Here is a 52,994-nt window from a genome sequence, read left to right on the forward strand (position 1 = left end):
CCTAAGGATGCTTATCTGACTGTGCCATCCAGAGTAGGTGTCTGGGGGTTTTTTTTTCTGCGGACATGCTGCGTTATTACGAGGATCACTATTTAAAATAGTTTAATTACAATGAATTCTTATAAGTTATTTTTTTTCTATTATTACACCTACTACCGTCAGTTATTGAAACTTGTCCGTTTCGAGACAACTATTTAGCTTCCAAAATTTGATTAAACTATATGGTACGTTGAATACTTGATGGTTTTTCTAATTTCACTCTCTTAAAAAAAAAATGTAATAATTGAATTACCCAATTAGCATTTAACTTGGATCCTTTGTATCATACTCGATTAACGCTGGTCGAATTTAAAACATTAAACGAAGCCCCTATCGATTGTAGCAAATGAAGGCGAATTTGACGACAGAAGAAAAGATAGTAAATAATACCATATTCTTGACTTGGTAAATAAATAAAAGTTAATTAGTAAAAGTAGTTTTAAAATTATAAACTATTGTAACGTCAAAACTCTAAGTTGAAATACCTGTAAGTAGCCTAGCGATTTGAATTTGAATTCAACTGAAATGTAGTAAATTAGAATTAAAAATTGTCCATAAATAAATTTAAAAATGTATATTAGTATAGGAACTCTATTATGAGTGATTTGAATTATCTTAACTATAATTTTATATTACAAAAAATGTATCGTCTCGTGTATTATAATTAGATGAAAAAAGTATGTAATCCAAGTATGAATTATAGTACTTTGAAATTTCACCAATCGTATATTTTGTGGAACTATTGCTGTACTATAGCGCACAGTTGGTCGTTTAGTAAGCTTATTTATACTCGACGTAAGGCTCGTTTCACACGGGCGCGTATCATACGCGACGTATCGTACGCGCGCGTTTTTGGTTACACTGGTTAAATACACACGGCCCACTCACTCCGACGATGGCGCGTTTCCTTCGCCGGTATGGCGCGTATGAACTCAAAAATGTGAAAAAAATCAATGTTCTCATCGATATGAACTAAAAACGCTCGCGTGTAATACGCTCCCGCGTGAAACAGGCCTAAGTTCGCGCATGCACGGGTATATGAAAATATCATACATTACGATAGTAGTATTATAGTACTATCTACAACTGTAATTCATATGCAATCGGAGATGGAAAATAATAATTATAAATAATTGTAAACGATATTGATTGCTAATAATAAAACATACAATCTTAATATGTTAATTAATATTTTAAGGAAAACCATTATAAACTGTCAGTTGGCTATTTAATATGAAATCATAATATTCTCGTTCATTATTTTCATTCCGTTATGTTGATGTATAGTTAAAATGTAATGACTATTGAAAATTATCTAATTTACTTAAATATTTAAAAGATTTTAAAGGTTTTTTTTTTAACTTTTGAATTATATAGCTAATTTTGCATATAACGCTGTTCTATTTATTTAAATCGGTTACTATAGCGACGGAATACCTATAATTCTTGAATGCGATTTAAACATTGATTTAAAATCTGCTAGCGGCCAATAATTCCTACGATTTATGCTTTTTAATGTTTTATACCCAACAACATATTATCTACGATTTCTCAAATTTCCTTACAGAAGAATGAGGAGATATATCAATTAAAATGTTACATTTTTATTTTATTAAAACTCTGTTAGTTACTAAGGTACTTACTACTTGATAAAAATACACAAATCCTTGTTACTGCCTTAGTTTTCAGACATCGTCACGGGGCGCTAGTAAAAACAGTGTTGAATACCAATGACAGTTATAGGTTGGGGGGAATTGGTGGATCGTCCCACTTGGGATTTTTGTCACCGCTATATTATATTATTACAATACTAAAATAAAAAGAGTGGTTAAACCTCATTACATGGGTGGATTTGAAGAACCACCACCGTTAAATAACGGATATACTGTGAACCGTTTCGACGCGTGGATGTAACGACGAATCGTTATCGCCGTATCGGTGACATATCGGTCAGGTGACCATCGGTGTAATAATTACACATACTGAGATCTTACGCTTAACGTTAGAAATGTATAACAATATTATTAAAATTCATTTTTTCATGTTCTACAATAATAAATGCATCACACCCATTTTTTCTTTTTACATAGCATACGAATTTCGAGATTGAATTAACTGTTTGTCAGCATCGTCCACACGCCACATACAAAACTGAACACGGTTTTTTTTAATAGATTATTCCATTACTATAATACCATGTTATCAAAATAAATAATTTATTTATCCCAAATTCCCAATTGAATTAACTAACCTTGAATGTATTTTATTCAAATAATTTGTGTATATCGTCTCAACGTTATTTTTCATAGAATATTGTATTTATCGTAAATTTTATTAATACAGCCGCGAACAAATGAAAAAAAAAATGTCAAGGGAAGATATATACGACACCCTTTTCTCCCTGTCGGTAATTATACGTCACTAGACTGACCGCGTACGACATAAACCCGCGGCACGGTAAACTAGTAACGTAGAAACGAGTTGCAAACACACTAAAGGCGAAAACCCACAAAAACAGCCACACAGGAGTCGCATGAGTCGGTATAGCGGGCGATTGTGCGTGATCGAATACGACGAGGGCGCGCATTGGACACACACACACCGATAACAACAAAAAAAAAAAAACCAGAACAAGTCCGATACTTCGGAGTTCGGACTCTAACAGAACGGTGACAGAAAAATATCCGACGCCTGCGCCTGGGTGTACTTTTATGAACAGGAAAAAAAACGGACGATAAAAATTATGAGTCGATAGTAATAATTTAAAAAAAATATAAAAACGAGACGTTTCGCCATTCACCGTGTAGTTGACGAATGGCTTCGTTTGTACATCGGGCACTGAAACCAATTTATTTCCATGCGACCAGTCTTGAATCGGAACGTCGTGTACGAGTTGGACAAGAGGAGCTGGAACTCCGGCTTCAAGGACGTGCTCCAGTGAACCCTCTTCGTCCTGCTCTTGGTCCGGGACCGGTCGTTGGCGTCGAACCACGTGACTCGGTACACGATATCCGTTGGCGTGGGTTCGCCGTGATTTTTGTTTGGCATATGGCCGTCCCAATGGTCGTTTACCAAGAACAACGCCGTCTGTATGCGCGACCGCGCGACCCGGGACAACATCACCCATATCATGCCGTACGTCGACTGGACTAGGTATGTTCGGCGCCTATTCGTTGTGATATCTTGCACGTCGGTCACGTTCAGTTGGTTCGTCTGGAAGCACGCCGGAATAGATATTTCGAGTTACAGTATTATTATTTACAGTGTACGAGAATAACAGCGATGTGTAGTATATATATCATACGGTTATGTCGCGTTGTATAATCGACGAGGGAAAATGTCGGGAAAACGAAAATCCGTTTTCCCGTTAATAGCGCGTTCTACGCGATATTCGAAGGGCATGCCGGGGCGTCGGGTGAGACTGCGCGTTTTGGTGGGTCTATACTATCGAACGGGGTAGTGTATTTTCGATATTTTAATGTTTTCTTTACCGAGGTCTGGACGGCGACGCCGGGATGCGAGCTGGACACGTGTTCGTACAGCTGTTCGTATATGCCGAGCCACTGGCACACGGTCACACGGCACGGGACGCTCGGCACGTACAGGCACCTGGACTCGTGTTTGTTCATATACCTCACGGGCACCAGCCTAGTGCACCCGTGAAACCAGTTCGAACACTTCACCTTCACCTGACGAGACAACTCGGTCAGTTTGTCGACCGTGGCCGACGTAATCAGCGATTGCACCATCAACGCCCGGCACAGCGGGCAGGGGCGTTCTTGGGAGCTGCTCATGTTTAATAGCGTCAGCATGCACGATTCGCACACCGCGTGACCGTTGGGACAGTAGCACGATATGACCGACATCAGCGTCAGGCATATCGGGCATTCCAGGGCGCGACGGATCAGCCGGGAGATGGTCACGATCTCGTCCGAGTCTGAGTCGGAAACCACCACCGCCGCCGCCGCCGCCGCCGCCGCCGACGACGACGACGACGAAGCAACCGTCGACGCTGCAGACTTGTCTGTTGAATTCGAATTTTCCGCGATTAACTCTGCCGTTATTGGTCTCGCCGTCGATGACGACTCGACCGCCGCCTCCGTCTCCGCCAAAGTCACTTCCGCCGCCAAAGTTGCCATTACACGTTTACAGCCGCGTTACACACAGAACAGCGATAAGACACATTTATGAAAATTGATTTGTTTGTTATTTGTATTGCCATTAATGATATATTGTATTTATTGTTTATAATATGGTTGCTAAACAAACGTTTTATTCACATACCCTTGAATATTACATTAGTTTTTAACTAGAGAGTAAATAGCTTTCAAATATTCGTGATTTTTAAATTATGACTTCCTATAAACACTCAATCAGTTTTAATAATATAATAAATAAAATGTTTTAGGCAAAAAATAAAACAATCTACTGTTTTACTAGTAATGAAATAAATAACGAAAATATTTTAAAATATTTAAAATGTTTAATGATCTTAAGTTTTAAAATACGATTTACGCTACTATAGTATAGTATAGTACAAAATATAATACTTCCCTGGATGCAGAACGATAAAAATTATGATTTATTGCAGTTATTTATAATTAGGTAGGTTTTATGGTTGAAAAAAATTTAGTAACTTAAAGATTACCTTCAATATTACGATGTTATATTTTTATAATACATAATTTTATTATATAGACGTACCTATAGTATTATTAACCCGTATGAAAAACACCAAAATATTTTAATCTGAACAATTTAAAAAATGCTTGTATTTAATTTGCTTATATTCGCCGATTTTCACGTACATATAAAAATAAACTATACATAAATTAGAGTTTAGTCTACAGAACAGTAGTAATTTATGATAAGATAAGCTGTCAGAGTTTTAATACCATATTTGCGTATAATCTAAAATCTATAAGAATAAATGTGACAAGCTAATGATGACCAATCGTCAAAGTAGTTATATATATCAGTTACGTATAACGGATTAAATTAATAATCATTTTGAAAATTTATATCTTTTTTCTTGTTAATTAAAATTCAAAATATTTATTTATTTTTTTGTTTAAATAGGTTTGTGTAAAGTTATTAGTTTTAACGATATTTGTACAACATAAAAATTTAATTTTTATACTACACATATAATAATATGTCTTAGATTTTCTCCGTTGTTTGCAATCAGTATCAATTTAGAGATTAATTATATTAATATTTTATTATATACTCATGTCATAATTGCAACGTAATTTTTATGTATTTATAACACGCTTCAGATATATTGTGCACACTTACAAACGTATAAGACCTAGTGACAAAATTATTATGGTGGAAGGTCATGTGCTTATAAAGTTGAATAAATTCTATTAGATATAGTTAAGTTTAATGATACTATTATCTTATATGAATGCGTTATACCAACATTTTGTTTCTAAGAAATTGAGTTTGTAGAACATTTCACTGCGTTGCGGGAATCTCGCATTAGTGATTGTATTAATATGGGCCTCTATTGCTTGTAGTTTATGCGTCGAATTTATTGTTTTCAGTAAGTGCGTACGTAGTAGGAGATATTAAACATAGTTGGAAAATCTATAACTATGTGATCTTTGTTGTGCCTCTGGAATGTATATTTTATGGATATATTTGGGTAGTCAGGTACGTCAGAAATAACAAAAGAGAGTATATTATGATTATACTTTTTTTATAAAAATCGTAAATATATGCAGTGATAATATTCATAAAAAATATTAATTTAAAACAAATAAAGGTATGGTACCTGAATGGTCTTATGTACATGTTCGTAAAAAAGGTGCTGTGATTTCGATTTGCATTTAGAGTAAAAGTCGTGTACGTTAAAGTATGTTTAAAAAACGAAGCTGCAAATAGTATACAGACCCATCCCGAGCCTTAAAAAATCTATCGACATAACTCGTATTAAAAACGGTCCAGTAGTATTTGTATTTGAGTCAATAGAGGACAAAGAAAAAAAACATTTATTTTTATACAACACATCATAGATAACACTGCGTTTGCAGCCAGTACGAAATATATCATATGACTAATGGCTGTGCTCCGTTCTATGCACGAAACGTGTCCGTCGTGTAAAACAATTTGAAATAAATGTAATTTTAATATTAATTGAAAATCAACAACCGCGCGCGTAATATATCGGCGAACATATAATAAAATCAGACGATAATGCCAATATACGAGTATCATGACATAGAATAATAATATTGTTATCGCGTGCATTTTACCACGCTATAGAATTGAACAATAGGTATAGAGCGTAGCCGATAATTTAAATTTTCACTGCAGAGACGCGATTACAGGTACACCTATGAAATATTATAATACAATATTATACTGTGTGCGTATACGACAATAATTAATTCGTGAACGGTCACTGTCTATCTATACAACGCAAAACCCACAAAATAACCGCGCACACGTCATCATTTCATTATAGATTGTTGGGCAGGTATGCTCAAGCACAATGTAGTACTGTGACAAATCCACGCAAATTGTATTATTATAATATAATTATACGTCATGTATTTTCTATTATGATCTCTCTGTTTCCGTTAATATATTTTATCATACGAGTTTTAGTTAAGTACCTATATCATTGTAATTTGATTGTGAAAATAAAATCGTAACATTATATTAATTTTATTTATTTTTAATTTAAACTTCAAAGGTAAACGCAGTTAAAAAAAAACCAAGATAGCTTTGTTAATATAATATACTAAAGGAAGCTATATAATATGTATTTTATTATTACATTGGTATGACAAATCGCAAAATAAATAGTAACGACTAAAACAAATTTATTGTTTAATCGAATTATGTCACACATATAATAGTAAACTGGTTGACTGTCATGTTACGTAGTATTATAGTAAAAAAAAAAAATAAATAAAATAATTCAAATACAGTAGAATCCGCTTATTTATCCGCTTATTGTGGGACACCACATAAAGGGGACAACCGCTTAATAAGGACAGATTGCACAGTTCCGAACGAATGTATCGGTTTATTAGTTATTCGGTTAATCGGGACAGTCGAATAATGGGGAAAGATAGGTCATTGCCCAATGTGTCCCGATTAAGTGGATTCTACTGTAATTATATTCATGACGAGGTCCATAGTTACATTTAAAATTTTCAGCAACAAAAATGCATCTTATTCACTTGTAGAAAAACTACAATGTTATTCTTATACAAAAAATTATCAAAACTGTAATTTATCGATATTACCTATCTGTATTTTAATCTATTTAATCCATACGAAAATGAAATTTATTTAATATGATGATAGTAAATATTTGAGATTAAAACACAAGAAACGCTCAATAATGAGCCACGGCTAAAATAAAACATTAATTATTTTGTACTTCGTGACCAACAAAAAAATTGCATACCGAATGTAATCTTGTATAAATTATAATTGATTATCTCATTGAAGTTAACGTAAGATTATAAGAAAAGTTCATGATAAATTAACCTATTAAATACGTTAACGTCTAGTATAGGCTATTTGTAGATATGAAAATTGTTAGATAAATGAATCTTTGCAAGGATCCATTTTTTTTAATTTTATACTTAATTATTTCATATTTCTATTATAGCTAAGTAATGAAAAACATTATTTTAATAATAGTAAATTTATGTAAATTTATTGTAATTTGTAAGGATTAAATAAAAATATGAAAACAAACCATTGACCTTAGACATTTTGACGTAATTATATTATATTAACATGTAGGGATTTGATTAAAATTAATTTTTTTTTTTTAATTAGAAATTATTACATATAATATATATATATATATATATATATTGTTTTCGAGAGGATTTTGTAGCTATTAATTAATTTGAACAAAAATATTCATAATTTTTTTTGTCAAAAATATCATGAGCTCTTAACTAAGGATGAAATCGTGATTTATTTGGGACCAACGAGGCAATAAGATGATGATGATTATAATAATTATAATATGTATACTCATATTATACATAGCTACACATTACTATTTACTATACGCGTTACCATCAGAGACGTTTTAAAATAAATTAATCGTTAATGGATTTTAAATTCTGTGAAGATCGTATACATATTATACACATTACACGTATAACTGGAATACAAGACAAACGTGGGTTTTCGTTAGTGTCAAGTGTCAACCACGATACATATTGTTGTAAGGTGTACCGCAGGTGCTCTATTTTGAAATATTCTCGTATATATTCCATCATATTATTAAAAATAAAAACAGCAGTCAAACTTTCAAGCGGTATTGTAATAAGTGATAATAATATTAAAGGCAGTATATATAATTGATTGTAAATAGTAAGATGTGGTTTATAACCAACTAATTGTCCAAGTAAAATTTTGTATTTTAAAAAATAAAACAGTTTCAATACAGTAAGTTAAAACATGAAAAATATTTCAATTAATAAAAATTCAAATTCAAATTAAATAACAATAGCTATCTGTTTTTCAGTTGACAAAATGACAACCAAAAATGAATAAAAAATATATATTCTGATTTTAAGGACAAAATGCATATTTACATAATATGCACGTACAACAATTCGCGTAAAATTCAGGAAAAACTCATTAGAAAAATTAAAAATTAATTTTGATTGATAATAAATGACAAATCTTAATATACCTATTTCACAAAAATTTGAATAATTTGAAACATTTTTTGGGAGGGAATATTAATGTACGAATGTGATATTTTCATGTATACTATTTGAAGTTTTTCTTTGAATTTAAAATAATTTATCAAAGCTTAAACTGTGTTAGCTAAAGTGTATATTATGGCAGTTCTAAGCAACTTTATTTTATTGTCAATGAAAAAAAAATATACGTGTAACCCCGTTCGCTTGTAATAATCACCTATAACTTTTTAAACAATAACTTATAGGTAATGATAAATACTCTGCTGTCACTAATATTTATACAGTTTTATTATAGAGACAGTAAGTTGAATTCAAGGTGAGTTTCTAAACTTGCCCACACACCTACATTCATCCTGGATTATTCGAAAAAATGAGGATATTATGTAGCAGTCTAAGCTTTACAGTTAGCAGCCTGCAGCAGCTGCTAGTATAAATACATACTTAGCACTTGGTAAAATTACATTTGAATCCCGATTTACCATGTGATGTATAGAAATAATTTGATAAAATTAGTTAATATAAAACGTCTGAAAATAAAAATTGATCACCTAATAATAACTTATTACCTAAATAATATTAACAATACCTAAACTTTTAAGTTTGAGTCATACAATGTAATATTTCAAAACTATATGTAACCATTTGAGCTATTTGTTTTTATGAATATTATTTTTAACAAAAATATGTAACCAAGTATAACTGTATAAGATAAATTATTTTAACTAGAAACTTTTAAAAAGTACCTATTATCCAGTATCCACACATACCAATAATAAATTATACATATAGATACAAGTCATTTTCAACATTTAAATGATAATACCATTGACAATAACTTCTACTTTTAATAATAACAACTATATCTATTTAGTATACATATATCAGTAACAGATGGATAGGTTTTTAAATATTTAGAGTTTAATTGGACTGTTAAATAACTAATAAGTATAATATTATATCATAATCCTTCAGTATTTCCATATCCAAATACCTAGGTATAGGTTAGGTACAAGGTACCCGTATGCACATGGGCTAATATAATTTTATTATAAAACTGTCATATTCAATTAACTAAACAATAAAATAGGTATAGTTTTTATAAAAACTTGAAAAAACTTGTATTATATTTTATCCTCTTCTAATTCACCAAGTGCTTATATCAAAACAAATCATTAAATATATTTTTAATCATACAAAAATGATTTATTTTTTATACCTATCTATACGTTATTATTTTATCTAAATAGTTGTATTTTGTCACGTTAATATCATTAATAATAATTTATATTTTTTACTATATATTTGTGTTTAATGACATTGGCTAAGACAATTTTTTAAGATTTATTTCTTGTATAATTCATATTTGGCTAAAATTTTACCCAAGATTTTTTATTGGACACAATACAGTATTGATTTTTTAACATGGTTCTTCTAGCTTCATACATTATGTATGAACGAATGAACAGTTAAAAACGATGGTGTTAATAAACCAACTACATTGAATGATTAAATTGCTATGCTCCATTTAAATTAGCAAAAAATTAAATAATTTTTTCTTATTCCGTGAAATTATTAGATAATATTTTGTTGATGATTTTATAGAATCAAAAATTTGTCTGCCAGTTATAGGTACATAAAATCAGCAATGTATATATATAGTGTATATTATATACATATCAAATAAATAATATTGTATAAATAATTATTTAAAAAATTGATGAGTACATATATTATAATCTAGTGAAACACAATATTCCCTTGCATATTTTAATCCATGCATAATATAATATCAAGATAAAATTATTTCGTAAAATATTGGTAAAAATTCTATATTATGTTCAACGATATATAATATTACTATTTATTTAAACTTTGTTTAATATTTCAAATTATTACATTATAATATATATTATATTTCAATTATTATTATACGTTTTTCACTAACTGAATTTACCTAAATTAAATATATTACTTTAACCTTCTTGAATTAGGTATATTTTATATTATACAATATATTTACGAGTATAACACATAAGTATGATTTTTTGAATTAATCGACAAAAAATTTTGCATATAAGCAGGTATGTTTTCACAGTGACACAATGCGCATGAGTCGATATTTTCAATTTAGCAATCATGGGACTTGATTAAAACAGTTTTAAAATGTACCTATTGTAAAAATAAAGTTGTGAAACTTGATTTATTTTAGTAAGTGTCTAAAGTTATCAAAATTAATGATATCCTTTTAAATGGGTAGTATTATTTAATCTGATTACAGTTTGTTGCGTCTTTGTTTACATTCATAAGTTTCGAACCATAGTGATAAATAAACCATAAAACAAAAGAGACTAAAAGTAGAATGCACTTTTTTTTTTTTTGGTTGAAAGTTTTAACTATTTGAAACTCAAAAATGATTAAAGTATAAATTGTATGATTATTATTTACCAAGAAAATAGCGAGCTATATAATAATTTATAAAAAGTTGAAAAAAATCACAACAAATATTACGAAAGTCGGATGAAAAGTCAAATCATAATTTTTTTGTAAAAACTCCTCAAATGAAATACCGGATGACACAGTGCATATATATTATTATATTTATTAGCATATTAAACCTACTGGAATATAATATATTATTTATTATTTCTTGTCATTTATTCATATCGTATATAATAAGCGTGCGCAGACGTAAATATAGTGCACAGAATAAAATAGTTAATTTTTTTACAATCAGCTAAAAAAATTTTAAACATCCAGAGTTATTAATTGTATGGTACACAAATATGCCTGCGTTATTGTTACTACAGTGGCTATAATAATATAATTATTAGTGTATTTAAAATTTATAAATATAAGCATTCCTCCTAATATGTATTTATTGTTTTTTAAACCATTAAATTACAATAAATATAAATGGTAGTGAGGTCAAACAATCAACGTAAGGATCGGTAACATTATTATATAATAATAATAAGTAACGGTTTTACAGCTGCGGTTGCTGCAAAGTTCCGTGATCGATTTTTTGTTTGTATTGGAAAGGGTTCTCCACCGGCTACCACGCAGTTTCACGTATTCTGTGGAAAATAAAGCTCATTAAATTACACTAACGTGCACTTTCGCGTGTTAAAAGGATAGCGTTTACGATTTCATATCACGCTTTTCAAACAACAGCAAAACAAGTTGCATTTCGTGGATTCGCAGTCGTTTGATACGATATAATAAAGATTTTTATTGGACGACCGCTGTGATTTCCGGTTCCGCGACAGAAAAAGGTAAATGCCGTTTGTTTACGAGCAACTAAAAGGTCGTTTACTGCAGCCGGTATAATAGAATGGGGAAAGGACCGTCGCCGGTCGTATATTATATAGTAATATGTTCGCAGAATCACGCTTTAGATATAATATAATATATCAAAAAGACTTGATTTGACGCATTTTCCCCCCAAAAGCATTATTAAAGCTTAATGTTATAATTATTATTCATATATATATATATATATATATATGTATCGCAACCTTAGTATAACGATAATAATTTATATAGTAATATATAATGTGTACAAATATTAAATTTATTATGATATATATCGATATAAAATAGGTACTTAGTCTATATTTAGATATTTGTAAGTGTTACATATTATAGATTTTTAAAATATATATTATTTTTATCATTTTACAATAAATTTAAACCTGTACTCGTAAGTTATACATTATACCGTAAATAACGGTGCATATTATTCGTGTTCGAAATTACTATCAGTTGGTCAATTGCATCCCGCAAAAAAAGATTCAAAAAGATTCATAGTCTATTTGCGTTCCGGTATACCTTTTTTTATATTCTATTTGCGTACCGAAAATATCAATATGTTAATAAAAAAATTAATTTTATTTAATAAGTTTATTTTAATTTATAATACAAAAGTTTCATAACGTCATATTGTCATCATATATCATTCATATATCAACATACAAAAATCATATGTTTTACATTTTGTCATGATAATAATAATTACAGTTCAATTCAAGTATAGTGTACATTTAAATGAAACGTTAATTATAAAATTTAATGAGGAAATTTCATTTTTATTTTCGATTTGAATTTTTAATTATTTTAATTTTAATTGCTTTTTTTGTAACCTATTTTTGTAGTATAAATGCTATTAATTAAATAATGTGCATAATTATTATGATTTACTACGATTGATATAGATAAACTGTATCAAGTAACATGCAGCCGTAAGTAATAAATAATATCAGGTATACATATGGCAGAGAATCCAATAAAAATAGTAAATAAATATAAGTATTTATCATTGTATTGCTTGCTGATACTATAATTGATCAAACTTGTATAAACTTGCTACATCGATTAATATATGTAGGTATATTTTAAAAATAAAAATGATGATTTATCAACAAGAAAAATCATATCATACGCACATATATTCCTATATTATGGAATCTATGATTATGACACTGGTCACTGAACTGTCTGAACACTCTGAACACAATTAAGCATAAAATACGCACTATTCGTCATAATTTTAGGATAAATGTTTGTTGTTTTGCTTAAGAATAGGAATTCGTACCTAAAGGTACAAGAACAAAGTACAGATAATATACCTATATAGTATTATTAACGCGTAATAAATAGAATTTTCTCAAACAAAATTAAGTTATCCATCGTGCAGTAGGTAACCAATGTATTATGTGTACCAAGGTATTAAAAAACCTTCTTGTTCAAATCTTTCATCTGATATAATACATTATTATGAAATATCATGTACAGCGAATTTGATCGATAATATTTATTCTACGGTTAAACAGCCGTTTTAATATACTGGTACGCTCAAAATCATACACGTACATTATAATAATATACCTACATAATATATACGTGGTGATTGATCGACGGTTGAAGCTGATAACACGCACTATAATATTATGTACGAATATAAAAAGCCAACGTTTACCCGCACCGTATGGAAAGGTTTTAAAAGGAGTTTCCGATTGTATAGAAACCAAAGCATATTTCAAAATGCTATACTGTTATAAAATGTATTGGACGAATATCGAATTAAAAAGTAATATCATTTAGCCGGCATAACGGAGCACCGCGGTGGTTATGCGTAATACTGCGGTATCTATACCTGCTATTTATACCGGTGAATTGTATGATTATTTTATTATTTGACGTAATGTTGTGCTAGGTTTGTATTTGAAAATAATTCAGATAATTTTTTTTTAACCAGCAACACGCATTTATGTATCTATCTAAATGACGGCATATCCTCTATGTTCCCTTACCAATGAAATTTGTTAATCAATAATAGCAAAATGTTTGCTTAATATTAATTATAATATTCAAACAATAATTTATTGAAACATCGTATAAGTATTATTACAATATTTTAATTAAAATCATGATGGAAAATGTAGTTTAAAATACATTGTAAACTGAAATTATTAATAATTTATCGGAACCTGCAGGTAATTTACCTGATATTTTGTCATATAAGTACATATTATACGTTACTAATAAAATGTAGTTGTTGTATAAGACATAATTTTTTTTATTAACACGTTAGGTACTGAAAACAAAATCGCCCGGTTGGATTCACGACGAAATAGTATAATATAAAAGTGTTTGACATATATATTGACATAGAATATTATAAATTATAATAAGTGTTTTCAACAGTTTTGGTTGTTTGATATTATTAAAATACTTCAATATATAGGTAAATACACTAATTATTAATATTATTTATTTATTATTATTATATTTAAATAGTTAATGTAACATTAACTGTTAAACAATCTCAATGAGAAAATATGTCAATCAAAAACGAAAAATAATAATAATAATAATAAGTGAATAATACCTAATTAATATAGTTACATTGACGTTCAGTAAAATGTTGTACCTATCTTCACGGCCAATCTTAATTTTACTCGATGTAGCCGATCAAAGCAGTTTATAATCAGTATATTATTTTGCGAAATATGAAACAATAACAACTTCGTATGAATACAATTTTGGACATAATTTACTATATAGTTGTACTAAAGGAAAAAATATGCTAACCCATACAAATCGTTGCCTCAGACTTAAAATAATATGGTTATGTTTACATCGACAAGCGAAAAATTATTTACAATAAATCCCTTTCACGTTGCCCCTACCCCTACCCCTTACCAAGCTCCGTAGACAATTATCTACGTGTCGTTTTATTATGCGCTAACAATACTGACAATACTGTATACACTATACATACTTGAACCGATTTATTATTAGGAAGGTTTACTCCCGCGGGTATACCTACCAATCTATACACAGCGCCGTCGTACACATAGACAGCGACCGTTTTACCGTAAAAACGCTTAATAAAAACTGTCAGGCGAGAGGTAACACTTTTGCGAACATTTCAAAGTTATGTATAACGATTGTAAATTTGTTGATGTTATACAGGAGCAGAGCAGACAAGACCAATTCATCATATTCTGCGATGCAGAAGCAATGAGAGACGATATGGAATAATGCAATACTGGGCTATTATTTTTAATAGAAACCCTCATCGTTTAAAAAAAAAAAATTATTAAAGAATTTTAAAATAATTTGAAGTTATTACAAACTAATGTTTTTGAAAATATTATTTGTCATTATTTATTATTTTTTATGTCTGTTACATTTTTGAATAAAAGCATACGAAAACATGTTCGTGTTATAAGACGGAATAATTTTCTGAGCGTTTCGATAAACAAAAAATTAAGTCAGTTTATAACATACGAATAGTAAGATTATTAGACTATTTACAGTATAAATGCGAAAATACGGAAACCCTTCGTACATATATATTTTATTATTATTTATTTTACGTTATTATTATACAATCCGGTAGTGAATATTAGGTCACAGTCTGTACCCGTATTGGCCGCATTCGTTTAGGTTCACGCATGTGTGGCTTTCTGAGTGAACGTACTGTGGGCTTTCTACGTCCTTCAATATATTTTATGTGCAGTATTATCACGTGAAATATAGTAACACTATACGAGTACCTATATAGTATACATTTTATATGGTTAGAGGCTAAAGCGCAAAAGCTTCATTACATCCGCGGACGTGATCGAGAGACGATCTACGAGATTTCGGATTGCTTAAACGCCGACGAGCTGATAGTAGGCACGAGCGAAAACAATAAATTATATTTTATCGTAATTGGTTTTTATTGTTAAAAATACAAATTAATCAGAAAACAAATTATTCGCTTTCCATAATATTTTAATATATCTAACATAAAAACCAATGTTGAAGTTCAAATCTCATCAGTTGCAGAGTTGGTAATTTTTAGAATTACATTATTATGGTTACTGTAGTTATAATTTATGTATGAACAAATAACCAGCTTATTCTTCGAATAATACTTTATACATTTATTGAAAATTGAATGGTACTCAGTATTTACTTGCATATTGTATGATTGTGTGTAAACATATATACGTTGGAAATATATCGATTAAAACAATGAAAGTACAAAATTCCATCACGAATCCTTTACTATAATATACACATTGTATACATAGTGATTTATCAAGAATACTCATTCCCATTTGTCCTTAATAATTAATTTAATAGAATTTTAAAGTATACTAATAAAGGACCATATTTTCAATTATTTACATTTTTCATCATATTTTTGGAGTATCCTGTGCTGATTGGTGATATATATTTTTTTTTCAAATGAGAATCAAATTTTTTTACTTGAAAATATTAAGTAGATAATTTTTTTGAAACTTTGTATGTAAATAGATTCAAGTAGTTTCTGAGTTTTATTAAAATTTATATGAACTAATGATAAAAGTCTTTAAAAATGATTTTACACAAAATAAATATAAAATATATTATGTAATATTGAATATTTTACTATTTATTATTCTTAGAAATGTTTATAAATTATAAAATGTTGATAGATTAATATAAATTATTAAAATATTCAAAACATCACCATAACCCTTCAAATCCTCTAAACCTATCCATAATGGACCTATGTACGGCTATATTATTATCCTTAATATAGAAAGCTAAATAACTCAAAGACTACTTAGTGCTTATTCAAACTTTAATTTAGATAATATATTAGTTTATAAAAAAAAAAAATCATAAGTTTAAAAATTTATAAGGAAAAAGGTGATTCTCGTAAAAATAAAGAAGTTAATGTGTTAGCTTGAATTACATAAAAAAAACTTAAGTTTTTGAAAATATGACTTTAAAGTATAGATATATCCAAAAGTTCCAAAAATTGAACTTGAATAAATTCATTATTAAAAGAAAAAACGTGAGTGAGCGTGCTTGTAATGATGAATTATTCTGTACATTAATTATGAAGGGTGAGTAACAAATGAAAAATTGCGTTTAACAAGTTATAAGATTTTATAAATTACAAAACATTAGGGCAAAAGAATAAAATGAGACGTACAAGTATAAAGTTATTTCATAAAATTTCATGTCATTTTCGGGGGGGGGGGGGGGATACGTATTTTTAAAGTGGTGAAAGTGAATTCATCATGAGGTATAACGACTGAAATCATATTATAATGCGCAGTTTTGCATTTTATAACATAAATTGAAACGCACCATTTCAGAAGTTCTATAGTTGAATTATTTAGTCTAAATATTATATAAATAAAAATATATATTATATTATATTATATGAAACTAGTAAACTTTCAATCTTTCTTACTGATTGAATTGATATTTGATAATAAAAATTGATTTTAAAGTCTTAATGTATTTACTTTGAATCCTACGTACAACTTATTTCCATTTATTTATCTGACGAAAAGTAATTCAGTATTGAGTATTTGTAATTTGTAAGTAAATAGTTTGGAATACCTCATATTGAGTGGATCAATATAATTAAAATTAAAGTCTCTTAAGAAGAATTTCACTTCACAAAACATTTTCACCAAAGTACACCTACTACATTACTACAACATTATATTCAACACTAAATTTAGTTTTACAAAATAATAATAATAAAAAGTTGGAAAATCTCGTTAGTTTTGATATTTGTTATCAAAATGTACAGTGTAAATAATGTGATTTACAAGACAGAACATTTTCGAGATGATAAAATCTCAAATTTCTCGTTTGACAAGCAAATAATACCAATATACCGACACTCTGAAATAATATGTAAAATTATGTTACAAATCTACTTTGGAAATGTCATTCAACTATATTGTATAGAAGTGGCGATTTGTTTACATAGAATTTCATATCATTGCAAAATCAGTTTATTTGTCAAGAAAGTGATGAGGTATGATTACATGCTTTGAATATTTCATAAACATACTACATCGTAATAAAGGAACTCGTTGTCAACGTCTTAGAACACAATTTCTGTTTCTTATTACACTAACATGTAACCATAATAATCTACACTAGAATCATCTGAATACAAGAACATTGAACATGACATTTGTTATATTATTTGGTAGGTAATACCTATACAGTATGAAGTATAACTCATATTTTACATCAACAAAATTAATAGTATCTAATTATATTAAATACAGATATTTTAAAGCAGATTAAAATTTTTTTTTACGAAAATGAATAACTAGATAAATAGTGTAAGAGCAAGTAGTGATTGTTTGATTTTATAATAATTCATATTCATGTAATTATAATATAGTACCTATGACGAATTGCGTTTTAAATCGTAATAAATCTATTTATTTCCAACTTTATATTCGATGACATTTCTATTTATATTATAAATAACGTACAAGTATTATTTTTCTACTTAATGTTTTTTTTTTTTTTTAAATTATTTATTTGAATAGTGTAGTTAAATTTAAATGGTATTAAATAATTGAAATCAGTACACGAGTACAATTTGTTTTGTCTCGCAAATTTCAGATTTTAAAAACACCATTAATTGCAGCGAAAACACAGCTGTCATGCGAATTACACAGAACAAGCCCATTAGCACATAACATATTTTATATTAAATTAATAATGATATGGCACAGCCATTGTTAAAGACGAAAATCATATAATTTTATTGCTGTGCGGTTTGAATTCAATTTAGGACCACTATGGCCACTATCGCAGCAGTGTTATTTTATGTTAGTTAACGTCAATTGCAATCGGACGGTATAAAATGACGATTGGACCATATTGAACGCTTCTGCAAGGGTTGTTAATAACGAAGTCTGATATTTGTTGAAACCAAAATTAGGTATGTATTGTCGTAATAAATGATTACTTATAGAACGCAGAAAAAAATTATACCAAAAGTGTTGGAGCACTTGGAGGGGTATATTATATACTATGTACAACTTTATTCACCAAACAAGATCGTCACTTTTTTCCCTTTAACTATACATTTATTTAAAGTATGATTTTTGGAATTTTTTAATATAAAGTTAAAGAACGTATTTTCAAATGCTTGAGATTTTTAATACTACACAATTAAGAAGTATCCCGTGATGATCATTTTTTCAAATGAGAATTTCCCTTTTTTTGTAAATTATTTAGTGGATATATATATACATATTTTTTTTAATCTTGATATACCTAATCCAAAATCTAAACGAGCATTTTTTTTTAGTTATTAGAATATTTATGCTAAAGATTATTAACATCATTATAAAGTAAAATAAAATAAAAATAGTTAGTTAATATCGAATCTAATCTAGTATTTATCATACTTAGACTGTTTTTATAAATTATAAATGTTGATAAATTAATAAATAAAATATTCAAGTCCCCTTAGCCATCATATTTTCTAAACCCGTTAACATATATGTATTATCCTAGTCCACCACAATGATAAATAACTTAAAAACTAATTTTTCGTTCAGCTTAACAACATTTTCAGAAAAATTATCCACTAAATAATTTATAGTAGAAAAGGGCGGTTGTCAATCATTTGTCATGTGAAAAACAGAAATTTATATCTCCGCAGGACATTACTTAAGTAATACAAAAATCAAAAATAGATCTTTTCTTTAAATTTCTTTAAGAAATTCCAAAAATCAGATTTTGAATGATTACATAGTTGAAAAAGAAGAAACAAGTATGCTTGATGAATCACCTTGTGTAATGTTTGCATCGTACTTGACCGTGTATTTTGATTATGACCTGTGAAACGTTAAAAAAAATGAGAAAAAATAAACAAACGTAAAACGTGTTACGCCGTGCAATTTGTACTGGCAATTGTACGAAGAGGACAATAGTAGTGAATGTATTATAATAATCCATTATACAACTACCATGTAAAATGTGCTATCCCGCTGCTTCGGTTTTATACATACGTTGTACACACTAATGACGGTCAGTTTGCGACAGCTGTTAAAACTGCACGCGACATTACTTATTATTATTATTATTATTGCGAGTCGTCATTTTTGAAAAGCAATCTGAGTTCACGATCTAGTAAAAAACAAAATAATGATTTACACGTTTGATTAGTGTAGAAATAGTCACTGAAAAGCCTGTATATACAAAGAGAACGACGACTACGACAATTGAATTTTTCCAATCGAGAGAAAATAATTCAGTCTCTATTATAGAATCGGCTGCAAAAATGGCTGCAATTATTATCCTTTTTTCGTTCCTTCCGTTACAAATTTAGTACTATACATTATACTTAGTCCCCTTCCGGTGTTCACTCAACGGTGCTTTATGTGAAGTATATATTTAACGACGATCCTAATTTAGAAGATTGGATTTTTTTTTCGACATTTCTAGTTGAACACATTTATATAATGTATTTAATAGGAAGGTAATCCTCGTATTATACATCCTTTGTAAAACTTTAAATATTATAAACAAATGAAACACAAAAGTCACAAGCTACAATTTAATAGCTTATAATAATTTTTGTTAATATTTTTATTTATTAGAATTTAGAGGACGTTACACATTTAAATATTAAGGGATTTTTATAGGCAGTTTAAATAATATTTTTGAAAAAATTTAATTTAAAAAATGTAAATAATATATTTAAATATAATTTAAAAATTAAAAGTAACTTACAAACAATAATTTATAAGTAAATCCTAGGTGTTGTGTATAAATTATAGTATGATGGTGTATACTAATTGTGAAATCAACCAAAAAACGCAAGGAGATAAAAAACTAAATGTTCAACACATCAAAAGGGCAACTTGTATATTAAGCAATAACATTTATATTTTTTAAAGGTCATATTAACAAATAAGTTATTTCAAACTTACAACTCATAAAATATGACGAATTAAAAAACGAAATAGTTTGTGTATCGTATTAGTAATACTGATACAGTATCACCTAAAGCACTACTGAGCGAACACCGGAAAGCGACTAAGCATAACGTATAGTATGAAATTTGTAACGGCAGGTACGATAAAAGGATAATAATTGCAGCCATTTTTGTAGCCGATTCAATAATAGAGACTGAATTATTTTCTCTCGATCGGGGAAATTCAATTTTCGTCGTTCATTTTGTACATACAGACTTTTTAGTGATTATCTCTACACTAATCAAACGTGTAAATCATTATTTTTTGAACTTTTCGCAATCAATAATTAATTACCCATATGGCCTAATAATTAAACACAGGCGACAATAATGTTTCAAATGATAATTAAAATCATATTGTGTTCCAATTCAATATTGTACGGTAAAAGAAAAATTACTATTATGAACTATAATAGATCACTTTTTTTGTTTCTTAAGTTTTCTATCATCGGATCTTTGACGTAATTTGCCATATTATAACAGTACGATAAAATAAAATAAAATGGAAAAATAATTCAGTGAAATACTTTGTACGTGCAATCGACTCTGAAAATATTGCACGTTTTCTTTTCTATTTCAAGTTTTAAATTTATATACATCTTTATATTATAAATATTTTTGCAATAATTTAACAGAAATTCCCGTCTAAATTAACACTTGTATTTTCACGTTGCACGAAAAGTTTAATAATATTATTAAGGTTTTTGAAAATATTTACTGCGAATTGAATTTTCGGGAAATCGTGACGTCGATTGGATAGCAAAAATAATATTTAATTAAAATCTTTTCTCGTTCTAATTGAAACTTGGCAAACATAACATTAATGCAATTATATCGTATATTGGTATTTTAGAAGTGCTACTAATGAGTTGTACCCTATTGCGTATCTTCATGTATAAATTACGCATATTTATTTCTGTTAATCATTCATCTAATTTAGCTTTTTTATATTATTAGTATACACTATAGATTGTAAATAGTCTTTTAAAGTTTTAAATAAATACGATGGGTAAATGTTATGTATTATATTATAATGAAATATATTTATGTACTTCAAATCCGATATTTACAATTATTCGTATTCATCAAGTTTATTGTAAACAATCGATTGGATATTGATGATTTTTTTTGTTATTTTATCGTTCTCCCTTGTCAAATCTAAATAGTTTCTTTTTATTTACGTATTTGTTTAAATTCAAATAGTATTAAAACTTCATACATTAACTACACACAAGTCACTACTTCACACGACAGGATTTTAGGTACCTATACATATATGTATTTTATTTTTTATTAACATAATATAAGTATATTCGTAAAGTATTATAATCAATTTAACCCAATCAACTACTGAACTACATCATAAACAAATTATTTATTTTAATTTACGAAATAATAGGAATTATATACATTTACGCAGCAATAATACGCCTATCCAATACTATAATTTATTAGCAATACGGTGCATACTGGATTCCCATTGGTCCGGAATTTTTAATCATGAGATAATAATACAATTTATATTATTTATAGTATAGTTTAAATGTCTTTTTTTAAATTGTTATCAGTTAAGGATATGAATTTAATGCATTTGAATGTTTTTTTTTTTTTTGCTTTATCGTTTAAGTATGGGAAGATAGATTAAGTCAAATATTGTATTATTTATAAATAAAATACGAAATATTATTTGCATATTTCTGCATATTTAACAGTTTTGGGTAGATAAACGCATGATTTTTTTAATTCATTGTGTTAATGCTTTATTTTATCATTTAAATAATATTTTTTTTCTTATTTTTGATTAATAACTTTATAAATATATAGAACAATTGTTATTTATTTTGACTGCTATTTGGTGACTTACTGATTATATAACGGTCTTAGATAAATCGTCTTTATTGTTAATAATATAATTTTTCATAGAATATTTTTTTATACAATTTTTTTTAAATGAGTATTTTTTAATATTTTGAATACATTTATGTGTATATTTTGCATGCCATTATTGAATTAACATATTTAACAACTTTTTAGTTCATGCAGTTCACAATTCTGTTTACAATGATCGAATTTATTTCATGCTATTTTATTGCTTTTTTTCCTTAATATCACGAAACAGTCACAATTAGTTATTATATATTATATATCATGACTTTTAAATATTATAATGTATGATACTGGATTCATAGTCACTTAAAACTGAATTAAAGCTGTTTATAATTAAATACAAGTATATATTATAAATTTATAAATTATAATACAGTTAATAAATAAAATACAATATGTTATATTGGTGTGTAATAATTTCGACCTCAGTGTTTCTGGTTATCACATTATATTATTATTAAATCACAACGAGTTCGAAAGGTTTAAAGTTTTAAGTGATTTTAAGTCGTATCTTTAATTGGTTTAAGTAATATTTTTTACATCCAAAGTATTCTGATTATAATTTGTACTGATTGTTTCTGTTCCGATTTCCACAGTTGTATGACTTCGAGGTAACGACTGATCTCCATTGCTCGACGGCTACATATAAAAAAAAAAAAAACAATTTAAATTAATATCCATTTTACAATTGAATAAAATTTTCGTTTTAAAATGCATTATATTGTTACGTTTTGGTTATTGTCGACTGAGGTTGATAATATTTCGTCCGAGTAAAATTGAAAGACGACGTATAGTTCATAGCTTTTTATTACTAAGTAAATAAATAAAAGTTATTAACTCATTGTTAATGTAGTTATATTATAAAGGTCCTTGATCGATTAGTATGAAAATTATTTTGTAAGTATACTTACAGATTCCAATTAATCCTGCGAGAAATATTCCAAAATTTCCAACTCTCAACGAAGCGAAAATTACAAACGCTATTGATGTGAGAAAATAGAGACTATTTAATATCATCCAAAAATTCAGGTACATCAAATTATGCTAAAAATGTAAATTTATATTAATGGCATCTATACCTATTACCTACATATAATATTTTATCACATAAATTGAAAGAAAAATACAAAATATATCAAATCATACATTCGTACCGACCTAACCTGTGGATTGCCGTGTAATGCAAATATTAACGTATATTATAAGTACCTACGTCCTACCTGGCTACATAATAGTATAGTACCTACATTATTGGAGTTTAATTTTAAGATGTTTTACAAATATAAAGATACTATGATTAATCCATAATATTTTAACACTTATTTATTTAAATCATAATACTATTCAGGTTATTTAATAAATCCTTACTAGTTACTTAATATTATAATTTCACATTAATTTATTTAAATCGTGCACAACAATTTGTAATTACATATTTTGATAAAACTGTCAGTGTCGTTGTAACTACTGTCAACAGATTCGGATTAAATTATAATATAATATGTGTTTTGTAATATGCTTGTATAGTATGATTGATTTAAAGTTTTTTGTTTTTTTAACATGAAACGTTTGATATAATAATAAAATGATGAAATACTTATATATGATATTATAATAATATTTATTATCACAGAATGAAATAATAGATTCGTGAATATAATTTAAGTGCTAAGTACCTATCGATCAATATTGAAACAAATCAATTAAACATTATCACGTTATCGAATATAATTTACTTGTTCATAAAACTAGAAATTAGAATCATAGTATACTAGTAGACTAGTAGATGTTATTATAAATTCGAAGACACTGTGAGTGCGTAGATATAAATCATATTATGGTAATCGGTATGTGATACCAAATTTTATTTTTATTCTGTCCGTGGTATTATATTTATCGATGACATTTTTAGTGCTATGAAGTTATTCTAAAAATCATTAAAATCAAGTTAAAGAGTTTTATTTTATTTTAAAAAACTCGTAAATCAAATGAAAAAAAAAACATCAATATTATTATAATATAGATCAGAGTTTCGCTCTCTCTATACGAAATATAAAAATATGTATCTTCAAAATGAGCTTATGATAATAATATTTCTCTATGATTACTTTCGATATAATAATATTATAATTATATACTAATTATTAAGAATGGTTTCTTGTTATATTAACTGCTCTTATCGATTAATATACTTAGTTTTAAACGACCCAAATTTGATTTTCGATTCACTCTTGACCAAAAATCAACAACTCATAAAGTTTAAATTGTGTGAACAAAAAACCAATTATAAAAAATTCTAGATTGAAACGTTTAGGCTAAAATTTCCAGTTGCAAAAGCTAATAGTGGCAACTAGTGACTTGCAAATATTTGCTATAATCATTAGCTTTTCGAAATTTCAGATTTAAATATCATGCCAATTGCACAGCTTTAAAATTTAGCAGCCCTTCATAGCGGTTACGCGAATGACTTGCAAATTAAAATCTGTCGTTTGGTACCATTTTCAAAAGTTTTAAAAGGCCACCTGGGTCAATTGCAAATTCTAAAAATGCGCTTGCAAATTCTTGCTAATCTTTAGCTTTCGTTTGATGCCAATTACAAATTTCTAGGTCAAAACGGGTGGATCAACTTCACAAGTTCAAAAGTTAATAACGACCGCCCAGAGGACTTGCAAATTGCAAAAAGGGGCGTTTAAAATGACTTGCTATTCATTAACTTTCGCTTGACACCGATTTTGAAGTTCTGGATCAAAATGGGTGAGTTACGTGAAGTTGGCCCAACTTTTAAATTTTTGGTTTTATGGTGAAAGTTTTGACTTGAAAATTCTAAAAACAGACTTGAAAATACTTGCAAATAATTATTGTAGTTTGAAAAAATAATGAAGTACTACGACAAATGGCACGTGGCACTACCCATACGTATATTTACTATTTAGTAAAACAGGTCGTGGAGCAGACATCGTATAGTTCCTTTGATGTGATTTGCGGTTGGACAGGTGCGAGTTTCCAGAAAACTGACTTTCCGAGCGATTTAACATTACTACAGTATATTGTAGTATTATTATATTATGTGTCTCGTTTCATAATTTCGAATAGCAATACGCGCTTGTTTAAAAAAAAAAAAAGACGGGAAAACAAATTTTAATATGAGAGTTTTTTTTCTATACATAAAACTATAAAAGTTCCAATAAGATTACGTTGATATAATAAAATGCGATAAAAACATCATTAAAATATTATATTATTATATTGTATGATAATATTCGGTTGAGTAGTTATTTTTCATTGTCACTAATATAATATGACCAAAATACCGAATACAATATTTTGAAATAGGTTTCAATATAATATAAGCAATATTTAATATATTTTCTGGACATATTTTCATTAAATAGAAATCGGTTCGATGCTTAGTTTATGTTTTTTTGTTATACTGAATCGAATGATTTTTAGCTGATCGCTGTATGATTCATTTTAAAAATCACTTAAAATATTGTTTATATTGAAATCGGTTCATAATACTCGTATTATAATTCTATCTGTCTTTAGCCATATTATACAGAAAAACCTAACAATAATTTATTTTTATGGGTACACCATGCCATTATCAATACATAACTAAGATTTCACATTATTTTGTTAATACTCGCGCATAAAACACTTACACTGTATGTGGCTATTTTCAAATAGTAACTAGCATACATAACTAGTATTGCATCCAACAGCTTTGAAAAGATTGATCTATCGAAATCCAGTTCGTTATAATATTCTGTAAACGTAAAATATAATAAGACGAAAACTTAATAGTAAGTATAAATATATAATATAGTAGTTATGAATAAATAATAATAAAATGTAAACATAACACGAATATTGGTTGAACAAGATTTTCGAGTGATAAACAATATTAACGCCGGTTTTAAAATTATGTATATACATTAAATAATAGACTTATTTTTACTCCCTCTAAAGAGATAAACAACGTTCAAAAACAAAGGCAGAAACAAAAATTAATTGTCATTATAATATGTAAAAATATTGATATAATATTACTTAATGGTGACGATGTTTCATTTTCGGACGAACTATTGTTTGCGTCAGTCGTACTCTCGGCTGTGCCTGACCATTCATTAAAATATTTTAATATCAGTAGCACGGCAAAAAACAATTCTGACCACTAGGGGACGATAAAAAAAATAATATTATTAGGTATATAATTTGATGTTTACAAAATAATGCATTTTTATTAAAAAATAATTTAAAGGGTCACACGAGTACACGACACAATATTTTTTTCTGATTATTATTAAAATTAAAATTACTTAAAGCAAACTAAACTGATCTAGCAAAAATCTGATGACTAAAAAATTATTAATTTAGTTCATATCAGAAATTTAAAACAGGCATGTGACGTCATGATTATGGCGCATTCACACATTTTGTACGTGTCTAGTTAGTATCTATTAAAAAATTATATTATTGATTTTTTTTTTTTATTAATCTTTCTCGTGAATATTTCCGTATTGAAAATGATATCGGAACAAGGAATTCAATACGTATGTTAATTTTTTTTTTAATACCTAAAATACTATAAGACTGTATTAGGACTACACGTTACAACACGTGGTAAATAAAAGCTTATTTTAACAATAACAATTAATTAACTACTCTTAAAGTTGTCTAAGCGTTGAAATAAAAATAAAAATTGTACTAATTTATCTAGCCTTCGACAAAAAAATATTCATTTTACAGTATAATAAAGAAAATCGATAATATAATTTTAAAATAGGTATCTAGCACCAAGGTAAATAATTGTGTGAAGTGGCAACTCTAATAACACGTGTGAGATAGGAAATTATGGCAAGCCCGGCCAGATATCACACGGTTTTTATCAATTCCTCGTAATGATACGATTTATAACTAATGTCTAATTGGATAATTCGAGAAGAAATTTAACACTTATAAATAATTATTATATTTTTCTTAGAATTTAACACGCTTTCAAATCAATACAGCTTAATTTTATGTGGCTTGTACTCATAGAAAATACACAAAGGACGTACATTGACGTTCACATCTAATATGACTCAATAAATCGATCAATCTGGTGGTGACAGAGTACACTCAATATAATATATACTACTATTATACTAGTATATTTTAATATATTATACTATATTATCAGAGTAAAATAAAAATAAAAACGGGAAAGCAGGTAACCGCTTTGCGTACAGTAGGTGTTGGGTGTAATACGAACATAATTGATTTTAATAAAATAGTTATCGAATTTTCTTGGTTTTGACGATTTTGGTGAAAAGTTGAACTTCAAATGATTAATAAAAAATATTATGCTTATTTTTTAAATATCTATAAAACTAACCTGTGAGGAATTAATATTTTTAAGCGTTTTGATCGAACAAATAATTTTTATCAACATTTAAATGCCTCAAAACACACACGCGTACAAAAATTGTGTAAATCAATACACATTCATCGCCTCGCACACAATGTAAAACAATAATAGCAATGTGCTAGCGACTCGTGATAATAACATCATTATACTCACAAATTGTAAATAAGCCACGATGCGTGCGCCCACACGGACGGTCGTCAGTCCGAAGAAACACGGGGTCTCGGCCATCGCGGCGGTGCTATACTCTTAGTGTTATTGTTTGTGAACAATAATATGATACAGTACAAATAATAACAATACAATTATTTTGTGTGCAAGAGAGACCTGAAGGGGTGCGCTGGTGTTTTAGATAACGGAACGGTACACTGTTTTATGGATGAAACAATATTATTATATTTATCTTAGGTATATACGCATGCGGTTCACAGTCGGTTGTGAATAGTAAGTTTCAGACAGAAAAAACAATAACCGCAGACGATATTATTGTGCACAACGATAATATAAGATGTACTTTAACTATATGTCGTAATGCGCGCGCATATATCTACATTATACGTACGTGATTAGAGTGTGGACAAACAACGAGCCGTTTACGTTGTCGCGTAATGCATAGGTAGGTATTACGTAGGTAGGTATATACAGTGTGTTGCGCATCGTTACACGGTGTAACCGTTCAAATTTGAATCGAATGCGGTACGATGTAAGTGCAAATATAGGGTGTATTATATTATGAATGTCATTATGATAAATTAGGTTTACTGTTATGAATAAATTTTGATTTGTAATTTGATGGTTTTTTTTTAATTTGGTTTAAGTTTAAGTTTATGTCACGTCGCACAGTAAAACAATAGCGATGTGCTATTTTATATTTTCAAGTCGAATGCTAATCAACTAGGTACCTATTATAATAGTCTATATACTGTTTGTCAGTCGATTAGAAACTTTGAAGATAGCCGAAATAGGTATCCTACAACCGTGAAAACGTCTCTATTTTTACGGAAGTCGGCAAAAAAATCGTTTAAAAATGATATTGGTCGATACTGTCTATTATAACGAAAAACGTTTGTGTATCAGGGTCTATGAACTCGCGATAAAATAATTACTCTGTTCATAGGCGCATACTGTTTATGTGCGTGCGCGTGTGTGTACGCGTGTTAGATACTATGACAATAATGACTACAATATTTACCCATAATAGATGAATATTATCGTAATGACATTACAACAATGAAATAAAAGGAATTATATTATCTTCGCGTGGTTTTTTGCCGTCTACGCCGAGAATCACGAGGCGCACCTTATTCGTATATATATATATATGTTTCAAGGTGTATGTGATCACCAAGTGATAATTGTTATGCTCAATAGTTATTTAGTGAATGTTGACTTACGAATGAGAACCATACAATGTTACGACAGATTACTTTGATATTTTAAAATTTTAAATACTTATCACCGTTAAAAACACCGTTTCACTAGGTTTAGTATACTGCAATGAAGATGATATACCCAGCAGTGAAAGTCACAAAATCGGATTGTCGCATACTTATCGAGCTTAGTGTTATCGCACAAGATAACACTAATAATAATAACCGAGTACACGTCTTAAAACACAGATTCAAAGGTCCAAATTATTGTGATAGAGTTATAAAATCTTAATACTATCGAAAACGTCGGTGTATACAACACCGCGCTTCAAGTATGAACTAATAGTAAATGTCATCAGTCATCGATGTATTATAAAATCGTATAATAAGTAAAGAAAAAAAATGTTGGCAACGCATGCTTTTTGACGTATGTCGACATTCATTGGTGACTGTCAACATTCAAGTGCTGCGACCATACACCTAAACATCTATATATATGTATACCTTTAAGAATCTAATCTGATTTTGGAGACAAGGGAAACCGGTTTTTTAACGTCTCTGACCGTACCGCTTCCTCTCATAATAATAATTATTATAATATTATATTATCTAATTACCAATTGTTTTCATATATTCACCGATAACGATATCTGTCTTTTAATTTTCATTTAAAAAAATCAGATTAAATTTCGAACGTCAAGCGGCAGAAAATAGAATTATTAGTGGAAGCAATAGGACATTGATTATTCATTTTATTTTTGTCTATATTGTCTTTATTATTTCTTATTGTCGTGTATTATCTTCTGTAATTTATTGAAATTTAAACTAAATATTCTATTTGCTTGTTTATTTGTTATTATTATTAATTATTTATTTGTTTGCGTTTGTATTTTTCCATTCGAAATATATATTATTCATTGAACAAATAATTTATTGTTACATTTTTTTCTACCTTATCTCTATTCTCTAATAAAAAAGAATAAAATTTACCACTCCAGTGGTTGAATTCAAAATGTAGGATATATAATTTTCAGAAATTAGCAATAACAATAACTACAGTATGTAATTATGTTATATTAGTTGTATAGCCAAAAAATAGTCATATGTTTTTAAATTAAATTATAAAAAAATAATTTCTCCCGGGCGACGATCGGGCAACTAGTATTTACTATTGTGATTCTTGATGTCACACTACCGTTCCATTTACTGATATCAATTATTACTACATATAGTATAGTATATTACCGGTTTGTAATAATATTAAATATAATACGCGCTATAATACTGCAATCTTATATAGTTATTACTGTAACGTCTGTAATTGAAACGTATATATTAATTATATTATTAAAATATTAGGGTAAGCAATAAGCATAATGTGAAAAATATTCTGTTCATATGGTAATGGTTTTTAAAACCCGGGAGGTGTAAATATCCAGTGTCCTATCATTGAACGACGGTAGAAGGTGTATATACAAAAAAAAACGTTTATGTAAAACAACAATTGATACGAATACGATTCGATGTAAGTACCTACTTAATACTTGGCATCTACAGTGCAGGCATCTGAGGTATCGCGAAATGCAATTGTGTTGTATAGTGAAAATGTATATTATACAAAACCATAAACTATGTTATGGTTTTGGATTATAATTGGTTTTTTTCTTTTTGAATAACAATATAATTAACGATTAACAATTTTATGAAATTTTAAACGCGTGAAACAATATCTTAATAAAATATATTTTTCTTGTTTTATTTTTTTTTAATTACGGTTTATTTTTACACATATTTGTTATTGGTGATTTAATAGTATATTTAATAGTATAAAAGCATTTAAAATTTATTAGGTATGCTTTTTTTTTTTTTTTTTATTCTGTCTTTCATCGCCTTCGATTTTCAACTTTGGGGGTATTTCTAGTAGAAATATTTCTGATTTGAAATAGTAAATATACAGATTTATACACAATGAATATATTATTATGTGATGTGATATTAGGGCATTGCAATTATAAAATATGGTAATTACATAAATAAGAAGTCTCCGGATTAGTGGATCTTAAAAATGAAATAAAAGGTTTAAGAAAATTAATTGAATATCAGAATATATCACGTACCACTTTTTTTTAAGTCTGCGATAAGAATTGCGAGGAAGCGATAGAGTATGTAAGTAATTTTATGATTGGTTTGTGGTGGTTTTATGGTCTAGAAAAAAAACCTTTTTGTAAAATAGTGCAACTTTATCCTTAATCAATTTAATGCCGAAGCTTTTGTGAAGAAACAAAGGGTGAAGGGTTTGTGATTTTGTGGAGTGCAGTGTCTTGAAATACTTTAATTTTATTTAAGTTCGATTTTTTAACCGACTTCCATAGTTTTATCCAGTATCCAGTATGCCTATATTGGCTTTAAAAGCTTACGAGTTTTGTTTTTGGATAGTACATTTGTTTTTTGCTAGTAAATTTTTAAGTGTTTTAATACGAACGACAACAATCAACCTCCGTGACTTAATATAGTTGTTCCATTGTAGTTGTCTTATCAATGTTAAGACCTGAGTACTTAATGTAATAAATAAAATGTGATAAAAAATAATAATGTATTTTGTCATTGAAACATATTTTATATTAACCAAGGCATTTTTCATAACTGTCAACAGATTGATTTTCTTTTTAGTTCATGCATCTTATCGAGATGGGTGTAAACTGTAAGGTAATCATTTATTGTAACCTTTATAGTTTTCTGTGAATATCCCAAAATCATGAAAGTACATTTTTTTTTTTTAAATTTATAGTAAAATTATTTGAAAATGAATACACAAAAACATACTTTCTGTATTCCTAAATTATTTATGTTTTTTAGGAACCAAAGTATCGTATTACATTATTACAGTTCATTTAAAAATGATTACAACTAGTATTGTGTAGGTACGCGAAATTAAATGTAGTGTGTATAAATCATTTATAGTGAATATTTGATTATATCTTTTGAAAAGTATATTTTTTTAAAAGTATTGCTATCACTTTATGTCACCTAAGCTTGTTAAAAATAAAGTAGAAGACCACAACAATACGATAATTTGATGACAGCGCACGGTAATCTATATCTTTTTTAGGCTTTAGCTGTTCTAATATTATATACTACTAGCTATTTGAAAAATATATTTAACATTTTTACATTAAAATAAAATAATTAAAAAAAAAAAAAAACAATACATTTTCATGTTATTTAAACAACCAAAATTCTTGAGGAGTGCATTTACATAAATACTATAAAAATGCCAGTGCAAGTATAATGATATATAGTTTTAAGCTATGTAAAACCATGGTCCATGTTAAATATGAGACAACCGATGTTTGTATTTTTTTCATTGTATTTCAAGCCAAACGATAGCGATAGTTTAAACAAGAAATTTTTACATAATACCATTTTTACTATTGAGATTTTTTTTTATTCTTTTCATTAATGAAAACCTATATTTTTATTTCATAGATTTTCAAAGTTTATTTCCTAAACGTCTTTGTATAAAAACCCAAAAAAATATTTTAATAGGCCTTAGTAAAATAATATAAAATATATTTATTTAATGCAAATATAATATATAATGAATATTATGTATCAGGGGAGGCCAACTTTAATAGACTTGCGATCGACTTCCGAGATTTTCTAAGTTGTTGCGATCGACCAAAAAAAAAAAAGTTGTCAATAAACAAAAAAATATGTATATTATATATTGATATGTACATGCGTGTTACACTTCAAAATGTTTGCCATAATATACATTATTATAATGTAAAAATGTATATTTTTTAAAACCATTAAACATTTATCACAAAGTGCAATATAGTTTCTACGGAGCTATGTTATTTGTTATGTAAGTCAAAATAGGAACGTTCGAAAAAAAAAATATTAACTAATGGAATTTGGAACATCAGTTGTAGCAATAGACTAGTAACAAACTAATAAATAATACCTACTAACTGTTATTACTAATACGAATATTTTAACACGGCGCTCAGTGTACGCAATTTTAATACAACACATTACACGGTTTGATGTATATATTTTATTTTTAAACAATTCTTGATAAAAAAAAACTGATTTTGAATAATATATTATAGTAACGGATTAATTCTCAACTGAAAAATACCACGCGAGGGAAATGACAGGTTAATGTAATAAAATCAATGGACGGGATTACGAATGGTTACCAAACAAGTCAATTATTGACTGCCGTCGCAGATGTCATTTTTTTTTATTAATGAAGGAAAATAGCTTACTTTATTTTTATATCATTTCGATACAAATCGTTTTCGTCTCATAAACAATCATGGTAAAGATATTTATTGCTTATTATCTATATGACGTGTAAATTATCCATAATATATGGTCACGGTCTCGATGACAAAGATTTATATCTAATACCTAAATTACTTGACGACATAACGAGCACACTAGACGGAATATATTAAAATATTATATACTTAAAAGTCTAAACAAGATATGCGTATATTTCTCATATCACTCATCAATATCGTATTGATTACGATGAATCGTAATTGATCGACACACATGTCGACTAAAATTAATATTTATAAGTATTATAGAATGATCGGACCAAGTGGAATATTCACACACAGCCTACTTTTATCTCGTATAAAATGTGAATATTTTAACTTAATTAAGGGTCTGTTCCACAACCGTTGATACTTCAAAGCCCGAGTTTATAGTTTATTACTATCGATAACTGCAAGTGGTATAATACTATATATCACTAATTTAAATAATTTATTTTAATTTTCATCACATTATATAGGTACTATTATACATGTGCGATGGACACAAGTGCGTGCGTACTGGCCTTAGTCGCATATATACTTATTATTATTATCACTTACCGCTATAATTGCCCATTGCCACAAACTACGCACACATAAAAACATTCACATGACACGCATTTGGACAGTTGCGTGAGTTTGTTATATAATTGCTGCAATGCGTTTAAACAATTTAGTATAACGCGTTCGAGTAAATGGTTTTAAAGTATTGTGATTTATCTAAGAACTATTTTACTAATGCATTTTCTTTCCCGTCTTAGTAGACTTTTGACTGTGGTAAATTCCAATGGTAGATGATTAAAAATGCATTGTTATTTTTTTTATTATTATTAAAACATCACATGTCATAAATCTCATTATAATATTTTTTTAATTATCTATTTTCTTTAAATTTAAATTTATAATACGCTTTAAACGTATGTGTCAATATTGATAATAATAGACACGAGTAACACTCTTAATACTCTTAACTAGTGATGAAAAAAATATAAAAGGATTTAGAATCTGTTTTTTAATGAGTAGTGGTCATTTCGAAATTAATTTAATATGCCATCTTAAAAAAGGATATACAATCTTTGTACTTTGGTAACCTTATTGATCTTTACTAATGGTGCGTGGATTACAGATGAGTTTTGATTTAGGGTAACATGGATATTTTATTATTGAGGCCCACTAGACCAATTGGTACTTTTTCTATCTATGAAAAGTTGAGCATGTAGGATCGAAAAACTTCAAAGTGTTTACTATAGTGTGTATAATTTGAATATATGCTATTTTATTATATATTTACATGTTACAAAATATGAGACTTACAGTATCAAATCGTTATCAAAATTTACCTAAAAAAATAAAACTATTTTATATAATCTATTATTAAAAACATATAAACATCGAAACTTCATTTTAATATCATTATTTTTATTATTTTGAAAACCCTATTATAGGTATTATCTATACGGTTATTCATTCGCTGTGTAGAGCAGTGGTTCAAAATTAGATTTGTTGGTCGATTTCTCTTCAACTTCTACGACGTAATTTTGAGGTAATAAATAGTTTTCGTCGGTAGACTGTGTTAAAATAGGCAATATTGTTAGTTCTATAATATTTGCCTCCGACATGAATAAATGTACGGCCTACTTACTTGTGATGAATCTGGTAACAGCGGCGGACCTTGTTCCAAAATAATGTACGACGATTTTTCGTCTTTGTAAATTTGATGGACGATGTAGATCTTGTAATTAGCAAAAACTAAATACGACAATTACAAATGATGATGTTACATTGACCAAATATCGAAAAAAACCCTATATTATTTGCATAAGTATCATTATGATACTTATATACTTACTCATTATGGTTATCGATTTTATGCATATTACGAGACTCCCGACATTGGACAAAACGAATAGAAAACACGTTACCGCTGACAAAAGGTAAAGGTTGTTGACTATTATCCATATCCTAACGTCTTGTATATTATTGTACTGAAAAAGTATAAAATCAACATTCACATGATACAATTATGATGTTAGGTATGAATAATAATAATTATTTTTAATACAATTTTTGATCGAAATATTTTTTGTGAATAATTGCGATATCGGTAAAAAAACAAAATGTCAATCTAATTAATATTTAGTGTGTGGTTTATCTCGAAATATATTGCATTCGAATAATATAAAGATAACGTTATAACCGAAATTTTGTTTTTCTCACGTAGAAGCGAATCAAAATTAATTCGGTTTGTTGATTTGGATAAAAAAAATAATTATAAAATGATAATCATAAAATATTAACTAAATATAAAATATACAGTGCGGTGTATAGGTATTGTATATTTATTAAAAAACCGACGTATAATGTTAAACTATTATGAAGTTTGAGATTTTCGTTTTGCGATTTTTGCAGTACTATGTAGTGACAGCCAACTACAAAAAGTACAAACACTGATGCACTATAACACTTAAGAGATCGTTCTACACGAGTAAAATAATACTCGCTAGCTATTATTTATTTTGGATATAAAACGATAAAAATCAGAGAAATATGAAAACAAATTTTAAATTTAACGAAAAATATTACATAGCGTGAATCACAAAGCATGCAACCACAATTTTTTCATTTAATATAATGGATTTATTCAAATTATAATTTTTGGAATATTTAAATACTACACTTCAATTCTATATTTTCAAATTGTTGTACTATTAAACTGTGTCCTATGATAATACACGTAACTCCTGTTTTTCAAATTAAAATCCGTCTTTTTCTATAAATTGGTTAGTGGGTAGTTTTTTTGAAAATGTCGATTTTATCAGTTATTAAAATATTTATTTTATGGATAATAACCTTTAAAATGGTTAATAATAATAGAAAATAAAATAAAATATTAAATCTAGTATTCATTATATTTATTTTACATGGACTGCAGCCACGGACATAATTATGGAATTTCGTTGGAAAATAAAACAACAAATTGTAAACTCGTCCCATAAGCAGATTTTTTTTTCGATCCAGCAAAATGTATTATTGTTATTCTGCACAGTGTGTAGATAGTAAAATAGTTTAGTTATAGGAATATAATATTATGTATACTATGTAAGCTCGGTAACGATCCTTTTTTTACGGCCAAAATAATAATGTATTATACGCTATATTGCAGTGTACTTATCTCTAATCGCCTAACCACTCAAAGTACTTGGGTATATATAAATACGTTGAGTATTAATTTATACGTTTGATCTCCCTTCACCCAATATACGTGGATAGGCTTTGATAAAGGTTTTGAATATTATTCAACTTTTAAACAGTAACCTACGGGTTAGGTTTGGTCAGATTATATATTTTAAAGCAGCTAGCAGACATGGAGTTAAAAACTGATACTAAAATTAAAAACTATATCACATAAATAGATATAATATAAGTACATACTATAGAAAAATACTATTCTATATTTATCTTTTATAAATTAAAATAAATGATTTTAAAATAAGAAAGATGCGATTGGGTTATCAGTGGTAGCTAATTTGCAAATCGATTGTGAAGAAAAGAAAACGTTTAATCAAAAAAAAAAAAAAAAAACTAATTTTCTAATTGTACATTTAACATAAATTACACAAACGCCCACTTTTTAATCTATAAATATTTACATACATATAATAAATAATAAATAAATTATATAATATATTATAGTAGGTACACAAGTACAATGTAATAATACATATTCATTAACTTTTTATAAATTATATAAAAAATAATACCGATTTAAAGTGTGTACTCGTATGCGATATCAATTTTTTTTGTACTTTAAATTGTTCCTTATATTGAATATTTTGTAATTTCTCACAAATATCTACCGTGTAGAAGTCAAAGTGTAGTGATTTTCATAGTAATCGAAAACTCCCTAAAACGGCATTTTCCAATTTGCCGAAGTTATTCACTGTATATATATATATATATTTCACTGTAGCAAAAAATATGTTTTTAAATACTTAGAAAAAACGTTTTCTCTCTCTCTTTCTCTGAATCGCTCTGTATCACATTATTATGATACTAATATAGCATAACAACATGATAATATAATATTCTAATATTGTAGGTATCTGCGTTATTATTTCCAGGTATATAATGTTAAATTATACATACACGCCGAAGCGTTGCTATAGTTTTGGGACGCCACAGCATCACCGAAATGACGTTCAAAACATATATACATATATATATATCTATCTAATGACAGTTGTGAATATTGTTGGCAAATTACTATATTATAACATGCGTTGTACAGACTGAAATCTCAGCGCAGCTGCGGGCGTAAAACAAACGATGATATATTAATATCGTATTAATCAATGTCATATTATAATTAGGTACGCACTATGTTTTATAATAATATCATTTAGCATTTATAAACACACACTGGTAATAATAGCAAACGAAAATTGTTCACGCCGAATACCCACGACGAATAAGGTGTAATGTATCTAATTTAATAATTTCTATAAAATACGTCATAATGCCGAACGATTCATATCACATCTACCTATATCGTGACATTTTACAAATTCAATACTATACTATACAATGATATCGTCACAGTTCACAGATGTCGGGCACATTCACGTCACGCAACACACCAATAGGAATATATATACACACACACACACACACACATATATATATATGCAAGCAACGAGTACGGTGTGTATTATATAATATAACAATCGTATGTGTCGGCGTGCTTACCCGTATTGTGGCGTTTCGCAAATGGTAACTGGCGTACATCGACAGTATGACGTCACATATTTGGAATAGCAGAGATGTATTGAAGTAAAACTGTCCGTAACCTGCGAAACACACATATCAATGGAATAATAATAATAATAATATGATAATATCGTATACGCGCCAATCCGAAATCTCTGCCTGTCGAGTTATTTATCAACGCACATATAATACTAAATAATAAAACGATTTACACGATATTGTTATTATTACAAACGTATCGTTGACATTTTGTGTGCACATCGCATCATACGCGCCTACGTGTACAAACAGTATTGTATTATTTTGATGGTAAATTCCTGGAGACTGGAGTATATGCGTACCTAACCGTCATTACTCATTAGTGTTTACTAAACTAGCGCACTCGTGCAGACGATGCGATGAGCTGTGCACGATCGTAGACCGACAATCTGAATGTTATTTGATGAAAACAATAATTTTATTTAGTTTCCCCTTCTCCCGTAACGCCACTAATATTCCGACTAATTTCTCACAGCGTCTTCGTTTTTTTAATACTTTGGAAACTCAATTTTCAATCAAAGGTCAAAAGTATAAATAATATATATTATATTCTTCTACGTGTATATTTTAAATTTATAAATTTATTGCAAACGTAGAAGTAAATTCAATTAAAATACACGTATAGGTAATTAATGAAGTATTTCCTTTGATCTAGTTTATTTTCAGTCTACACATTGAAGATGAAAAATCATAATATTGCATTTCATATCTAATATATTATGTCATCTAGCTGACCTATACATTTAAGAAGTTAAATTAATCACCCATAATTAAATCCTTCAACCATTAAAAGTGCATTGTAATAATTCTTCAAATCATATGGTATGGCAAGTTACATATATACTTGAAAATATAACAGTGATAAACGATAATAATATATTGTAAAAAAAAAATCACTCGAATGATTTATTTCAACCCAGTTCTATTTTTAAATACAACATATCGGTTAAAGTGCACCTGCTGCAGGGTATACACGAGTCTATATAGATACGTGGAATTTGCAGATAAAATTGCCGATAAAATTATCGTATAAAATGGTCGATAAACATTATGTCGTATAAATGTAGGTAAAAATCGGTAAATTTTTTGAATAGGTTTTTATATACATTATTTTACTTACCCACTTAACCTATTCCTGAAATTTGTTATGCCAATATAAATTAATAAATATAATCTATAATGTGCATCATTAATACAAACAATAAAAAATATAGGTGATATAATTATAATATATAAGTATTAAATGTGTTCTAAAATTCAAATTGCATAGGTAAACAATTAACGATATTATTGATCGAATGTACATTTAATACTGCGTTTAATGCTTACCTTTTAAAATTTGTATACCAAACTAAGGTAAATATCCATTGTGAATGTTTTAGGTTTAATGAAATAATTATTATTCATTAAAACCATACAAAACACTTTTGTGGAAATTTTACGACGTCCAAACAAAAAGTTTAAAACAAAAACAAAAACTGGTAACAATAATAATATATTGTATAACTATGTACAATACTACATATTATAGTTAAATATATCTTCGTACACTGTACACGATGGTGATACGTCAAAATATCCCCAAAAACAAAATATTCCATGACAAAATATCCCGCGTAAATATTAATTCAAAATTTGAACCTTTTTATAAAATTTACATAGATATTAATACAATACAATTATTATTAACATTTATAGAATAAAAAACGATTAATTAAAAAATGTTTAAACAAATATCAAAATAATATTGTAATAATATTATATTATATATTATGTATAAAATTATTATAAAAATTGTTAATTAAATAATTTAATTTAAGACTGTTAGTTCACGATACGCGTTGCAGGTAATGATATGATACTATCCATTATCAAAATAACGAATAGCACACATTCACTTTAGATAAAGATCGATTTTTACTTCTAATTACAAGTTTTACGATACAGGTTAACATTTTCAGTTATTATTTACGCGGGATATTTTGGTTTAAGGATATTTTTGAGAGAATATTTTAGTTAAGGGATATTTTTTCGGGGATATTTTGTCGTGGAACCTACACGATAAAAATAATAGACGTGACGATTTTCAATTACTCACCGACCCATCGATGATTCGAATCCTTGCCGGCCAATTGCTGATTCGATGTCTTATTGTCACCCTTTTCAACGTACCATTCTAATAAGCAGCTGCTGACCAACAGTATAATTGAAAACGATTGAAACCACTAAAATAAAAACGACACACAAATTACGAGTCAGTGAACCGATCAACTGTAAAGACAGAATAAGGGTTTTAGAGTTGCTCCGGAGTAATACAATATTCTTTCTTCAATCTTAAAAATATATTATCATTTTTCTAAATGAAATAATTAAAATAAAATTTATTTAATACACAATATTTTTAATTAAAATTATATAATATAATCTGTATTATCATTGCAAACATTTAATATCAATAAATATCAAATGAAAATTCTAAAACGACCATAAATAAAAATGTTGTATACTAAACCGTACAATTTTATTAAACTCTCATAATTATAGTAAGTATTGTATTATCGTGTATGTATATAACTGATTATTTATTTTAAGTTTTATCAAGTAAAAGGTATTGTTATATAAATATCACAATAATATTGTTTTATTTATTCTATTATTATGATACATATTAATTTATCATACTATATCATAGCATTATATAATATGTATATTATACAATACGCCAATACTGAATAATGGTTATAATTATTATTATGATTTATTGTAATCTCGTTTTACATGAATACGTGTTTCAACCTGCAGTTAAAAATAAGAATACAAGTCTTATTCAATATTATACTGGGGTAATTTTATATTAAAAATTCAACAAATTATGCTGTTATCAAAAAAAACTAATAAATTAAAATAAAAAGACCGCTAACAATGATAACTGGCTTGTCTTTTTTAATACAGCGTATACTATTCACTACTTATTTATTTAAAATGGCTATTTTCAAATCGTTTATGAAATGAATTTACAATATATTAAATTGAAATAAATACGTATTTATCTCTGTATAAGAACACAAAAAACTGAAAAATAACAACCAATATTGACGTTTCCTTAAAGTATGTCGCTTTATACTGATGAAGAAACTTCAAACTTTTGCAAATATTGTGTTATTCTTACTATGTGATCGAAGGTGACTACTTAGCATTTACCTGTATATAATAATATACTCACCAACTGCAAAGCCGTCAACGTGTACAAAGTTCTACGAGGATCTGCGTTCGCCACCCTAAACGACGAGACTCCGAACGCGGGAATGTCTGACCATTGTTTTTTGAAATATTTTAAATTTACAATCATTTGTACGATATTATTATAGTCTGAGACACGCAGGACGCCCGGCTTTCAATGGAAGCGTTCGTTGCAGTGGACGTGCTCGCGATCGGCACGGCGTCACGTAAAATGACTGCAGCGACCGCGACCTAAAGATATATGATATTTTGTTTATGTATATTTCATTATTATGATTATAGGCGAGAGTTGCGCGCAAACGAAATCGAAATAGTATTATCAGCAGACTGAAATATGCGAGTAAACCTCCGATAGTTGTATTTACGCACGTACGTTATGCGTACGGTTTTATATGGATAACGATATGATAAATTATTAAATTGCTAATAATGGAAATAAGAGAAGTATAAAAACGAGCGACAACCGAAGAAATTCTAGAAGCGCCATTCTAGGATTATCAATAATGTCCTTATATATATATGTATATATATCCTTATATATACGCACACACATACACAGAATGATTCACCATCACCAAAGTATGCTCAACTATACAATAAATAATTTCGATTTTATTTCTCAAAGTATATTTAAAATATCTAAAAATCAAATTTTTAATAAATTTTTTTATTAATTGATAATCGTCGAAAAGTCTAGTGAATTTCGTGTGAAATAATACACACAATATTTTGGTATGAGAATATAGCGATTTATATGTTTTAAAATCATATTGTATCATAGTTATGTAAATATTATTATGTGTAGAATAATCTACAGGTCTCGTTTAAGTTTTTTCACAAACATATACTGAATTGTACATTTAAAAATAAACAGTGCAACAGTTAAATATTAAAGATCTAACGTCACTGAATATATAACATAAATATAAAATTAATATTAAAATCATCTAATTTTTATGAATTATATTTGTTTCCAAAATATATATACCACCATATAGGTATATTATGATACATTATCTGATATTGATACTGTACAGATATAAGCGCATTTCTACTTACAAAAAAATTAAAATATATATATTTACAACAAATATATGACATGATAAATGTTGATGATCATTAAATAAAAATAAAAACAATGTATAATTTTATTTTATGCCAAAAACGTTTTTATTGTTTTATTATTCGTTATTTTCCAGAGTATCGCATGATGAATGATATAAAATATCGTCAGCAAAAAATAATAATAAGTTATCTAAAATATCATTATCTAATGTTTACATTATTTCAAGCAGCACTTCCTGTTAATTATTTATGTTATATGATGTGTAATATAATAATAAATTAAGTACAATGATAGTATTATAATAAGTTTTTTGAAGTCAGGTCTATTTTTTTTCACTTCATTTAAATTAAGTACCTATTTATAATTCTGTTAAAATCTGATTGGAATAGGAATTATCGTAAAAACAGATTTAGGAGCAATTAAGTGATTAGCTAAATAATTATTACTTATTACGCCTAATTAATTTTTTCTCTCTATTACGTACATAAATTAAATAAAAATGTCCCAGTGGTAATTCATCAAATTTTCTTATCGGGTTACTTCTTTAAAAACAATATTTATATTTTAGTGCTTAACAGTTAACTGTATTCATTTGAAATATAAACTATTATTATAAAATATAATGGTAGGTAATTATTAAATTAATTATTTGTGTATGAGAAACTCTAGAAATGTAATAATATTTTAAATTATAAAATATTGATATTTGATATATTATAATATGTGAATATCCATTTTTAACTTTTAACGAAAACCATTTATCACTAAGATAATTTTTTATTAGGCATAATATCAACTTTATTTTGTTTATAAATACATTTAGGATATTGTAAAAATAGTATGCTAATGGCTGAATATTATATAATATAAAATTATTTAAAATCTAAATATCTTTAAATATCTATTTAATTTTTATTATTTTTCTAAAAACTAGAAAAAAATTATTTTGGGTGATTATATGGACCTGCTCAGGAGGTTTCATTACATTTTTAAAGATTAAATAAAAATAAAAATAAAAATAAATTAAATAATATAATATTATTGATTGTTGCATAGATATCACTGTTATAAATTTACCTCCATTTATAAATGAAAAACTATTCAATGCAAAACAATTCCAGTGAACCAAAAACTAATATTAATAATTAACATGTATATTGTATTATAATTACGCGAGCGTTAAAGTCCATTAAAAACATTAATCAGGTAATCAGCAATTGGAGATCATAATACGCGTACATATATCGAATTAAAAATTGCAAATGTTTTGATAAGCTGGTATTATAATTGGGTATATACATTTTAAATTTCAAAATAACAACTTTATATTGTATATGTTTAATCTATATATAAGAAAATAGGATAAGTTTAAAAACCATTCATATAATTCTTAAAAATAAACAGTAAATTGTCAATATCATAAAATATTACGTATTAATAAAAATAAATAATTTTATTGTTTGTTTAATATTGTTTTGCTTGAAATAAAATACTTAGAACTGCAAATTACGAAAATAACAATTTTAAATTGAAAATAAATACATTCTTGTATATTTTAATCTATTATTACAGCTGCGAAAAAGAATCATGTCACATGGAAAATAAGTTATCAAGAGTTTCAAGTTGTTGAGGTTTTAAAATGTATTTAAAGAGCTCCTAATTCTATTCTATGTATTCGTTAATTTCATTCTTTGTATTAAGTAAAATCAAGTCGCTTACCGATACAATATTTTATGAATAAGTCATTTAAACGATGAACATTTATCCGTTCAAACTTCTGGATAAGGTAATTTTTATATTTTTCCTAGTCACTACAAAACTGACTATCGATTAAAATGTTATATTGGTCTTTTAAATCGTATGTTTGACCTCAGTCAAGTTACAACAAAAATATTACCTTTAGATAAATTTTATCGTCTTATAGCTACTTATATAATAATATACCAATACCACTTAAGTTAACAGCTAGTGTACATATTAATATATTATAAATATTGGGTTGTATTTATCTCACTTGAAAATTGTATCCAGTTACCCACGTACTCAAGGTAAAATTAACGTTATGTATATTATATATGTTGTTATAGCTTTAATATTAGAGTGAATTGACTAACGATCAAACTTTAAGGTAATAACTAATAACTAATAAAATCATTATCTATGTTTTCTCATTGGACGTTGATTTTATACAACATTTGAATTGTAAACGAGTGGTAAGCATTTAATTTTTTTAATATTTTACATGAATTTACTCACAACTTACTTCTTGCTGAATACAAATTTTCTGTATTTTACGCTTGTATGACAGAGATAGCACATGTAGGTGTACTCTTAAATTTTAATACTATAAAAACAGTATAGTTAAATCGTATAATATAAGCTTAATTTAAAATATTATTATATCCTGGTTAGTAGTTTTCAATAGAAAAATAAAACTACTCTATATGATCGTATACAAACCATATTATCAATAGTATTTTGAATTTAACAATTTTCCACTTAAATCGGTAGGTATATTTACTAAAAACATTACAAAAATATTCGACATTTACTTATTTACTTATTTTTTATAAAAATTACATTTTAAAACATATTTCTATTTAAATATAGTAATATGTATCATTTATTTTTGTCAAATAGTAATTTAAATTATCATGATTTTAATTTATAATAACGTATAATAATACATACAAAATGTTAATAATATACATTTTTAACGCAATAACTCTTCGTTGTTAGATAATTTTTTCTATATTTCGTTCGTATAAAATCATCATTTTATATACATCTTCATAGTAAAATGATGATGTCACTGATGATAACATTCTACATAGTTAATTACACGATCTACACGGATAATTAAATTAGTTTTTATTGTAAATTTGTAACCATACTTAATTGTAAATACATTTTCATTATTTTTAAACAGAATAACAAACGTTTGATGTTAATTAGTGGCTGGTGTAGACATATTTATTCGAAGAGCAATTTCAATGTTTGCAAAGTATAGACCTTTCATAGATGCATCCATAAATAACTGCAGTGTTAAGAGCAGTGGTGTAATTTTCTTTTCATTAAATTATTAAAACATGTTCTTTGATGCCCCAATGAAATGAAAAATTAAGAAGTTCGTTTATAAATACATTTTTTTCTTAGTCTGTTTTGTAGGTACTATATATAGTTCATTTACCTTAATTATTATTTCCCGAGTCTTTTATGTTAAAGTCTATGTAATGTGGTAAGAAAATCAAAAGACGTACAGAATATTTAATACACTTTTCGTTTACTTTTATAAATTATCGCAGTAAATAGATATTTACATACTTATATCTCAATATTCTTATAGAATTTGAAACAGTTGATTCATGGAAATTTTATTTAGATAAAATAATAGATAATATACTTAAAATATTGATCTATAATATATATTATTCGATTATAGTATATGAACAAATTTATTTAGATGAAAATAGTTGATTTAAAAATTGGGTATTTTGTAAAATAACACTTTAACTGTAAATGTAATAATATTATAATATACAATACTTTAAACTGTCATACTTGTAAATATGCGTTTTAAAAACACGATTTGTACACGATCCATTTGTATTTACAGAGAATGAACTACAAAATAACTATAGTTTAACACATAAAATATATCAAAGAGCACAGAATGAAATAGAATAAATAGGCTATACTGCTATAGGCAATAGTTTTGAAAAATTAAAGCTTCAACACAAAAACTAAAAATAAAATATAATGTTGAAAAATGTACGAAACGTCAAGTTGTAAACTGCAGTGGAAAATGGCAGATGAAAGACGAAACTAATAAATTATAAACGAACGTCCTTGTTGAAAATAATCATATTTAAATATATATATATAAAGAGATTCTGCTTCAAACTAAATTGAAAATGTTATAATCTATATTTGAATACGTATAATTTGTAATTAAACACTTACATGATATATGATATTGGCGCTATGTGCAAGAACGCAGGATAAAAAAAACACAATTTGTAGCGCACTTAACCCCATGAATGATAAACTAACCATTAGATTTAATATCGTTACTTATACACTATTGCGCGATGGAATTTTTGTTGATTAATTGAAAAGTTTTTAGAAAATCAAAACCCTCTGACTCGCGATCATTATTTCAATTGTGGTGCGGCGCGAATCATAGTATAAAATTATTCGCGTGTTTATAGTTATATATTGAATAATATACCCATGAGCGTTATATTATTATAAACGCGTTATTATTGTAACAAAGTATAATTACAGACGCATCTCTATTGTACCACGACTACCACGCATATGTGCATGTTTTTTCAAACACGCTTCGTTTGACGTTAACGAACTGTTTTTATAACATTTTTTTTTTTTTATTTCTGAGGGCGGTTTATTCTGCACGTTTTTGTTAATTTGCAGGTCACAAAATCGCGTCGCCGCAAAGCCCGCACATATATTTCCTCTGTTTATAGGGAATACAGAGATTAAAAAACCCACGCAAGACGAGGTAACCGCGGCATATTCACATGTAATAATATAATTTTCATAATAGCATATTGACTATTGTGTTTTGAATAGGTAAAGTGTGAGAATATTATTCATCGAAATACATGAAAAAATCTGATACAGACGGTTTTTATTATAATATGATCTTGACAGACATAAAAATCGTCGCAAATACAATACATTTCTATACTGTATTAGATTTTGTTTATCGTTATTCTTCTGCTTAAATTGTGTCCTAAAAGTGACATTGGTTAAATTAAATATTATTTATACATTCGCCGACGTTATCTCTGTCTAAATCATTTAATGAGCATTATTAAAATATAATGTGGCGGTCGTTCCAAATACCACATTTTTAATTGATTACACCAATTCATGGCATTTTATTGCTGGCGATAAAAATATTAATAATTTGACAAAAACGTACTAACTGAAAAACAATTATTGTAATAATAACAAGAGTGCCAAGTTAATAAGATGATGTCACGACAACTAGTGCAAGCTAAAATTTAGCTAATGAAACGTATTCTATCGCGACATGATTTTTATTATAAAAATTAATGTTTTAAATGACATTCTATAATGATTGTATCTTATATGCAATGCAGTATTAAAATAAATAAATAATGCTTGAGGTAGTAGTAGATTGAATATTTTTGAAATTTTGTTTATAACATTAATAGTTAAGTTTTACAGGAGTGCGTGATACAGTTTAACATTTTGAGTTTAATATTTAGGTGCACTCCACATCCAAATTTTGGATTTAAAGTAAATGCTTTTGTTTTATTACTGCAAAAAAAATATATACTTATGTTTAATAGAAAATAGCTACGATATCAAAGCTAAAACTAAAAGCTAGCTTACTGCATTCGAAAATAATTGTTATGTAATAAATAAATTATTCGCCAAGAACGAGAGTTGCAGTTTTAATTTGGCAGCGCAGACATTCTAAATCCGACTATGTAGCTTTATATTAAAAAAAAAAACATGCATTTACAGGCGGTATGTCAACCGATATCATTTAACTCGAAGGCATCCAATCAATTGAATTTGTAACGCGAATAAAGAAAAACACGACCCAGAACCAAACCGTTTGACGTATTAGTTTTTCATTTAAATTCCCTCCGTTCAATTACCAAAAATAAAATATATACGTACAACACTACAGGGCAAAGAAACAGTTGATTTTAAAAATAAATTTTTTTGATGTAATTTTTCCAAAAATATTGCATTTATTATATTATTCATATTTTATTTAATTATTAAAATATTATATGTTTTTATCATATTAAATCAACTAATATAACTTAGAATTTAAAAACATCGTTCTATAAATACCATTAATGAAAAAACATTCATGGTATCTAAAAATAATATTTTTAAATAAATCAAAAATATTATTGTATATTTATCAAAATTTAAAAAAAAAACTAAAAATAATTGAAATATCATTCCTCGTTCCTTTAGACTTTAAAGAAATCAAAAAAACGTTTGAAAATTGTATGGTTTAATGAAAATGATATTATATAAATATTTGGTGAAAGTATGTATTGTTGTTTTTTTTCGAAATAGGTTATAATATCAAAAATTGTTATTTGAGGAGAAATAATTATTTTACGAGTGAATGTCGAATGCCGTGAACCTTTGAACTTGAAATGCTCAAAAAAAAAAAAATAATTTGGCATTCCGGTGAAATATTTTTTTCATATATATCTAAGTTTAAAAAGTAATAAAAACTCTGTTTTTGATTATAAAAATAAAAATTCTTTATGAATTTCCTACAGCAAAATAGTTTAATATTCTCTTCATTTTTATGAATTTTATCAAAATTTCAAATTTAAACGCTTATAAAAAATATTTTAACTAGATTTTGACTATTTTTTAATCGATTTTTTAACAACTTATTTGAAGTTTTTTATTAAACTTTCAAGAATTTCTACCCAGTAAATAAATTTTAATCAACAGTTATATATAAAAAAACATGTTTAAGCCTGTAAATATAGCTTAAAAATAGTCAAAATATTTTGAAAATGTAATATTAAATAATAAACGATAATATAAACATTTTGTGAAATATATACGGTTATTCTTTTTAAGTTATATCAAAACATAAAACCGATTTTGTCTAAATTTCCAGTTTTCCTTTAATTTTGTGTTTATTTTTTCCTTTTATAAAAATAAGTACTGGGAATTTTTATAAAAAATAATATAAAACTATGATTATTAAATGATTATGAGATCTTTATATTGGTCTTTATAGCGTATAGCAGAAGTCACCAACTGGCGGACCGTGAATACTTTTTTTACGGACCCTTATCCGCTGAGTAGATTTTAAAATTTTTATAATATAAATAAATAAAAATTATTAGTGTGTCATATAAAGTTTATACTATGAGAAAAAAAATTAATTAATCTGTATTGAATAATTAATGCATAAATAAATCGATATAAATACAATATAAATAATAAAAAAAAATGTATTTATTAACATGTGTAAATTATTAAAACTGTTAGGGACCAGTATGGTAAGTTTTAAAACGATCCTCCATAGAAATTATTTGGTGACCCTTGGTGTATACTATAATTTAAGTCAAAGGAAATTTGTTGAGTTAGATGGTTCTTTAAGTAATATAGTTATCAAGTAGGTATAGTTTAAAATTTTAAATTACATACAATAATTTATTTGTCTTGTGATAAAAATAATAATTATACAAAGTGTACAAGTATCATTGTCCATATTATGTATTTTTGTTAAGATTTAGAATACGGATAAATTTCATTATCTGAACATCCAATTCATGGAAAGATTAATTGATTTTTATAATATATACCATAGACACATATATATTATAAAATCAATTACTTCAGAAAGAAAATGCAACATTATATTATGAGTTATAAATCTATAATAATAATATGATATAGTATAAGTATAAGTATATAATCATAACAAAAAATATTAATTCATAAATTCTATAGTAAATTCCATGGTACATTTTTCTTAAACATAATTTATACGTTCAAGCCTAATAATATGCATTTTATTTTAAAACCTGTTATTTTCATTTAACTGAATTTGCTTGTTATAAGTTTGTTGCTTTTATTTTTAATTCTTGAATTCTAGTCAGTATAAGTGTTGCCGCTGGGTCCTGGGTGATTCCTTCATCATGTCAATCAAGGCACCAAGCCAATATATATTGTTAATCTTTAAGCGTGCTTATTGCAAAAATGTATTTATAGATTGTGTGTATTAAAAAAAAGTTTAAAAAAAAAACTCATGAATAAATTATTTTAATAATTTCTTACACAATAATATAAATAATTAACTGTATTTGATAAACATTAAATTATAATATAATAGGATTTATAAAGTGCAAATCTTATAACGAATGAGCTAATGCCATTAATGGTTCTTATGTAATACATTTTTCGTTCTCACAGTCTTGTGAAAAGTTATTTGTTTTATATAGTGCAGAGATTATTTATTTATTTTTTGTATACCCTATTTGAAGATTGTAGGAGATTAGGATTTATTAAAAGATTACGTAGTAAAGGCAATTTCGTGGTGATTTTGAGTAATGCAGCGATTCTAAGAGGCATTATTTTTTCTTATAAAAAGGTTTATTTGAAGTAAATTTTGTACGAAATTCAAATCTATTTTCAATAAATACACATTAATGACAACTTTAAAAAATGAAACAACTTATAATCTACTCCTTAAGCTATTTCAAACTCGAGTGACTAAAACTTTAAGAACTACCACAGCTAAACTTGTTTGTTCGTACCAAAATTTATAGTTTCTATTTGTAATGCGCATCGAAGAGCTAAACCAAATTTAATTACTTTTATCATCCATTTCGAAGTTTTTCAATCTAATATTGTTTCAATATATTATTCAGGGGAAATTATCGATTTATTAATTTAAACTTAAAAAACAATCAAGGATTTTTTTAAATTATTTTTAAAGATTAATTAACGTCAAATTAGTTTCAAAAGTATAATTTTAAGTACAAATAACATGTACAAACAGTAAACACATAAAAATATACACACTTTTTTAACTTCACCTCTGCAATGTCAATATTAAAAACGATGAAATATTTTTAAGCTTAGACCGTGGAATAATATTTTTTTATTTTTTTAGTTTTGTTTAAATTAATTAATTGATAAATACAGAGTGTATAAACATTAAACGTGGATGTTATAGTTGTTATACTATATTATTTTGTGAACGTGTATAAACTTTGCAACTTTCAAATGACAAACATTTCGCCGTTGATTTTAGGAACTTAGAATACATTTTTTCTATTCAAAAACCAATGATTTTTGTAATAATAAAAAAATAATAATATTGGAGAGCAGTAGACTGGTATTTATACGTGTATAAGCTAGCTGTACGTGTACAGCTAGTGATACCTATATATTATTATTATTATTATTTTTTTTATTATTGCGTCGGATATATGCAGGCGAGTGTGACTCGATCGGTTTCGATTTTATAGCTCTGAACGTATATTTATATAATGTATGTGTGTGCGTGTGTGTAATACTTACCTATATACGTGTAAATACTTATCAATTGCATTTTTTTCGAACACCACCGTTTGGATTTTATGCGTTTGTCGGTAAATAGTTTATACGATAATCTACTATTATTTATATCCCACATCCGTTTTACCGGGTGTTCGTAATGTTAAGTGTATTGTGTTTAAAATAAAATAAATTCGTGCGTGCGTGCGTGTGTGTGAGTGTTTGTGCGAATTGCATTTTCGACTTGTCGATAAATCGTATACAAATATATCGAACGACCCTGCCATGCGTTGCATCGACGCATATACTTTAATAAAATGAGTAGGCATATAACACGGGCGAGTGAATTATGTTCGGTGGCCAAAAAACCGACCGGCTGGTACCCTAATATTTGATGACCCATCTCTATATATATATATATATATATTTAAATATACAATTTTCAACTATTATAATACGCGTGTCGTTATAATATTGTTTTATACGATTTTTACAGTGACGTTTATGTAACGAATTGAACGCGAGTGCAGTATCATAATATTTCCAACCACATAAATATTATAAAACGTATCGAACTGATCCGAGTTTGCTAAGCCAGTATTATATTTACATACAGTTTTTAAATTGCTCGATATCGTATGTATACTGTGGTAGACAATGGTTGGTTGTACGATTTCCAAAGGTATAGGTTTCTAGTATAGTTTGGGCTTATAGATATTGAGTAACACATAGTACAATGGCGAAACTACCTACTAAAAACTGATTGTGCATAATTGTAGGTTTATAACCATACAAGTACCTAAATAAAA

The 52,994-nt window shown here is 27.3% G+C and overlaps 3 protein-coding genes across 3 annotated transcripts; all 3 read right to left on the reverse strand.

The window, feature by feature from the left end:
• Positions 1-2,835: 2,835 nt before the first annotated feature.
• LOC113550110 (E3 ubiquitin-protein ligase SINA-like 10) lies at positions 2,836-3,986 on the reverse strand (the record flags this gene model as incomplete). Its single annotated transcript, XM_026951760.1, has 2 exons — positions 2,836-3,252; positions 3,531-3,986. Coding segments are annotated over 2 exons (873 nt in total), but the record flags the coding sequence as incomplete, so codon positions are not given.
• Positions 3,987-23,262: 19,276 nt separating this feature from the next.
• On the reverse strand, positions 23,263-28,877 carry LOC113549813. The gene is made up of 6 exons (XM_026951284.2): positions 28,478-28,877; positions 26,965-27,088; positions 26,577-26,680; positions 23,826-23,958; positions 23,643-23,725; positions 23,263-23,553 (listed from the first exon to the last, which is right to left on the reverse strand). The coding sequence occupies exons 1-6, from the start codon at positions 28,550-28,552 to the stop codon at positions 23,437-23,439; spliced, it is 636 nt and encodes a 211-aa protein (XP_026807085.1). The 5' UTR covers positions 28,553-28,877; the 3' UTR covers positions 23,263-23,436.
• A 6,425-nt stretch (positions 28,878-35,302) lies between these two features.
• Positions 35,303-42,274, reverse strand: LOC113548745. Its single transcript, XM_026949786.2, has 6 exons — positions 42,052-42,274; positions 40,927-41,053; positions 38,769-38,869; positions 35,872-36,007; positions 35,665-35,771; positions 35,303-35,590 (listed from the first exon to the last, which is right to left on the reverse strand). Exons 1-6 carry the CDS (start codon positions 42,175-42,177, stop codon positions 35,483-35,485), a joined length of 705 nt encoding a protein of 234 aa, XP_026805587.1. The 5' UTR covers positions 42,178-42,274; the 3' UTR covers positions 35,303-35,482.
• Positions 42,275-52,994: the final 10,720 nt, after the last annotated feature.

The sequence above is a fragment of the Rhopalosiphum maidis genome, chromosome 1, assembly GCF_003676215.2.
Source record: "Rhopalosiphum maidis isolate BTI-1 chromosome 1, ASM367621v3, whole genome shotgun sequence".
Lineage (NCBI taxonomy): Eukaryota > Metazoa > Arthropoda > Insecta > Hemiptera > Aphididae > Rhopalosiphum > Rhopalosiphum maidis.

What these genes read in the sequence shown, in the direction of transcription:
- LOC113549813 (XM_026951284.2), bottom strand. Translation starts at nt 28,552, where the DNA reads ATGGCCGAGACCCCGTGTTTCTTCGGACTGACGACCGTCCGTGTGGGC. An exon ending in TGAAAATAGCCACATACAGT is followed by an intron (nt 23,959 to 26,576) that starts GTAAGTGTTTTA and finishes TTACATTTTTAG; the next exon opens with CATAATTTGATGTACCTGAA. An exon ending in CGCAGGATTAATTGGAATCT is followed by an intron (nt 23,726 to 23,825) that starts GTAAGTATACTT and finishes TTATTTACTTAG; the next exon opens with TAATAAAAAGCTATGAACTA.
- LOC113548745 (XM_026949786.2), bottom strand. Translation starts at nt 42,177, where the DNA reads ATGATTGTAAATTTAAAATATTTCAAAAAACAATGGTCAGACATTCCC. An exon ending in CGTTGACGGCTTTGCAGTTG is followed by an intron (nt 41,054 to 42,051) that starts GTGAGTATATTA and finishes TTTTTATTTTAG; the next exon opens with TGGTTTCAATCGTTTTCAAT. An exon ending in AAAATCGATAACCATAATGA is followed by an intron (nt 35,772 to 35,871) that starts GTAAGTATATAA and finishes TGTCGTATTTAG; the next exon opens with TTTTTGCTAATTACAAGATC.